This window comes from Myzus persicae, unplaced genomic scaffold (assembly GCF_001856785.1).
Source record: "Myzus persicae strain clone G006 unplaced genomic scaffold, MPER_G0061.0, whole genome shotgun sequence".
Taxonomy (NCBI): domain Eukaryota; kingdom Metazoa; phylum Arthropoda; class Insecta; order Hemiptera; family Aphididae; genus Myzus; species Myzus persicae.
The window spans coordinates 287,698-347,664 of NW_019100504.1; the positions used below are offsets into that span (position 1 = coordinate 287,698).

The window sequence follows — 59,967 nt, forward strand, 5'->3', positions numbered from 1 at the left end:
AATATATGGAAAATAAAAATACAATTTAAATAATAATTTATTTCCTATTCCCATATGCCTGTGTGGCTGTGTGTACAGTGTTGTAATAATGTAGTGTACTTGAGTACTCGTCACTATCGTGTACTGAAGTACTGAACGGTATCACTTTTCTGAATTCTGATGTCATCGCTCCTTGTTTACTGAGGACAAAAAACCAGCGCCCATCTAGATAAACAATACCCATCGAGATAGATAAACAATACTATTGCTGTATTGTTTATCTATCTGGATGCTCCCGCCATTTGACGGTTATTATATTGATAACAGATAAGGAAAATGTTGATTACAAAAGTACCAAACACAGTAATATTCTGTACATATTACCTAACCGGCGTGAAAGACAAATGCGAAGTGATTAATAATTTAAATTTTAAATTCATACCTCAATACCTAAATATAATATATTTTCAGTTTCGTCGTTACTAGTTTCACGCCCGTCATTTTAATTCGATTTTCCTTAGGAAACATTTTGCGATGGACAAAGACTTAACGAATTTAAAAAAATGGTTCCGACTACTGGAACTAGAAGTGGATGACAAAATAAATGAAGAAGTGCTGAAAAAGTAAGTTACCACTCGAATGTGTACAATTTTTGTCAAATTTTTGTAGAAATTAATAATATATTTTGATCCCCATAGGCTGATGCCACCTCAGCGACGAGACATGTGGAGACACATTATTAAACACGTACGCCCCAAAGAAGAAGTGGATTTGATTAATAAATCCTTATTGTTACATAAACTCCAAAAACGTCAAAAACCGTTGTTGGTAAGAAAATCATTACTTAATCATAGGCACAAATCAATTAAAATTTCTAGGAGGGCTTAACATTTTTAACATAAAAAAGAGTAGAAGGGGTATGGGCTAAGAACAGTTAGCTCCCCTGCGATCTGCGCTTTGAATTATTTACATTGTAACAAATTTTCAATGAAATTATATTTTTTATTCACCTCAAATTGTTCGGGTTTAAAAACAAAGATACTATTAATTATTCAAATAATGTTTGAATCAAGTATTGAAGTCAGATATGTATTGAGTAAGCTACCTATGTATTGAGTTACTTTAGGTTTTTTCAAAACAGGTTTTGAATTTTTGAATTTGCATTTGATTCTTATACTTCTTAAGGGAAATTCACATTTATTATTTTCCATCTTGTAGTACGATTTTTTCATTGTTAAAAATTGTTTTGGCTTCTACCACTCAGTTTTGTCTCTATCCTCATATTATAATTTATTGTAGGATGTTATAATATCATTGTTCATTTGTATTGCATGTATTAAAAACTATCGTATTTGCTTTTTTCCTAAAGCATATCTTGTAAATATTCCATTATTAAATAAGTACTTAATAAATAATAAAAAATAATGAAAAAAAAATATTTATTTTATTGTTTAAGTCGAAAGTAGAAACTCATATTGATCTTGCTAATGCATTAAAATACGAAGATTTGATTACAAAATATAACAAGATTCAAAAGGAGATTACTGATGCCAAAATAAATAATAAAAAATTAAAAATGGATTTAAATGAAAAAATTGAACAAAAAAGAAATGTTATTAAACATATTGAAAACAAACAAGACACAACATACTTAGCTAATCATAAAATAGAATATTATAATGAATTTATCAAAACATATAATGAATTATCAAAAATTTGCGACCATTTTTCAAGAGAACCAAATAAAGATTTGACCAAGACTGATTACGAAGTAACATTTTTATATTAATTAAGAAAGTGGTGGGTAATGTTTTGGTTAATATGTAACTTAAATTTTTAGGATTCTTTGATTATATGTTGTACTGAAGTAGATGATGCTAAACAATCGGGTGTAATGAATGATAGTGTAAATATTGGAAAAAAGTTGTGCAATGCTATATACTCAACTATATGTGACAAGTCTCCTGCTGTTTTACTCCAAACTGTTGAAGACAATCTCATGTTTAACATAAATAGAAGTAGTGAGACTATTATGGAGACTAAAGAAGCTGTAAAACATAACAAGTAAATAATTTTTTGGCTTTAATATTTTATTATACTATCACACACTTATATGCGTTCATATTTTTAAAGTGACAATGAAATTGTGTATGATGAAGTACTCAAGAAACTTTATCAAAAACAATTAGAGTTAGAATCAAATTTATCCAACTCAATAACTGAAAAGGAACATGTCTTTGAAAATTTAAAAAAGACAACACAACTGGTTAAAAATGATGTTATCAGTCAATACAAAGTAAATTTAAATAATAAGTAATAATATTTTAAACTACCAATTAACCAACTAGTGTGACATATAAGTACATTATTTTATAGCATTTATTTGTGTACAGATTTATCTTAACATAACTTTTATTTTTAGCTGAAAAATCTATCATGTACTGAATATGAACTTGAAGTCTTTAAGAAAAATATAATAGAAACTTTCCGAATGTGGTTTAAAAATAGTTTAGAATGTTCAAAAGTGACTGAATTCCAAGGAAATGTTATTTTTGAAGCTGAATCATTAAAAATCTTGGATGATATTGTCGAAAAAACTAATACCTTAAATGAAGAAATAGTTAGTAAATACTTAACTCATCTTGTGTTAAATACTTGTATACATTATCTTTGTTTATTTTTTATTTTTCAGAATCAAAAAAAAATGATTGTTGGTGAAATGTTAAAAGAATTGAATGATAAAAAAAGTGATTTTGGATTAATGGAAATAAAAACAGTTATGGATAATTTAGCTGAAAACTATTTAAATAGAAATATTAACAGTAACCTGATTAACCAAACAGTAACTTCTATAAAGGCTTCTGTAGTTAGTGACGTCAACAATATGAATAAATTAACAATTAGAACAACTCCAAGGTAATTAAATAAACACTATGTAAATTAATAATAAATTATATTGTTATGATATTTTACTCTAGGTTAAATTATATACATTTACGGACTCTGAAAGATATGAAACAGCACTCTGAAATAATTGATATTATTTGTGAAAAAGCAAACAATTTTGAACAGTTTAATTTAGTTATTTGTGAGTTTTTTTGAATACTATTGTTAGTATAATATGTGAATGATTTATAAGTGCATTTATTTGTATTTAGCTACTGAAAATAGTTTTAAAGAAATTATACAAAAAGAAAATATTCATAAATCAGAATTTGAAAGGATTATTTCACAAATGGAAAATAATATTTTAGAGTTAAAGTTGTGCATAGAAGACAGTAAGCTCGTAGCTAACATATTGTGAGTAAATAATTTTTACAAACCATTGTTATACCTATTTACTTAAATAATAGTATTTCGATGGACGGTGGAAGTTTCATTTGAATAACACTTAAAGTTTTGATTTTGATTAAATGAAAAAAATGTTTTCTATTAAATTACGAATATACATTATAATATTATATTATTGATCAAATATATTAGAATTTAATTTGTAAAACAATAATTGTAACAAGGTATTCGATATCTACTTAAAACATTCTATTCATAAAATTATGTATTTTTTAACTATTGATTGCTTAATTTAATCTTTATTTGTTTAGATTAACTAAGAAGATACTTAGTAGTTCAGCTATAAATTAGTTTATCGAGGAGTTGACAAGAAAACAATTCAAGTTTCAGTAACGTTTTTCAAATTACAATTTTAGTATGTAAATTGATATGTTAATAGTAATTTTATATTTTATAGTTCACTAAGTTTTAATATTTTTATTATTAATAATTTATTGGTTTACCTGATTATTTTTTATATACATTTAAAATGATAAATGTAGTGCATTGTATATTTTCGTATTTTCAAAAACCTATTAGTACCTATGTTCACAAAATAGGTTTTTAAATTTATTTAACTAACTATTTGACTAAAAAGTTACTTATTAACATTATTATTTCCTAAAAAATACCTAGTTTAAAAATTAAAGTAAAAATGCAAAATAGAAAATGATATGGTAAAATATTAATTAATGTGGTAGCCTTTGAATTTATCTATTTTGCTTCTTTTATTAGAGTTGGTAGTCTTTATTAAATTATATATTTTTATTTTATTGAAATTTTACCTAAAGATTTTTACTCAAGTTATGAAATTGCATAATGTGCTGTTAAAATATAAAATATGCTCTACAAACAGTTAAATGTTAAAATTGCAGAAATATGCTTCAAAAGAATTTGTATTTCTATTCACACCTTCATGAAATATATTTTGTTTTTACTTAGCAGTTATTAAAATACTGATAGAATACTTGTAGCCCACATATCCACATGTATAGCTCTATAATTTACCAACTACTTAAGTAAAAATTGGAAAAGGTATCTTTACTTTGGGTATCTTTACACTACCAGGTAAGTGTGGACATAGTAAATATTTTCCAACATTCTCACTGTAAAAAGGTTCACACAAGGATTTTGGGATTTACAATGGAAATCAAAAATACATTTTTTGTTATTAAATAGTTGCTATTGATAACATCTTATGGCCGACTACTGTTTATTGAAATAGTAAAAATAAGTGTTTTTTTTTTTTTGTATTTAAATGGTCATCATTGGTTACTACGGGAGATGAGATAAAAGCATGCATCAAATTGTCACTTTTATGACCTTGAATATTATCTTAAGCAAGTACGAGAGATAATATATGTTTGTTGCTTATGTACTAAAAACCACATGACTGATTTTATGTAAATTTCAAAATCGTTAAAAAATATTTTTAATCTTAATCTTCAATTTTTGTTTCTCTATCTGATTAGTGATTAATTATTATTTGTGACATGTTTTCTTTTATGTAGGTTGGGAATGTAAAAATTATTTATGAATTATAATATGTAGATGGCTAAAACTTAATCTTACACTATTCATTTTAATTAATTAAAGTGCAACTTTAAATTCAAAGTACATTTCTTTATAAATTAAATGTCACCATTGATTTGATAATTTTAGATTATTATTACCTAGATGATCATCAAATTATTTTTATATTTTGAAAACTAGTCTAAAAACGTAAAATATAATCATCAACTGCTAGAGTGTTGCCAAGTATAATTTTGAAAACAAACTACTAAAATAATCACCAGTTAAAAAAAACTTGAAATCAACCAAAAATAAAATTAAAAAAGTTAGTTTATTTTTATTAATAGGTTAATACTAGTCGGTTTCAGTTATTTAACATTAATTATTATAACTATTAACAGCTGCTGCAATTAGGAGCAGCTTTATCATAAAATGTTTGAAAAATAAAATTGTGATATTCTATATTATATAATGATTATGGTAATTGATTCATAAAAAGCCAATGGAGAGGCAACTACCCCTGCTTGCCCCCCTTGCAGATTCCCTTGTTAGTAATGTCTTATATTTTTTCTGGAGTGAAATCAGGTTATACTGCTTAAAATGGATTTTTGGTTTATCTAACGTTAAAAAACTCGAAAACTACTGGACTGTTTTTAATAAAAGTTACATCAATATATTCCCGGAGACTTGGAATGTGTTTATAATAAATTTATATCATATCTTTTCAACCCCTCAGGGATGCATTTTTTAAATAATTTATTTTTTCGTGATATATTTTTTGTATAAATATATTTTTCAATTATATTAATTAACATTTTTAAATGTTACATATATTTAAAATATTAATAAATTGGTTATCTTCATAATATTTTCAAAGCACATGTCTCAGTTATGAACATTTTCTTCAACAAAGAGCATTATTTTAGATTATTATTTAAATTTTCAACACCAAATTAGATAAACCAAATTGTTCTTTATTATATTATATAAAATAAAATAAAATAAAATAATAGTATTTACTAGTTAATATTACTAAGAAGTATAATTATTAAAAAAAAAAAGTTTTAAAAACTCAAGGCACACTTAAGAGTATGCTCGAAACACAACAAAGTAGAGTTATTTTAGTAACTTAACTTAGCACTGAAAACTTGAACTTGAATGTGTAAAATATAAAAGTAAAATATTAACAGATATTATTAATTAATCTCAAGCAAAATTAACAATAAGTGTTATTCTATTATAATTAATATTAGAATACAGTATACAGAATTTTAACTATCAAAACAAACATTAGGTATGTTATAATATAATAACATTACTAAACTTCTGCAATATTCAATTATGAAATACAAATATTTATATGAATATGTACATTCATATTATATTTATTTATTTACATTTGAACAGTTTTGATTTTACTTACTAAATATTAGATATATTTAGTGGTTTTTTTTTTAATTGTTGGATATGATAATAACAATTTTAGATTACTACTCATGCCCATTAATATAATAAAATTCATTAAAAAAGTTAATATTGTTTGTTAAGTTTTATACAATGTATAGAGATGGATAATGCTGGTATATTCAATAAAATGTTAATGGACTAAACATCTACTTTTACTGTATCAATTATAAACAAATAGTTTTTTTTTTATTTATTATAGGAATATATTTTTGTATAAATAAATTGATAAATTTTTTTTATAATATAAATAAATAACAGTATAGACATCTAAACATCTTATTATACATTAAATAGGTCGAATCATTGTATAATGTACCTTTACTTCTAAAGTAGAAAGTACGTACCATTATATAGCAGACTTACACAAATAACAAACTTCTTTTATAAATATTTAATGATTAGTCTAAAATGAGCTTATATTTAATTTTTATTTTTCATTAATGGTTGTTTGATATTAGTAATATTAATTTAAATATGCACATTTTTGTTTTAATAACACATGCAAAATATGTTTTTATCTCTAGTATAAAAGTATAGTTATTGAAGCAAAACCACAAATAGATATGTTTATGATACTTTTTAATCAAATTGTAGGTAATATATGTTAAATTGAGAAAAATATTTGATCAATAGAATATAAATATAGCCTAATATTAAGCAAACAAATTATGATTTATTTAAAAAGAATTATATAGCAAACATTAGGCATGCTTTTGTTAAAACTTAATTGTTTATTAACTGTAATAAAAACTTATTAAATTTGATGTGTTTGTAACTTATAAGGGTTAAATAAATAATTATCGGACAGTAGAACTCATAACAACATTTAAGAGGATACATGAATTATTAAAAAAAACTCTATGTATGATTATTTTATGTATTTACTCAAAATTTAATTTTAAGCATAGGTAATCTATTGTGGAAAATGGTTATTTATTGGGAAAATAAAATAATTCAAATGGAAATTAGTTTAACAATAATTATTTAATATGTATATTATTAATTAAATAAGAATTTACAGAATTAGAATTTCATTAGAATACGATAAAAGTGATGGTAATAGGAAAAGTTTCAAGAAAACAGAATAAATAAATAAGACAATTTATCTAAGTTTTATGACTGAGAAGGTTGTTGAGGTGTTTTTTCAACTTCAAGTTGACGTAATCTTCCAGATTTACAAGCCAATTGAGCAGCTAACTCCCGATTTGCATAAGAATAATACTCTAATAAATCTAATAAGCATCGGCTATCTTGTTGTTCGGAACTGTAAAAATAAAACCAACATTCAAATGTTAGGTTAAGTAAGTTTATAGCTATAATTTTTAATAAATAAATTACTTTGAAATTTCTCCAGGATTTAGTTGTTGACTAGTTGTAACATCATTATTCTGCAACTCTTGTGGTGTCCATCGATCACAATAATTATTTTCTTCCCAACCACATACATCTGGCGGTGGCTTTTCTTGGCTAAATTTTCTTATAGAATCTATTATTTAAAAAAAAAAAATATAAATTTTAATGTATTTACCAATTAAGTGTAACAAATAATCACCAATTAAAAATACAATATTTAAACTCACTTGCATACAGTAATGAAGATATTGTGACACACACAAACTCAATAACAAGTAATACAGCAATTCCATTTTTTGGTGACATCAACATATTAGCATCGCAGTATGGTTGCATATCAGCTGCATCTTGTTGAGCATAAACAGCTATAAATATAGCCAACAATACAGTCCCTGTAACATAAATTAATAATTAAATGATATTAAATAATTTCCTAAATTTTATATGAACAAGTTAATTTTACATAAAGATACTAATTGAAATGGAATCACTGCCAGGCGAGTAAGTCTAGCATAAGCACGTAAGTGTCCCCGAGATCTTAATGTTTTATGATGCATGTGTCGGGCAACATGGTCCAGTACCTAAGAACAATAAATCGAAATATAACATAGTGTTAGTAATCAAAATACATAATTGATAAATGTAAAACATGCAACTTACCAAAAATAAAAACCATACACAACAATGAGCATAAACTAAAACATATAATGGTTCACATTTATCTTTAGGAGGTAGATCTGTCGTTGAAGAAATTGTTGGTGTAGTCCCATGTTGTTCTATAGGAATTAAACGCCATACAATATCATCCATTTCTTTTTTATTTGTATTTTTTTCAAAAATTAAAACATTGGATTCTAAATAGACAGCAAATAAAACCAAAATTGCCTAAAAAAAAAAATAACTTGTAATTTGTAATTTGTAAACCAAAGTTATTTGTACTTCATAAAATTGATTTAATACATAGAAATTATTTATTATTTCCCTACTTTCAAATCGACCAAAAATGATACATTTATACAATTACTAAATTTAAAATATTTTCTTTAACATAACTGACGAATAAAGGTATTGAAAGCACGTAGAAAAGGTTTACAAAAAATAATCAAATTTATTTAGATTTTGTATGTTTGCATTTGGTAGTTAATTAAAAAATGAATTGTTTATATCAGCTGACCTTATAACTTGAAAAAATCACAAAAATATTACTATGGATAGTTTACAATTATAAACATTAAATGTTGCTTCAAGTTAGAATAAAATAAAAATGTTAACATGATTTATAAATAAAGTTATAATTTTAATCCCAATGAAGCCCTCCAGGTTGTTGATACAAATATTCTTTCAAGAAAAATAAATTGTGTAAAAACCAATGCTGTTTACTACTTACACGTTTCAATTTGTTATATTAAGCTTTATAGTATACGTATCAACAATTACCATCTGCATTTAAGTATCGTCTTACTCTTTCTTCAACCCAGGTAATGCTTTAAACTATTATTTAAAACGTTTTGAATTATAATTTTACACTTGATTAAATATTGTGATAACTAGCTACTAGGTGGTTTGTTAAATTCTCATTTATTTTTTGAATACTTATGGGTTCCAACAAAAAATATCCATATTGATATTAATGATGCATATCATATAATATAATATAGATTCCGATGATGCTATCAAACAATTGAAAATTAAAAGTAAGTTACTTTACAGGGAAATTAGCTATTAGGTGTCAGACGTTATAAAAGTAAACTTTTCAAAAATAATAATCCATATTAATGAGTCAGTTATATGGTATGCATTTTATTTCTGTATTAAATTATGTTTTAAATTAACTTATGACGTCCGCTGAATTCTATTAAACGTGCAATATAATATTGCCAGTACCTACATATTTAATAAACATCATTTTTCTAACAATGAACCACCTCGAGTATAGAATAATTCACAATATTACAATTATATATTTATGTGCGTCTGCTTAACATGTAAAAATAATTATTGGTAGGAATTAATTCCATTTATAAATAATATTACTTTACCAATATTTTACCACACTTTGCTAAATGTATAGTGGTTTTTCACCATTAATTTGTTTAATGTTCAGTATACAAAGCTGCTTCATTTAAATCAGATTCATATTGATAGTTGACATCTAACACTTACTTTGATAGTAGGTAGTCAAATATTTTTTTTTTAAATAGCGTTATGTTATAATTTATGAGTAATATTATTGCATAACGAAGTATGGTATTTACTTTTTATCTTACGTAATATATCTTCAAACAGTTTAAAGCTTAAATATGATGTTTAGAATTTATTTATTTCAATATTAAAAAAAAATATTAGAATAATAGGAAACTTAATTTCAAATTACTATATTCAACAACTTTTCATGCGTCTATAAAAAAATTGAATACATGATGCACAAATCTAGAAAAAAAATGTTCTTAAAGAGTACAAGATAAACCAATATAATATATTGTATTGTATTGTATTGTATTGTGTTTAAAAGATAATAATATCAATATTAAAGATAATAATTAAAACCAACAATATTTGGTGAAAATGTTAAGTATCTCAGGTTATTCATTTATAAATGACAACAAAACAACAAAATTAATTTTATTTAAACCTTCGTGTTTATTATTTTCTGTTATTGTTATTTTTTTTGGTTTTTTCCAATTATTTTGAAAAGTACTGGACATTTTTTAACTTTTCATCCTCAAAGTACCAGCTAGATTTGATTTTATACCAGAAACCAACTTCAAAGTTACAGATTGAAGCAAATGTACTTCAAAAGGTGATCACAGACAAAATAAAAAAGAACACACATCACTGTAAAACAGTGTCAGTCATCACTCCGCTCAGAATCTAAAACTAAATACATTTTATTAAAAAGTGTAGTCTTTCAAAGGTAGTAAATGACATAAAACCGACATTCAGATAAAGAAATAAAAATAAAAATTTGTATTATATAGAAAGTAAAGAAATATTTATAATTTAAATTAACAAAATAAATTATATATAATTTGATAACTGACATTTTTAGGTACCAATGTAAATATATACATTCATTACTATCGTTTGTGGTTTATAAGTTTGTAATATATTTAGGGCAGCTTTTACAATGTCCGATTTACTGGCTAGTCGGCTGATAATAGATTTTATTACGAGCAGGATTTCGCCAGTCACACTTGTCTGTAAACTTTTATCGGAGATGGTAAGAACGGCTCTTAATAACTAAAATTAATAATGTAATAACATGAATAGTACTAGAAAAATATTCAAATATTTGTTTTATTTAACCTTATCATTTCAAAACGTTCTCATTCATTAGGATTCAAACATTTTTAATACCTAAATACATACAAATTGCTAAAAACCAATGTATTTTAAATATTTACAGGTAGTCGGGCTGTTGTAACAAGGTTTAAAAGGATAATCACTACTGTAATTATAAGAGTAAAATATTTCCTTACAGTACATAATATATGAATGAAGGTTATCCATGGTTGAGAGTAGCATGTGTTTGATTTAGATCCGGTTTCTTCCAAAAGAGAACAGCGGCACTTGTATTTTTTTTTTTTTAATGTGCAGTTTGATATTAAAGTCGTATGATCATTCATATCAAATACATAATCGTTACTGTTGGTGCTATTACAGTCAATATGGCATATGCTTGTAGATGAAACACAGCACCTTTGATGGCATTGGTCATTTGCGGACGATACATTATCACTGAATTGGGTATCCATTTTGTAAGGCTACAAAATATTAAGCACTTTAAGAGTTATGATTAACAATCTACAGTAATTTTATAAGTTTACTGATACATTAAAACCATATTTACCTATTATAACATAGTCCCTTATTGCATTTATATTTTTATTTAGAATCAGCATATAATACGAACAATAAATTACATTTGTTTAAACTATGAACAATTCTTACGAATGACAAATTCAAAGTCATTGTAATGAAGGCAGTCAATTACACGGCTGATTAAAAATAATTCATAAAACATTTAATTTGCTTTGTGCGTGGTGGCAATTCGTAATAGAATATCTTTTTAATTATTTTCTGTAATAAATATTAAATAAGCAATATTATTTCATCCGTTCATCGTCTAGACTATAGACTTTTGTTATCAAAACTAAAATGATAAGCAAAACATATGATGACGAATAAAATAATATAATAACAATATAATATCGATAACAAGACAAATCGATTAAATTATCGTTTTGCTTTATTCTCTATAGCCCTATAGAGTACACAGGTACGTTGTTAAAATATTAAAATTGAATTTCGAACTATAATCTATATAGTTAGTGTAGTTAGGTTTTGAGTTACACGATGATGATTAAATGGCCGGATTGATAGATCAGCGTTTTGTGAGATACCTACCGCTGTACTCATGGGCATGCTCAGGGGGGTGTCATTTCCTCCCCCTTGGATTATTTTTGTCTTATAAAAATGCATGATACAGCAATGAATGTAAATATTATAAAGTGGCCTGAAAATGATCAACAATTTATACCCTCCCCCCCTTTACAAACAAGTAAAACATTCCCCTGAATGTACGTCTTTAAGGCTGTTTTTTAAGCTGTTCTGGCAGTTCTGCGGAACGAATGTCCAATATAAACTTAAATATAAGTACCTATCTAGCCATTTAGGTAGTAGGGACTTACCTACTTATATAATACCCAAGACCCAACTAGAACATTTTGTAGTCTCATTTAAATTCTGAGCGGAGCAACCTTTGAATATATTGATTTTACAATGATGTGTGTTTTTTTTATTTATTTAGTTTATTTTTTTTGAGTGTCTGTCATCACGGTTTGGGGCAGTAAAAGTGCTTTGATTTCCTTCAACAGTAACTTTTCTGGTAGGAAAGTGAATCTAGTTGGTGCATTTGGGGAGTCAAAATTTAAAATTTTCCAACAGTTTTCAAAAACGACAGGAAAAACATTAAAAAAAACGAAGATTTTTGCGCAAAACCAATTTTCATACATCGATTTTGGTTTTTAGTCTAACTCTAAAAAAAATAACAGTAGATATATGACATTTTCATTGAATGTTTGGGTTAGCATTTTTTATACACCATACAATTTTCAAAATATTTTGACTCTTAGTGAACTTTTTATAGGTTTATGAAATTTTTGATTATAATTAGTTTATTTTCGATTAATGCCTATACAAAAATGTTTGCTCTGTCAAAAAAACTGAACTTGGGATTTTAACAAAATTCGTAAAAATCACGAAAATTGGCAAATTATTTTGAGTTAAAAGTTTTTCGTTTTATATCTAAGATTTAATAATTTAATACAAGATTTCTTATAAATTTCTACCTAAAAGTCAAATCAAATTTTTACAACATTGGATATTCACTTGATTTCTCACGTAGCGATTTTCTCATTCTGTTGTGATTCAAAAACAAATTATTGTAGACATTTGAAATTTGCACCATATGTTTATTTAATCAACTCATTGATAAATTTTTCATAATAATTTAAATAGTTTTAAGCTGTTGATGGACATTTTCAATTTTCATTTTTTTAAAGTTTTTTTTTCTATAAATGTCAATACAATTTTATTGGTTGGATCAAAAAACATGAAAATCTAATCCAATACTATTGATATATTGTTACAATATCAGTTGAAAAATATTAAAAATTCACGATTTTGTTTTATAAGCATTTAAAGTTAAAATTTTGATAATATTTATCAAATTTAAAATTTAAAATGATTTTGTAGTTAAAAATTTATAAAATTTTTAATTTTTATAGCTAACTGTTCAAAATTTAAAACAAGATTCCACTTAAGCTGTTTTTTCAGTAACTAAAAAATCTAAAAAATATATAAATACAGTTATTTTTAACTGACATTTTAAGTTCAAATTTGGACAAAATTACATATTAACACAGAGAATAACGTTTGTCATTTTGTAGTAATTCGGTTCCAAAACAGCCCAATTGTACATAACTACATAAGTATATTTAATACTTTTGCAGCATCGTTTATCATTTAAGGATAATATTATTAATAATATTAATTCAACTTACCCGTTACCATATTAATAATAAGTAATAACAATATACAATATCTTAGACTGACATACCTTCTCCATTTAGTATAGTTTTTCGTATAACATGACATTATAAATTGAATTCAAATTTAATACCATCCATTAAAACGATCTCTAGACTTTACGACTTTATGACTTATGTAAAGTAGAGCGACATCCAATTATCCACTTTTATTTTATTTCATTTAATATATACGCCAATTTTACTCGGTACAGTATATACTGTAAATAAATAATAATATCATACTTAATAACTAATAATGGATTATGGTTCTTTTTATTTTGTATTTAAAATAAATTCACTATTAAATACATGCACAATATAGACAACAGAGAACTTCAAACAAATCGTTAGGATTTAAGGCACTGCCAACAATGCAGTCGCATAGAGTGGCACATTTTTTTATACGCAGCAAAACTGCATTCATGTTAGAATTAAATTATATATAAATTAATTTTTAGGACAAGTTCGACAAATATCTCCTATATCACTGGTTGTAACTTGTAGCCTGTAGCCTGTAGGTACATATTTTATACATTGGAGAGAAGATCATTCCCTGCCCACGACAATTAATGGTCTGTTATTTATTAATTATTGAATTTTATTAGTTATTATACATTTATACCATGATGCATTAATATATAATAACAAATATTTCTTTAAAAAAAAAACTTGTGCAGGTGTCCGCTTTACAGAAAATAATATTTGATTAGATCGTAGTTTATTCGTTAGGCACGTTGCACAATCATGGCCAAATTTAATGATAATTATTAATTTTAGTAAGCCTTTAACTATAAAACATAGTTAAGAATATCATACAAATCATACAATATCCCGAGGAACGGTTTTAGGCCCTTATTTTTTTTTGTTTATAAATAGAATGCTTTAACTAAAAGTCGATGCTAAATTCATAATATGTTATGCTGATGACACTGTTATTTTTCACCAAGAAAACAATTAAGATCATTTGTAAAAAAAAGCAAACTATTATGGTCTACACTGTACGTAGGTGTCAATAGTGGGTACAGGCCTCGACTTTAAGTGGACTGCTAGTGCCATGCCCCAGAAGGCTTTACAAAAATAATTTTTTTTTTTACTTATTTCTCTTTGTGAACAGTAAAATCCCAATTATTTAATTAGATACCTACTTTACAATTTTATTTTTTCTGAAAAAAAAACATATTATGATATTAATATGAGGTGTGTATCATATAATATAAGAACGTATCGTCGAATTGTGTACTAATTTGGACAAACATTATTGTCAATTCTCAACTATTTACTATCTTTCATACTATCTATCATCTAAGCCCCCTCTGAAATGTAGTGATAGTTAATTAAGAATATTATTTTGTGTTAATAATAAAAAAGGTACTTTAAAAGTAATTTCAAGTACCCATATAAAATACCTGAATAATGAAATATTTATAAATTACTACTTTAAATTTATAAAAAAAAAACTATGGCTTATATCTATATTTTTTGGTGACACACTGTCACCCTCACTGGGCTTGTAAGGATCCTTATATTCTTTTTCAAGCCTAACCTATACAAATTGAAAATTTTTAACTAGAAAATTACTTGTAAATTGTCGTAATTTTGACGAATTTTGTCTAATTTGAACTACAATTGCTTTTAAAAATTGTGCCTTTGTTTTGGTATGTTTAGTATTATTAAATAACTATAATAACAACTTTTGAGGAATCTTGTACTAAATTTTCGAGTTTCGTAACCCAGCAAATAATTGTTTATTGGCATATTTATATAATAAAAACTAAAAACAACTGAACATTTTTATAAATAATAAATAGCTTATTGAAAAGTATTTCATGTACAGGAAATGCATACATAAACATTTGGTGACAATTTCAAGTATCTAAAGTTATTAGTTTTTGAGTTACAAAAAAAAAACAAAACTGATTTTGTCAAAAACTGGTCTTGCTAAAAATTTGCGTTTTTTCTGTTTTTCCCTGTTATTTCGGAAAATACTAGGAATTTTCAATTTTATCTTTCAAAAGAAAACCATCTAGATACAATTTTGTATCAGAAACCACCCTCAAAGTTGAAGATCGAATCATTTTTTCTATTATATAATATTCGTGTGTATATTTAGGCACAGACACAAAAAAACACACATCACTGTAAAATTAATACATTTATCGCTCTGCTACTGAGAATCTATAAAATGTGGCTTTATATTTTTGATGTTTTTAAATTACAAATTACAAGAATAAATTACGAGTAGTCCAGCTGGTTTAAATTTTCAAGCTTTTCGACCGAGCATACAATTATATTGCACATTGATAGAAAAAAAATATATATAATATTAATAATTAGGCATACAATATATTTATTTATCAATTATCAGTAGAGTACAATAATTAGTCATTGGATAATTTTCTTAATGTGGGAATTCAAGAATTGTTTGATAATACGATTGTTTGAGAATACAATTTTGTGTCAAGCACGAACTGAGATAAGTACGAAGTAGGTACCTAATTATTACCGTATGTAATAGATAAGAAATTATAAAAACATACTAAGATTAGTAAATTAGTAGACAAAACATATTTTATACATATTATATTATAAATAATGATTTTTGCTAGAAATAGCACATTATCATACACGCGGTAAAAAAAAAAGATGATAATTATTCTCGAACGGACTGAACATTAAATAAATATGCCATAGGTACCTATTGTTTTAACAGTTTTAAATTACATCTACATGTCTGCATTCTTATCTACTATGGATATAGTAATAGAATAAATCATCTAAATCAAGGTTTTACATACCTACCTATTGTAGAATAAACACTATAATAACATTATCTTTAAAGATACTCATATAATTTGAGTAGGTACCTACCAATAATAGCGGGCTAAACCCAGGTATGCAAAAATTATAAAATAAAAAATTGCAGATAAAAATATTTTGACTTTCTGTAACTTTCTGCAACCATTTTATTGAGTAGCTTCTATAATGCTTAACATTTTAAAACAACTCACGATATTTATATAATCAGATGGTTGTATCTACGGCATTCTGGTAGTGGTTTTAGGTAGCTATGTATAGCCTATAGAATTATTTTTAGTATTGCTGATATCCAAAGATATTCCTAGGTACCTACCTATTTTCTAATTATTACACTAATGTATTTAGTTAATTTTCAAGGATCATTATTTTTCTATAGACGATTTGAAATTTGAATAGCTATTGGTTATATTTATACTTATACATATTTCTATGTCCGGGGCAGCGGAGCCTATTATATATGCAGGTATAGATATATATATATATACCAGAGGGGTACCTATTTAAAATTAAATAAATTATGAATACTTAATCTATTTGTCTACCATTATAGCCTGTAGGTAATGATTAGGTATGCAATAGGTACACAGGTATCACAATAAATATATAGATACCTACAATTTGTAGATGCTAGGTTGTAAGTGGTAAGTACCTATATAATACCGAAACTAGGAAAAAAATGCCCCTTACCAACGAACACGAAACATTTAATGATTGTTCTCTAATTATTGATAGGTATCATTTATTATTTATTTAAACATAATGTATTGATGTGATTTAAATAAGTTTAATATTCTTATGCGTACATACTTTTACATAATAGTAGACCGTGACATGAAATATTGCATATATATTTATTTAATTTCATATTTAAATCTTAGTTTATTTTGTATAATTTTAATATTATTTAATAACAATAGGTAAGTACCTACATTAAACATTGTTTTTCATTAGGTAATCATGTAATATGTTTATGGAATTGTAATATAATACCTTTATCATTTTCAAGATAGAGTAAAATGTCAATTACTTTAGTTTTATTGGAGATAACCACACTGCAGCGTGTTCAAAATGTATACATATAATATACATTCAAGTAGAATAAATTGACTTACAAATTAGCCATTAGGTACTGTGGAAAAAATGGCGTGATATTGTTATAACAAGAGTGATTCGGGTGTTTTGGGACACACTATACCTTAGGTATGGCTTATAATATTATGTACATAAAGATTCTAATTAAATTTATCTAAGATAATTTTTTTCGGAGATTTTTTCCTATTATTTTCCGGGCTTTCTTTTCCAAATACCACATAATATCATAAATTATAATATATTTAACATGTATTATGTATTATATAGTGTTACTAATTTTTAGTAGTCTTATTTTAACTTTTAAATTAACATATTGGGTAGAGTCGAAGAGATTATATGTATAAATGTATAGTTCTTTTTTATGTTACTTACAAATGTCAGTAGTTATGTCTAAACGACTTAACAAATTTGTACTCAAATATAATATGTAATAAATAATAATATTACTTTTATATAGACTAGATAATCAGGTGGCGTGATTTTTATTTGATTAAGATTAAGGTCGAATACCTAACCTATTTAGTATTTATATAACTATATACGTAATAAGTTGAAGTAATTGATAAGGAAAACATTATTGACATTTGACATGTATCTTTCGCTGGCCATAGTTGTTAAATGTAACGAACATATATAATAGTGTATACAAGACGATTCTCTTATCGAAGAACTATAAATATTTTATAACTATTGAAGTACCTATTAATGTTTTAGAAATATTATTTTAAACATTTTTTAAGTTGTTAACTGCTAAATAGTAATACAGTACCTATTTTTAATATTTTTATATCGTCATAAATCTTATACTGTTGTGTATGACGAATGACAATATAAATATTTTTTTTATTCATATATTCCAAGCCAGAATTATGAGAATATTTATTCGGAAGATTTTGATTTATGAAAACCAAATGTCGGACGAGTAGTAATTTAATAAATCATGAGTCGGTATTTATAGTTTAGACAAGTAGAGTTGTGGAGCAACATTTTTCGGGCCACCTCGGAGACTCCATTAATCTAAACTTAAAACCTACTACAACCTAGCTAATAATTAATATAGCTAAGTTCCAAATTCATAAACAAGTCGTTCAAAATTCGATTTTCATTTTATATATCAGTATATTTCTATGGTAGGTAGGTATTCAAAAAATAATATTCTGCTAACAAACATCATGCATAGCGTAATGTGTAAATAATCTATATAAAGTGTTAAAATATAATTCAATGTTTTAACAGAAATTAATGAATTATTGTCATTTATCATTACGATGTTACTGCCCGATCTTAAGTCGTGAGTTGCACACTCTGTATACAAAATACTATAAACAAATAGTACACAAATGCACAAGATAACGAGCACATTATAAGTAGGTACCTATTTAGTATATTTTATTATCAACTTATTATCATAATAATACTTGTTGCCTATTGGTGGTTGGTCAGCGGCAATTGTACACTTGTGCAGTAAGCTTAATATTGTGCGGCACTTTGCATTTCATCTTCGTTTATTTACGCTCGGTGGCCGGCAAGAGGTTATCTCTCAATGTTTAGTTGTCGTTTATTCATTCAAACGTGGACTGAACGCTGATTACCATTTTATGATACACTAATTTAATAGCTTTAGGACTATAAAAACTGTTCTATTAAAAGCGTAATTGGTTAATTAAGTAATTTACTTGATTAGTGAGTATATAATTGATGCTAATTGTGACAAGTGGCTACCAGATTAAACAAGCGTATGTTGTGGTTTTGATTGTAGCGTTACGATGGCAGACCCAGCTGTAGTGTTGGCAAAAAAGGCGAAGATCGAAGAAGGGAAAATCAAAGACGACTGTATTAGTTATGATATTGATGCATATTTTGAAAAATGCAGACCAGATAAAGGTAGTAAGTGCACTTGGACAAAAGATTCATGCGCTAAAGATTCACCTCATATTCACAATGAAAATGTGTAAGTATAATATTATTTATATTTTAGTGCACTTTTACAGTTTTTCAATTTTTAGAAATAATAAACATGAAATTTTACCAAACATATTGCACGCCATTGGCAATACACCTTTGGTGAGGTTGAATCGAATACCTCAATCCGAGGGTATTGAATGCGAGATTTGTAAGTATTTACAATTAATATAGCATGTAACATACATAATTTTTTTTTACATTATTTATTGTGTTTAGTGGCTAAATGTGAATTTTTGAATCCCGGTGGTAGTACTAAAGATAGAATTGGATGGAAAATGGTTGAAGATGCTGAACGTCAAGGATTGCTAAAACCTGGAATTACAATAATTGAACCATCATCGGGAAACACTGGTATTTTACTATTTAGTACTTTTAAGTTTTATTTTATGTACGTATGCACTTACTAATATATTATTATAGGAATTGGGTTAGCCATGGCTGCTTCAGTTAAGGGATATGGTTGCTTGGTAGTGATGCCAATGAAAATGTCTCGTGAAAAGGTAGATGCTCTACGATTGCTAGGTGCGAAAATTGTACGCACACCTACAGCAGCTGCCTTTAATGAATTGGAAGGTTTGATACGTGTAGCACATAAGTTACATTTAGAAGATCCTGAAAATACCATAATACTTGATCAAGTAAGAACATTGTCTAGTTTGTTGATAATTTACTAATGGCCATTTTTGTTTTTAGTATCGTAACAAATATAATCCACTGGCACATTTTGATGGGACTGGCCAAGAAATATTGGAACAAACAAACTATAAAGTTGATGCAGTAGTGGCTGGTACTGGTACAGGTGGTACAATCACAGGCATTGGCAGGAAGTTGAAACAAGCACTTGGAGATAAATGTCGCTTAATAGCAGCTGATCCTTATGGTAGCATCTTATCACTGCCTGAAAGTCTCAATGAAACAGATATACAGATGTATGATGTAGAAGGCATTGGTTATGATTTTGTGCCAACAGTATTGGGTAATGATCATTAACTTTTCAATAATGACTGATATATATACGTATATTAATATAGACGTGCAACAAACTTTTAAGGAATCTTGTACTAAATTTTAAAGTCTTAGGTATAAGAAGAACATTTTTAATGAATTTCTAATTCAAAATAATTTGTAATGAGCATTTGAATTTGGAATTTTGTTGAAATTCTTAATTCAAACGCTCATAAAATATCATTATGGATTTACGCTCAACTTTTTTTTTAAATTTCTGCTGACAACAACTTACTAGGAACCTTGTATTACAATTTCAAGTTTTTTAACCGAGTTAACAATTTTTTATAGACATTAATCCAAAAAAACTAATAATAATCGACAATTTCATAAAACAAGGAGTTCAACACGAGTCGAAATATTTTGATTTAATTTTACTATACCTGTGTGGATCAGTACACACTATACAAGTGAATAATTAAATGCATTCTTAAAAAATGAAATGATAAAATCGTACTTGACTGGATGGTTGACCTTTAAATAATGTTAAAATTTAGAAGCAGAACAATAATAATTTAGAAAAAAAATACCTAGGTAACCAAGAAACAAACAGCTATGACATATAACTATAACAAAATTCAACTAGGTATACAATTTTTCACTCAAATAACAATTTTATTTCCAACAATATGTTACTACGATAACCTCGATTTGCATTCTGACAAAATATTTTAATTTTTCATATTACGAGGTATCGATCAAGGCACATTTATAATTGTATTAAGTTGATTAAATGTTTAAGTTAAAAATGTGAAAACGTATTAGATGTGTTAAACACAAATGGTCTGCTGTTACCTATGAAATATTCACTTCAACAATTATAAATCCTGAAATATACAAATAATATGAACAATTTTTATCAAAATATTCCTAAAGAAATATTGCTTAAAAATAGGAGGATCTCAGTAATAAATAGCACCACAGTAATCAATCACTTATGTTTAACACTTATAAGTTTTGTTACATAACTCTTTTAAACATATGATATTTATTAATTGATTTGTATAAAGTAGACTTGAGTAGATATTAATTATTAATTATTTACTATTTCTTAAGTCTTTATTTAAATTCTCTTAAAACACCTACAATTTGATGGTTATACTCTAAAAAACCCAAAAATTATTCTTTTTATATTCTCTTTAAAATTAGAAAAATATGCAAAAATAATCAATTAAATATTCAGTTTTTTATTTTTTATTTTTTACAATAGTATACATCTGCATAAAGGAATAATATTGCACTATTGCAACAGTTAAAATGGTATCTCTTGTGGTGAACAATTCTTAAAAGGCATTTAAAACGAATGAATTTTTTTTATTAATTAAAAAAACTTAACACTCAATTTCAAAACTAAAATATATTTGGAATTTTGATAAATAATTAATTTGTTGTCATCAGTATAGGTTAGATAAATTAGTACATAACGGCACTGCAGCAGCCAAGGATGTAAGGCCAATTACAGCAACGTAATACTACTATCACTGCATGTTTTTTTACAAAAATTAAACATAAAAAAAAAATTTTGGTTGGTAAAATATTTGGCCAGGAACAGTAAAGTGAAAATGAAAATGTAGGTATAACAATAGTTAAAATAAAATTAATTATGATTTTTCTCACAATTAACAAAATATTCAGAAACATGGTAAATAATTTAAATATTCCCTAATCCATGAAATATGCTTTTTCCTATTAACTCTGTGTTGAATTAATCGTCCACATTTTAACTCCTGTAAGACTGGATTAACTCATATATGAAATTATATAAAAATATATAAATCTGGTTTTTAGTTGTTATTAACAATTTACAAAAAAAACATTAGGATTACTTTAATAAATTATTATATTACCACTCTCAGGTGCTTGGACAGATGTCAGATACAGAAAACAGATTGAGTAATGAGTTTCAGAATATTTATCCATAATGTAATTTGATGCCAACAAATAAACAGTTACTAGTAATTATTAGTAGATAGCGCTGTTTATTCTCAACACTTTTTACATACCGCATTGATAGGTATGGATTGTTTGATGCACATTATCTTAATGGGGTAATCCGGAAGAAATGTGCATATAAACTCACGGTTAATGGGAATTAAAAAGTTAAATCAACTTGGCCAATCCTAAATTATAAATACACATATAATTCTAATGCGCATTGACCAATGTTTATAAATGTGGTTATAACATAATAATAATACCTTTATATATCTTTGATGGCAATAGCATTTATGGCTATGACGTAAAGTACAGAGCAGTGGTTCTTAAACTGTAGTCCAAATTGGTGCCCGTATAAAATGTATATATGTTTGAACCAAGTTAAATGATAGTAAAATGGACTGTGATAATACTACTATGAAATTAAATATCCGATATCGCCGTAACTTTCATTATTACTGCATATATTATATTTTACTGAAAAATATAAATATTTTTTGTCAAAACAGCTAAAATGATTTTATTTATAACAACTTTATCCACTAAGGGTTACATCAGCTCTTCAGGAATACATGGCACGCCCATATATATTTTATATTCAGTCATTAATCAGTTAGTTTTATACTATTTTTTTATTACAGATAGATCAGTTGTAGATGAATGGATTAAGACTGATGATAAGCACTCTTTTCCCATGGCTAGAAGATTGGCACGCGAAGAAGGATTGTTGTGTGGTAAATATAATATATATAAAAAAGCCCAATAAATACAATATGGATGAACTAATAGCATGGTAATTTATGATATAGGTGGAAGTAGTGGTTCAGCTATGCATGTTGCTCTTCAAGTAGCCAAGACTATGAAGAAAGGTCAAAGACTAGTCGTAATATTGCCTGACGGTATACGTAATTATATGTCCAAGTTTGTCCAAGATGAGTGGATGCGTGAAAAAGGACATGATCTCATTGAAGATGAGCAGCAATTGCCCCAGAAAAATTAATAAGAATATAAGGTATTTTCTTAAATACATAATTTATATTGTTTTATAATAAAATCACATCAGAAAGGATCTGTCACATTTTAGATTTCATGTTATTAAATAATACACTGACAAAATAATAAACAGTATTTGTAATTTGTATAGTTTTTCTTCTTTATACTAATATTTGAAGTATTAACAACATTAAGAAATGAGATTTAAAATATCAAGCATAAAAATAAAATTTGGGGTATATAATCTTGTTAATTTTGAATAAATATAAATATATGGTAAATTTATAATTGTGTGATTGTTGCCTGTTGGTACAATGGTACTAACAACATTTATTTTGATTGCATTGATAATATGCAATTACTCTAATTTATCGATGGTTGAATAATGTTATGAAAAAAAAAAAATTAAGGACTTACTAAGTCTAAGGTTGGTATTTACACAAAATGTAATACATTTAAAGTTAAGACAATGAAATTTATTTAGATAATAATTTCTCCAATAGTGTAAATTAGTTGTATGAAATAATTTTAAAAAAATAAAAAATTTTAAATATTTTTAATGAACATAAATACTCAAATTCCCAAATTAGGTGTATTAGAATCAAATACTGCTAATTATTTAGGCCAAAGAAAATATTGAGTTAATAATTTTAATGTATATTTTAAGTATGTTTAATTTGAATATACTGACCATACACAAATAAAAACTTTGCTTAAGTAAAATATTTTTGAAAATCAATTAACTTAAATTATCAGTTAAGAGTTCATGATAAGTAATAAAACTTTAAATTGTATATAAATAAATTCTTTACATACCTATAATATACAATTTATCTTCAAATTACAATCAATGTCAAATCAATCATTTTAACAATGAAAACTCAATTTTTTTGAAATTTAAAAAAATTACATTTTTGCAATTTATTTGGAAAAAGATAATTATTATAATACAATTAACTTAACCATGTGGCTTAATCAAGTTCAAAAATGATCATTAAGCTTACACAGTTCATTGTTATTTGTAAAAAAAATGCTTGCCATGTCAGATTGGCATGTTAATTTCCTTGATTTTTAATTTTTAGACATTTATGAACTGTATGTTATATGTATGTATTTTATTACAATATGAACAAAATTGTACTTTAAGGAAATGGTTAATTGCAAATTAATTTATTAAGAAGATATTAGATAATAGTAGAATATAGTAGGTTGAATGTAACTGGTTTAAATATAAGAGGTATTTAAGTCATTTTGCTTGTTTTATTTATTAAACTTGATGACGAATAGTGTACCTAGTATGAATATTTTCCAATATCATACCCAAGTTTAACAATTTCAGTCCGGAAAAAAAATGTCGGTGTGAACAGCCCCGCAAAAAAAATCATTTTCATTCCCATTTATTGAGATAGATCCCCGAAAACGGAGAACGAATTTTGTTGTTTGGGATCTTGTTATAGATTCATAATGGCTAGGAGGAATGCAGTGAAGATTTTCAACTCTTTATCTTGAATAGATAATTCATTACAGAGCTTTAAAAAAAATTAAAACCCATTTTATTGGGTGTTTATTACTGAGTATTACTGTATTACTCATTATTACTGAGTTATATTTTTATTATTTTCATATTTAACACAAATTTTTGAAGTTTTCAAAAATTCATACCTTTTCATTTCAATAACCTTACTTTCTTGATTAAAAATCTAGAAAATAAAAACTTGAAAAGAGACGCTTGTTAATTTTTTTTCAGTGTACGATGTTATTAAACCTCTCGTCTAACCATAAACACCACCATACATAACATCATCTTAAAATTAACTTTAATGACGTTAAAATAGACGAGTACTGCAAATAAGCTTCTAACTTTTAAACCAGTCAGTACCAGAGAGTAGATTCATGGTAAGTCGATTACAAATATTAAGAGTACTTACACATCTCGTAATTTAATTTCATATTTACATATCTGGCATATTCACAGCGTTATTATCCAATTGTCATCCCGGGCTAAAATAATATGCTTTTACGACCGCAGATATTCCTTTTCACTGTTGATTATAACGTTTCGCATAATGATTTTTTTTTCTAATAATAATGTCGTTTTGTTGCTCGCGTTATTGTCATAACCGTACCAGTACATTGTACTAACACCTACGTATATATACGCGACGAACGACGTGCATTACAATATATTATAATAATAATTCCGGGCTCTAGCGGTAGCGGTGTACTAATACCATTTACGTCGTCGTTTTTACTCGCGTACATATTATATTGTAATACCAGCCACACGCGTTCCGCTGCCGCCACAGCCACCGCCATTTCACCACCGTTCATTATTACATGACTTCTTCCCTGTAATATTTGCGCAGAAAACTTTTAATATAATTATTTTAATAATTCCGAACACCTGATGCTACCCCGTGTCGCTGAGTTGTTGTATGCGCGTACTGCAGTGTTTAGTGAATAGACGTATACCCGTGCTTTTGCAAACGACGACGACGAATGACGATCGAGTACCTAAATATAGCACCTATCCAATCCTCTGGTAGTTTTTCATCTGCACTCGAGATATTCCACCAAAATGGTCCGTCCAATGCAACATAATTATTACTATTTTTGTGCTTTTGATTCTTGATTGAAAATCGACATTTGCCGTAGTGGTTATTTTGTAACTTGTAGATAATGGGTTGTGATTTAAGACGTGTCATATAGGTACATCATTACGGTCACAGTAAAAATAACATTTATGTACATCGATTAATGACGATGCATTTTCTATGCCGTCCAGTGATTTTACCCTTGATCTTAATATTCTACTATGTTTTTTGGGTTTCATTGGTATTTAATTCATTCTTCTTATTGTTGTATCTTCTTTTGACATGAAAAACGAAGTGTACGGTTAAGAGGAAGTCGCACCCGCATGTGTTATCCGTTTTACACTCTTACGATATGGAAAAGTGAGTTGACCTATTATCAAACTTTTAGGTAAAAACATTATCTGTGTTCAGTCGTTAGTTTTTTACGATATTTTAATTTTTAAGCGAGTTATTAGTATGTAAAGTATAAATATTTGAAAATGCACATAATCCACTTAAAAGTTAAAATATCGTAAAAAAAACAACCAGATAACAATGATAATATTCTTACCTAAAAGTTTGATAATAGGTAAATTTACACTAATATCAAAACTAACAGCTCACTATTGAAAATAGTGAACGAAAATGTTGCCATGTCGCATGTGTGTAAGACGGAGACAACACATGCGGGTGGTCCCTTAGCCTCTTAGTAATTACAATCCAAAAATTAAGAGAGGAAGAGATGGATAAAATTGTTTTCTTATATTCTTTTTTGGTTATAATAATGAATTGATAACTAATTGCAGTTGTAAACAATTAAATTGAAACATTATTGGTTTGAAATGTTGACTAACCGTGTGAACGCAATGAACAAAAATATAAACTGCAGCAGCTACTGAAATAAGGTAAGCGATTACTAAGCTTACCTACCAAAAAAAAAAAACATAGAATAAAATAAGCAATATCATAAATATCAAGTTTGACAATTACGATCGTACCCATATGGGCTGTATGAATTACAGAAGACGGCAAAGCTAATAAAACACCTATATAAGTACAAAAATGCATATAATATATATATTGTGCGACGAAGCGATGAGCTATGTACCTATTGGTAGTCTATAAATATTTTGTTACCGTATACTTTCAATCGTTTGTTGAGTCAAAGGATATTCGTTCGACATAAACCGTTTACAAAAAAACAAAATTCCACGCGACTATAATGTAATATTGTAATGCAATATTTATCGAATGCGATAAAACTTTAAAATACACAAAGACCCGGCGCCACCCTTCCTCCATGGCACCAGCGCATCGTGCCCCGTCCGCCCCATAATTTATCCTCATACACAACGTACACCCACACACGCGTTTATGAGAACATCTCTGCCGCGTGTGGCCACCTCTAATAAAACACTAATAATATAATAATAACTTGTAAGGTACCTTACAAGGTACAAGTACCCACCTAACCTGCACTTTTATACGTTTGCACATACATTACAAAACCACCCGCCTACCTATCCAGAAGGTATGTGCAATATATATACAAGTGTTATTATTTTTGAGGTGTTCAACATAACTCCCTCTCGCATTATCGTCTAAACCACCGTCACCTCGCCGCCGGCGAATATCGTTATTTTTCACGAATAAGTTTGTTTATTATTAAAAGGGACGGCGACGTGGGGAAGCGTTAATAAAACGTCAACAAAACTACTAAACTACAGTGGCGGCGGCGGCGACGGCATTTACCGCGGCGAGTTTATTATTATTATTATTATTATTATTACAATTTTACAACGTCGTCTTTCGGCGGGTCGGGGGGGGGGGGGGGATGTGTCGACGCGCGCTGCAAATATTATCATTACGACGACGACGTATTGTTATTGTTATTCGCAAACCACCTCCGCCGCGTAGGGCAGAAAATTGTATTATTATTATCGTAAAAACCAACTGTTGTTTGGCGGCAGAGGTGGGCTAGAGGTGTCGAGAGAAAGCAGAGGAGAAAAAAAAGTACGCCACACCGAGACCGAGCGACGCGTGTATTATAAAAAGATTATTATAGGTACAATGTTGTTTACCGTCGGTCGTCGTCTTCTCCTCTCTACATCTGTATATGTACCACCGAGTACCGAACTACCTACCTATACCTGCCCGTCATCAGCCGTAGAATTTCCTCGCCGCATCGCCACAGTAGGTGTATATTATTATTATCGTCATTATTGTTGTATTATTATCATAGCAGCGCGATGATTATTATCATTTGAATATCCGCCTCCGCGTTTTATTAACTTAATTTTTTTATTCGCAGCAGAGTCGTTTTTAATTATATTCTATTTATTTTGCGGTCACGTTTGGACTGATGAATTCCACGAACAATTTATGTATTATTATTATTTAATTATCATACAGATCGCTGATTAGACACCATTACCGCCGATTATCAATACCTATGCGCCGTGAATTTGCCAACTTCTTACCTCGGAAGCTGGATTACGATTAAATTGCCATTTAGTCCGCCGCTCGCGGTGCTGTAGGGGAAAACGGAGTTTTAAATAATCGTGTAAGATACTGAAGTTGTAAAATAAATTCATTTTTTTATGATTTCCATTACAAAAATGCTTTTGGGGAAGCTGTTGAGCCATTTGCCGACAAAGAAAATTAAAAGATAAGATCAATTTTTAATAACAAACGTGATCGTATAGTTTTTTAATTAATTTTCATACACGCGATTTAATAAAAAATGATATTTAATTATGATTATATTCACTTGGAATGTAAATAATGAAATAAACTAAGTATATAGATACTATAGTGGCGTCATTTCAGTAGACATGTAGTCTTAGATTGATGAAATATAATTCTAATTTTTGACTGATGTAATAAGGGCCGCAAAGGATATTATTTATTAACACTTAGGTGTTGGTAAATGGTAATTAAAACTAAAATAAAATATTTTTTAAAGTTAAAAAGGCCACATCAATATTTGTTATTTTTCCCTCATCACGTTGTATATAATATTAAACAAAAATTTGTCGTTCAAATTATTTCCATGTCATCTTGTATTTTTGTCATTCAACAACATACCTTGGTAGGTAGCTATTATGCAAATATAATAAAGATAATAATATTTTAATAAAAAGTATTTTTTAGCCTTTTTTAATCATTAATTTATAATATTAACTCAGTTACTTTAACTGTACATCATTGAATCATAGGCATTCATAGACTCCAATTTTCTGTGCAACCTGAGACAACAAATGCCCCAATACTTGGATACCTTATATACTAATAAACTAGCACAAAATCAACTTGTATATTTAAAACGGTCCTGTTAAAAAAAAATTCTGTACCTAGTTTTAAAAAACCCCTTTTTATTTTGTATATAATTACGTCGTATAGAAATTTAAAAAAACACATAACATACTGCAGCTTGAATAAATTTGTTTAATACTCAACTAACAAGTGTAACGATATTTAAATCTAAATAGGTACTTAAGTATTAAAGTACTTTTATGAATTATATTTATAAATTATATAAAAATACGAAGTAATACTGAAATGTGCCTATTTCCTTGGCTTCAAATTCATCAAGTATCATGTGAATGTATACGCTGTCATTTACTGAATGATTTTGTGTAATTATTTTTGTGATTATGGGTGGTGGATTACTAAAATGTTATACCACTACAATGACAAATCAACAATTAAGTATTACATGGTTATACTGATATGTGATGTACCATCTACAAAATAAATGTACACATAAGAATTTGCAATGTCCTCAAAAAATATTAGGTCTTTTTTGTGTGAAGATAAACATTAGTGGATTACAAAATAAAATGTTTTTATTTTTGGAAGAAAATATCTTAAAGAATTAAACTATATTTATATTTTAGTATAATATAAAATATGCAAATTAATAAGATCATTTATGATTAAATTAAAACATTTCAGTGATAATATTTAACAATTAATCATTTCTGAAAATGTGGAATAATAAGGTCTTGCACATTTATCTACTTAAAATAAACCATGTATTTTCATATTCTTATATTATATATGAATAAATTAACGCTGTTCTTACAATCTAGAATTTAAAATGTGTTATGCTAAGTTATTTCTTTTTCATCTAACATCGATTTAATTAAACACGAATCCTTCGATTTCATCATCTGAGTAATTCAAAATATTATGAATGGAATTATAAGTTATATTCTTTAGGAAAAAATATTTTCTTGTTATAACTTAAGAATTTCGACAAATGTTTGATATAAATTTATTCATGGGTCTTTAAAATGTAGGCAACTACTAAACGTATAAGTACTGCTATCATCACGTTTGGAGCAGCAAATTTGCTTACTTTTTCAACATTGTGGTTTCTGGTGAATTTAATGATATTCGTACTTTGTGAACTTTGTGAAGGGAATTCCCTGTATCTCTTTTCTCAATAATTGGGAAAAATAACAAAAAACAGAAGGAAAACGAGAAATGCAACACCAGTTTTTGATTAAATCGATTTTGTTCTTTGTTGTTCAATTCAGAAAGGAATAGTTATAGAGACTCGAAATTTTTGTCATTATGTTTATTATATTTTTCTGTACACAGTGAAATTTAAAAAATATTTAGGCTAATTTTTAACCTATTTCCCGCGAACCTATTAACAACATTATACGGTACGTCGGTATTGATTATAACTTATACCTAATTCAATTTATTTGGCCAATTTATAATAAAAAAATAATCATGATATAAATATAATATAAGATAATATATTCTTAGCAATATATGGTGATTCACCCATTTTCGTTGTTCAGAATGTTTTTTTCTTATATACTCACTTGTCATTAAAATCAAATGAGCGTGGCTTCTTGCGTCAAGCTGTTCAATGTATTTAATTAGCTCGTACTCGTAACCCGGTACAGGTACAGATTGTGAATTTGAAAAAAAATCCAATTCAACATGTTTTATCTTTAAAATTATAGGTACTTATGTAATAGGGAAGGCACGTGTTATATACATTATACATCGAGTGCGAGTTTTTTTAAAATGATTATCACCAGACAAGTAACGAAAAATAAATTAAGCTAGTGTACATTAATATAAGTATTTTAAATTGTTTTGTGGTACATCGATATAGATATTGGATAATTTTTGTTTTGTGTTCAAAGTATGTGAAAAGTCTGTATAAAATAACACTAGAATAAAATATGCTTCTCATGAGTTTATAATACCTACTAAAATACAGGGAATTTTTTGTGGACCACTGCTCCTACCATTACTAAGATGTGTTGAATAATTTAAACAATGTTAGTTTTAATTGAAACTGATGATATATTGATCAAAATATATATTGGCTTAATATATGACAGCCAAATAACTTTTTTGTTACTTCTGGTTTTTTTATTCTTATTAATTTGTTTACAAGTTAAAAAATAGATAAAAACGTTATGACTATATAGAGTTAACAATACATTACATCTGTCATTTTTTTATGAAAAAATTCAATTGCCTTCCTCAATCTCTATAGAAAATAGTGGGATTAGGGGTCGTAGTTTATAGATTCATACAGTAGGTATCTAGATATAGGTACTAAATTAAAATGTTAAAACAATGTAATATACATTTCTTACCTTTTAATATTTTAATGTGTCTGTACTCTGTAAGTTGTGACTACTTCATATTCCTATGGCGAAAATGAAAATAATTATCTTTGAGTTCTGACAAAAAATACTATATCACAAATATTTTATAATTTGAAGATAAAATCACATATCAATTGACATTATTGAACGCAGCGACGTATTGGTACTAAGCGAGTATGGGGTGTACTATCCTGTTTTCAGTAGTATTTTATACATGGAGTATGGACTCAGTTAACAGTTTTAATGTTATCTATAATGGCTTGTGTATTTAGGTGGTTATGGTAGATTCTATAGTGCAATTATATGTAGGTACTTCCCTTATAATTTTATTTGTTTCGTTACAGCGTTACTTATCAGAAAAATGTCAATATATAAAGGTACATTGATTTTTGTACCCACTTAAATATTACAAAAAGATAATCTAATTATATATATAGCTATAAATAAATAGGTACTATATGTCTGTACTCTATATTATTATATTATATGACGTTATTGGTCTTATATTATAGAAAACAACTGGCACCTGATAGAAATATTTTTGTTCCTATATATTTTATTTCAGATTAAATTAAATTAATTATTATTGTTAAATATTTTTAAAATTATCTTCAAATTATTAATCGGAAACCTATTTCACAAAGATCCAACACATAGTCTAAAATGTGTACCTAGATACATTTGTAAATTAGTTTAAATCATAATACATATTATAAGCATAGTTAATTATTTTATTCATTCGCGATCACTGATTAGTTAATAACTATAAAGTATAAATTAATATAACTATTATTTATTAGTTATTACTTATTATGGAGGTACCTACTTATTAAAAATAGCTACAATCTAAGAAACAAATTATTAATTAAATTTCACTATTTTCCTTTTCGTTGCAAGATTAATTAATAGACACGATTTAAAACCATTTATAATATAGGTACATACAACCTACCTGCTACGATCTACCTAATTAACCAACTATTAGGAAGGATGTACAGGTGTATAATTTTTCAGTTATATTTAATTAAATGTAAGTGATGTAAACTTAAGTTAAGGGATTTAGTTACAATTTCAATTTTAATCGAATCTTAGAATAAAAGCAAACGAACAATCAATAATCATTTAACAATCTTAAAGTTTTAGGTCTAAAAACAATTCAATAAGAAGTTCCTTATTGTTATTTATAGTTTTGTTTTGAGAAATATTAAATAATAAGTTCATACATACACGGTATATAATAAATTTAAAAATGCATAAAACATGTTATAATTAATAATTAATATAATGTTTTAACTTAATACTTAGGTATACGTATTAAATTAATCTCATTCGAGAGGATGTCAGCGCACTATTTGTTTACTCTCTCTGACCCACACACAATTCACTGCGATATAATATTCGTTCATATTATTGTATTATATACCATATCACCACATTTTTTTTTTATAGATACCGAGTTAAAAGAAATCACTTGAAAGAATTAAGTATTTTTTTTTTTATGAAAAATAAATAAGTTTATGGATTTTTTTCCATTTGTCTAACAAAAAAATCATACGATATCTTGACATTCATAAATTATACAAATATAGTTGGCACCTACCAAGGTAGTTGCATTACAAAAGTAGCAAACATTCACAATTCACATGAATTATAATATTTATCGTTTGAGTAGGGCATTATATTATTATTACCTATGAATTATGATTTGTAACGATAGAAACCCATTTATGATATGAATTACTTGCGTGGACACTAGACATAATATATTAAACTAATTGATATAGGTAGTGCTCAATTCCTGTGAATTCTTGCTCTTCCGGTTTTCCCAGAAAGCCGAACTTTCTACGCTACTTTAGTTATTGTACCTCAGGTCGGTCATTATTGGTAATAATGTTTCTCAATCCCTCTTATTGATTATAAAAAATGAGCTTTAGTAAAATTTCAATCTTCACGCACACAGGTAATATGTTGCCGATATATTAAAAATAAAACGGGAAAACGTGTAGATAACTTTATCGATGTAGATAGCATACTACACCAATAAATCGACTTTTCATATAGCATACGACACGTGTACCTGAGTCGGGTTATTCACATAGCTACGTCGTCTGTCGCATCGTGTCCAAAAGCTGATCTCCGCCCAACTCTGGAAATTCCCTGGTAGATCATAATATGGTCAGTGAATGACACCATGGTTACAATGTTCAATCACAGAATACGACAATTAGCACGCCACAAGATAGCCGACGTAGCTATGTGAAGAATGAGACCGAGCTGTGAAGTCTCTACTACACTATATCTTCGTACTATGACCGTATTATGAGTAACCATGTGTGGCCAAGTTCAGAATTTTCTTGTTATTCATCAAATGAAATAATATTGTTTAGGTAAAGCGATTTCATATGTCATTAAAAACCACATATTTTATGTAACCACCTAACCAACGGTGAAATAGTTGAATATTTTCAACTATTTGGTATATTGTGGTAAAGGGTTGACCACATGGTTTCCGCGGAATACGATCATACGGAGACGGTGTATAATACAATAGTATTTTTTTAATTTGAGCTGAGCTTAACTTTAATGGCCCACGCGGTGGTCGTGGTTATCGAATATCGATTAAGATTTTGTATGAACGGAAAAACCAATCCAGTTTTTTTATTTTTTTTACATGAGCCGTTCCCTGATTTTTTTTGTGCGTTTTATCCTCGCTGACCGCGGTCAACTTTAATAAGCTTGTGTGAATTTTTTATTTTGTGTCAATTTACGGCCATATTTGATTTTCAACCAAAAATACCAATGGTAAGAGATATAATATAATTATTGTTCTATTGAACATTTGGAAATTATATTATTATGTTATTCTTATTTTATTGCAGTGAAGCGTAAATGGATTATTCGTGCGCATTAACTAGACATTTATAGGCGTAGCCAGACAAATAGAATTGTTGAAGTTCAGCCATTCGTGATAAGTAACATTATTGTAAGACGCTTGTATGTACATACTAAAATGATCTGTATTGGACTGAATAAGGTTAGATGAATTCGCCGATGGTTGTAAGGATGCAGTTAAGTCATAATAAGTTAAACTATATTAAAATATATAACGATTACGATGTTAATGTACAATTTTACTTTTTCATTGGCGTTCAAGTATATATAGCTAGGCGGGGAGGAAGCCTACACTTGTGGTGAAAGTATATATCCTACTATGTTACAGTAAGTAATTATTTTTGGTAAAATTCTAGTTTATGGCGCCCTCAATTTGTTTGGTTTTTTTTCGGAAATCTGTTTACACTAGTACACAGCTTATATACCTGTATCTAAATGTTTAAATAATAATAGTGTAAAAAATATTGCGCTTATCATTAATGATGCACACAAATCTGTGTCTATACAGTATTTTATATTTTTTTACTTACGTCATTAATAAACTTCAACTCTAAAATTAAAACCAAAAAAATAATTGTTTTTGCCCTGGGACGACCTGTCCTAGATGGTTTTGCATAATAGTCTGCCCGGTTTATAACTATGGCCACTCTGTGTGGCTGTGTTCTATTCGAAGCAGTTAGAAAACGCAGCAAAATAAATTTGGTATTTGCATTCATTTTTCTGAACAACTCTAATGGTGATAACGATTTTCGGGTATTTTTTAACTACCATCTTGAAGTATTAAAATTCCTCACGGTTTTCGAAAAAAAATTCTAAAAATTAAATTTTTGGTCCTGTTATTAAAAATATGAAAGTACCTTATATACCCCCCCAAAAAAAAAAAATTTGAGAGGTTTTAAATCTAAACTAAAATTTCAGCTTCAAATTTTCGATTCTTAAATTTGAGATTGTGAGTAGTCAAAATAATTTATATAGAATTGTTAATAACACTTTATCATAATTTGCTATTTTACCAATACAAATTTGTTATCCAACCTAACCTGCAGGGCTAGAAAATAATATTGTAACTCTGAAAAATACACTATATTAATAGATGCTTTTGTTAGTGTTTTTATAGGTATCTACCTACATGTTTCCAACACAAAGAAGTAAAATATAAGCAATGTGTAGTTATATTTTTTAGTTACATTTTTTATGTAGAATGCATTGAATAAAATCGTAGATTTATACTTATAATAATGTATTCACTATAGTCATTACTTTACTAATCATGGTTTACGGCCATTTATAGTTAAGTTAATGAATGAATCGTTCGAATTAATTAAATTAATCTTGTTATTTAACATGACTAGGTACAGTTTACATATTAGTAACTAACTGTAACGTCAATGCGTCATATAATTTTTCAAATTTATTGCTTAGAACTATAGACATCAATAAAATATAAATTTAGCAAATTAAATTATTTTATTTTTATGGCAAAAATGTATGTTATTTGAAAAGTATAAGCCCTACTGCTAGTTTTTGAATTAGATGATTGATTATTAATAAATATTGCAATATTTAATTTTAGTGATTGAAGATTAATTTTGTTTTTTATTGTAATTATTCAATTATTGAAATTGTTTCTTTCTACATTTCTATAAAGTATCAGTGTAATATAACTTCGTTATTTTCATCGCTTCAGATTTTTATTTATAGTTTAAAATGTCTTCACTTTTTAAAACAAAGTAAGAGTTTATTTAGGAGACTAAAAAAAATATATAGAATGTAATAATGGGTATGAGACGCTTTAATGTGCAAAATAAATTAGAGTAGACTCAACAGCACTTAAGAAAATTCATTCCCGATTTTTGCTTATTAATTAAACTTGACAGAAAGTTGATGTACTTTATTTTAGCTAATTATTTTATCTAAATAAATTAGAAAACACAATTGACTTGTTGAGTTAAATGGTTGGTGATAAATTAACTTGTTTATGTCCATTTTTTCAATAATTAACAACAAATTTTGAGATGTGTATAGTTTAAGTAATTAGGGCGCCCCACGTGAATTTACAATTTAAAGTGGTGAGGTTCTATGGTTCCATTACCACAAGGTTTTAAATTAGTACATTTTAGTAACTACCTACATTTAAGTTGTTATTATTTATTATATTTGTATGTCTAGCCTTGTGAATACTATGATTTTCATCTATTCCATTTAAATATTTGGAGGAAATAGATGTACCTATCTCAAAAATTTTAATGATTATATATAATAAGTAAAAACTGTATTTTTGAGCTGCAACCATCAGAAAAACTCATGTTAAAATGCTTTAATGTGCAAAAATCAACAAAATTAAGTTTTTGGTGTTTTATAGAAATTAGAGAATGACAATTTGTTCAGTGTACCCAAGTACGTTAAATTATACTTCCATTATAATTAATTTCATATTTTTATATTATAAAATTTTTGTCAGTAGTGTGTATATAAATTATAAATTATAAAACATACAGTTTAATCCAATTCACAAACATTTATTACAATATTCTACGATGTACATTTCTAATTTTTTCCTGTAAAAGTTTCAAAGTTTTTTTTTCTTATAGCCGCGTTTGGTAGACTGTATATCTACTACGTATAATACCAGCTACCATTCTACCGGTCGTGTGGCTGTAACATCTTTGTGCTTTAGTATTTTTAACACCGTATTAAATTTAGTTCCAAGTCCAACGATACTGATAAAGTAACACAAACTACACATGCTTCTAAAATATCTACCTATTTTAAGTAATATATCTAATATATACTTGTCAGTTGTAATAACTAATAATACAAAAACGCTTGCATTTTAATGAAATAAAATAAAAATGTGTATTTTAAAGCCAAAACACTGAAACGACCAACTTTGCGCAAAAGAAAACTTTGGTTAAATTAAACTAATTTACTGGATTCGGACTTATAACTTGATTCTAGAATTTTGGAACACGCAATAAAAAGTTGTGTTTGCACTAGAATCCGGTCTTTAATTGTAAGTACTTATACCTATATAGTAGGAATATAGGTCATTTTGTCGATCATAGATTATTCAATTTATCTCTGGTAAGCTCTATAGATTATATTCAAGTATTCAATGTTTGAATTATAGAATAAATAATACATGCATTGTACTTTCAACAATTTTAATTGGGAATTATAAAAGTCTTGTAACCTATATCTTATGCCAATATATGCATTATTAAATCAATTTTAAATTTGCCAATTACTTCTTAAATTAATACAATTATACCCTGTGATTTTAGTTTTAGTATGTAGTTGAAAATATATATAATGTTTAAAATTCATATCTATGATTTGAAAATTGTATTCAAGTAACAAGTAAAATAACGATTTCTCATCAAACTATTTTCTTATTTTGTTGTAATTGTAAAACGAATGACTTTATATCTACTAGTTGATATTTGAAATATGTATGAAGATTATTAAAATTTGCTACACATGGTGTAATTTCCAAGACATTTTGCTTTATTTGAACTATTTATAGACATTTGACATTAATGATTTTTTTTCTATAAAATATATTGATAAAAAAATTTTGGTTGGTCAAAAAGTTTGAAAGTGTTATACAAGGTTCTTAATAATATCTTTATGTAGCCATTTAAAAATATTAAAGATAAATAGGCAACTTTAAAAGCATTTGATGTAAGATTTTGGCAAAATCACGAAAATTTGTATATTATTTTGTAATTAAAAATAAAAATGTATGAAATGTTTAATTTTTGTAGCAAAAGCTTGAAAGTTTAATGCAAACAAATTCATAAATATATTTCATGAGGATTTGAAACTATATTTTGGATACAATATTACATTTTCAAAATATTTAGATTCATTATATGCTGTTGACTATTTAGTATTTATAGTTAAGTGTTTATACGGTATATTATTAACAGTAAAATATATGACTAGGTAGGTATGATAATTAATAGTAACAGGTTTATACGATATTATAAGGTTGATACCCCGTCTCCTCTCAGAATAGTTTTTCGTATGCAAAATGCAATGATTTATCATTCAATTTAAATTTAAAACATCCGTTACAATGACTTCCCCAATGATGAGTAGATAAGATACACTCGACTTCTACTGTACTGAATAGTTACCTACTTCTCCCCTCTCCCCCTATTTTTTAAAATTTAAAGTATACTTAGGTGCCATATTTTAAATTTATTTAGAATTTTTTGTACCGCCTGAGGAGTGATGTGTGGCGATACCAACTTATTCAACTTTGATCAACCTTTTTTTTTTTTAATGTGCATTTTGGAGCAAAAAATTTGATCGAGTATTTTTGAGTTATTAAAATGTGTAAACTAAAAATAATAATACTTAATAAAGGGTTTGAATAAATATGAAGCAGAACATTTCAATATTATTGTGTAATATTACTTAATTAGACTTCATACGTTTAAATATTTTTTTTCATATCATAGCCTCATTTCTACTAAATCTATTTTTACGGATCTGTTAACCTCAGAGCACAAAGTAAAGTGTCTCAAAAACTAATCGTTTGAATGTTGATTTAGAAACATAAAAGATTACAAAAAAATCATCGAATTAACAATTAACTAAATAGAAGAGTGAAAAAACTGAAGTCGATATCGCTATAGGACCTTCCTTAAACGATATATAAATCTAAATATTGAAAAGACTTAAATATACTTCAAAATGTCTACAATCCGAATTTTAATAATTGTATTACTTAGCGGAATAGGGATGTGAACATGCTTGGCAAAACTTTTACTGTGCGGCAGTAATAACCTACCTATTTGCTCCATATTATTCTGTTGTAATTTGAAAATGAATAATTGTAGGGAATTTAATTGATCACCAACAATATAAATTGAACTTTTTTAGACTTGTTATAATTTTCAAAATATTTTGTATAATTTTGTGCTACTTCTTTACATTTGACATGTTTGACTAAATATTTTCTCGTTTTATATAGTAATTTTATTTAACTAACTATTTTACTTTAAGTAAGATAACAAATTTGTTTATGAGCAAAAAATTTTCTTCATAAGCTATTCTTATATAAACTAAATGTAAAAATATGAAAATACTGTCACAATTTCTTATTGGAAGTGTTAAAATTACGAAATTTATCCAAACCATAACAATTTTAAAATTATTTAGTGGTCTATTTTTACTATATTATATACCTACTTGAAAATATTATTGAAGGGTTATTGGATGTTCAAACATATTTAAAAACTTACAACTTTAACAGTACAAACTTTGCACTATTTCTTAGTTTATAAATATTTAAACTTAATCTAAAAGGTTCAAGTTGTTCTTATAGATATTCGTCAAAAGGTATAGGTGACGAAATGTTACAACTTACAACTTACTTTGAAGTTAATTTTATAAACATTTTAATTTTAATAGTTATTTATAAAGACTTGATTTGTGATTAACATATCCATTACATTGACCCACTCAATGACGAGGTACACTCGATACCTACATCGATTTCCCGATTTTTTTATTTCTTTCTTTTATAATTCATAAACCTTGCAGAGTTACGTTTAAAAAATAGGTATCTACATTGCCGAGATCAAATACATTTTGATTGACATTTGTAACTTGTAAGATAAATTTCTTTATTGTTTTGGTATGCACATTAATAATTATAAAGTATTACTATTACCTATACGGCTATACGATGTACAATAGTTGCTCTATTTACTCGTAGCTTACTCACTTTGGGACCAGGTATATGAGTCCAAATGAGTCAATAAGGCGACATTTCCAAGAATTAAAATATATACATATTCATTCTAATAAAAAACTTGAATTTGACCCATACAGCATTTACTAATTAACATTCATTAACCAATAACCATTGTTATGCATTTATTTATGTATTTCAAATGTTCGGTGTCATTCATATATACAGAACAAAAACATGAACGATTTATAACGATAATAAGGTTATCAATAGAAATAGAATAGTGAGTATGGACTAAAAATTGAGGATACATTCCTTTCAAAATATACATTGACTCCATTTACCAGTGTGTGATTCCAAAAGACGAATTTTTCTACGTAAATCGGAACCAGCCTGTTTGAGTCCATTAATGGTGAGTCTAATAAGCGCCGACTACTGTATACTAATAATACAGTATTATAATATATAGTACTTATGCTTATCACTGTAATAAACGTTTTATATTTATATTAATCATGACTAAATATTTTTGGAAATACAATTTTGTGTTAATTTTTAAAATGTTGTCTCCGCGGGGTTTCATGATTAATTTGTGTAATTTTTTCTTGTTCCTTACGACATTATAATGCAAATTTAAAATTGAATTGTAGTTGATCTAAACCAAGCACATTTAATTTGAAATATATTAATGTCTTGAACTAGGCGGGTTTATTAGTTATTCTTATTTTTGCAGATGTGTGTTTATTACTATTTTAATTTAATTTTTAGTATTATAAATTATAATATAATATTTTATCTGTACCTACTTATGAAAATAAAATATAATATCAAAAAATTTTTTATTCATTTTTTTTTATAACTGTTGGATACCTAATTCGAATTTGATGTGATTTTCATTTAGTACTCGTGTAATAATATTACATTATATTATTACATATTATATTATGTTGTTTCTGAAATTAGAAATGAAATTGTACATAGTTATATACAATCATTTAAAATCAAAATTATAGTTTAATAATATAGTAATAATAATGGTAAATTAGTGATAGTAGCAACGCGAATTAGTTTATTTCCAAATAAGACTACCTTTATAATAGTTAAATCCATGGCGGGCGTTTATTAAAATAAACTTATTGTACATGAACTTACAAATTAACGATGTGTGTTGCATATTTTAGGCTATAGTTTTGGGTATCGTGCGATGATCTAGTCGAGTGGAAAGTTATTAAAGTTAGAAACTGATTTTACTGTCCCGCTTATTAATATTATAGATAAGGTTTAAGCCGGACTTTTATTAATACCTCTGGAAGGAATACGTTATGTAAAATAGGATTATTCCGAACTCAGAGGTAGAGGGGGAATAGTCAGGAATAAAATATGTGACGGGCGTATGCGCAGAGTCAAGCGCATACGTTATAATAATAATATATTATTACACAATATTGTTATTACTATATCTGCGTCGTATCGCTCACGCACGTTGCCGGCTCGCCTCCGTCCCAACAACCACCGAGCACACGGCGGAATATCGCGATACCGTTTATATATATTACATTATAATATTATAATATTATACGAGACGAGGACGACAATCGTCGGTCCACGCCATTATATATACACACACACATATATATATATATATACTCGCTCAAAGACGTACATAAAGAGTAAGTATGTATGTATATATATATATGCGGGTCATAACCACTACGGCGGTGACGGTAATTAATTTAGACAACAATCTCTTCGCGGAGGTGGAGCGCGCGTGCCACGGCAACACTTAACCGCGTTTCCCAATAAGCTCCCCCGCGCGATGCTATTATATAAATCTGCGGCGGCGGCGGCTCTGTTCAGGGTGGATCGCGGGGGGGGGGGGCGAGCGGAGAAGACGGACGGGCAGCCGCGAATCGGCTCTCTCGCGAACCCCGCCAGCCCCAGAATCGTCACAGCCACACCGGCGGCGCCGCTGACTGAGGAGAACGATAACGAATATTATTATTATAATATAATATATCGTAAAGTAATTAATTCTCGACGCCGTCGTCGTAGTCGGCCAATTACGCACGACCAATCTTATATATTATTATAACCTGTGGGACGGCGAACGGCTCTTGTTCTTGCGCCGAAACGGTCGCGGCGTGGGCGGGCGGTGGTTTTTAACCCCATCCTCTTCCTCCCCCCCCCCACCACCAGCCGTCACCGCCGCCGTCAACACGACCTGTCCGTCGTCGGGCCGCACCACGCCACCGCCGGAACGTGTCTGTCGTGTCGTCTGTTTGTGTGCTCGTCGTTCCACCACCGCCGCCGCGGTTCTCGTTGTAATCTCCATCGGTTTTCCGCCTAAGTACCTACGCATAATCACGGAATAATTTCTCGTAATTATAATTTTCTCGAAAAACGCTCGTAGCCCCGTCCCGCGGCCCACGAGGGTGGAAACGGAGTGACCCAGCTAGCCCTTCCCACTTATATCGTGACACTATACCTGTACATTGTGTGTTTGTTGTGTAATGTGTTCAGTGTTCGCCCAATGTAAGTGCTGTTTGTACTGCTCGTGTTTTATGTGCGCGCGGTGCGGTAGATAAGGTTGGGAAATTTCCGCACAACAAACTACGTGATTGTACAATAAAATATTTGTTTCACTTTTCGTAGAGGCGCATACGGCGCCATCAACTATTTCCCGTGGAAACACTTTATAGAAATGTTGTTCGAATAGGCACTAGAATATATGAATTATAAATTTACACATACCTATTTGAATTGCCATGCCGATGTCATATTATTATTTTGATATGCTTACTTTAATTTAAAATCGAATGATTTGTGTCGTACGGGCACGCTTATACGTATTTTAGTCAATAGTTTTCTCACTAGTTCTTACAGTAGTCAGTAGATAATACAAAGTGTGCCCGATACCCTATAATATGGACCTATATAGCAATACGACTTATATTTGTTCTATTTACAGGAGTATCATTTTATTCCTCTTAGCTAAATAAATTAAACATCTGACTCAGTGTCGGCCTGATACACCAAAGGCATCCAAAATAATTTACACGGAGTTTTGTTGAAACAATTTTTCTTCACCCTGACCCCCGAAAATCCCCTGGACGGCTCTGGGTTTTGGGGCCTAGGCCCTCTAAAGATAAATTGTGCCTAAAAGTTACTTGCTGCTTATATTTTGATAAATATTTTACAAGGCCCTTACTGCTATGTAGGCCTTCAGGAACACGCTAAGTAAATAAAATAATTATGAAGCTCTCATAAAAAAAAATTGGCCTTTCGCGGCCCAGTGTCCATGGCCTGGACGACACTGATCTGACCTTATATAATATAATCATATTAAAAACTAATCCAGTGTCATTATTTTTTACGAAAGCCGTAGCTGTAACTTGTATGGAATATCTTGTAGATTGTTTTATGCCCATAGGCGATGCATTATAATTTATGGAATGTTGTCTGATACAGCTATAAGAAGAATATGTATAAGAACTGAGCAGTAAACGAAGAACCTATACACATTACTTACACAGTGACACGTTAGTGTGTCACATTGTCGGCAAAAGTTAGTTCTTAAATCAATGCGTTAAGACTTTTGTTCGGTGTAAATTGTTAAGTAAAATACTCCTAATAGTTTATACGCTATAAGCCATCATATTTGTCCATAGGTACATCCATATCTCGGTGGATAGTTATTACATTTTATATTGCTGAACAAACATTATCAAATTCCACTGATTTCCATATTTGTGTTGATACTATAATATGTATATATATATATATATATATGTGATATTAAAATATATAACGTTAGTTGCCCAAGTGATGCACCAACTAGTAACTTTCGTCGCGTCTTATGAATTCATTAGCATCTAGCTTACGAAAATAATAAACAAAAAAATAATTTCGTGTGCTCGCGAGACTGCGAAAAGAAACAAACGTCTCGACTACGTGTAAGAAGTATATATAGTCAAACCTCGGCTAGGACATCCGGCAAACATTCGCTCGTATTATATTATTATTACAACAATAATATTATCATTATAGTCGCGCGCGCCGTACCGTTTTTCCGCGCTCACCGAGCGTTTACTATACGCCGTACTTGTATTCCTCGCCGCTTCCGCGCGCGTCGTCGTTCCTGCACCGCGCGCAACTCTATAATATTATTGTCGCAGTCGCAGTCGCTATTCCGGTGTAAAATAGTTTTGTAAACGACGGTGCTTATGCAACACAAAAGACGACAACTTCTATACGACGGCGGCTATAATGCGCGCGCGAGAGACTATATACGACGGCGTACGCAAAGTTTTCGGCCATTGACGACGACGACGGCGACTGTTACTACTACTACTACTACTACTACTACTACTACTACTGCTACTACTACTTCTTTCTACTTCTACTTCTACTGCTACTGCTACTGCTACCACTACACTAGCTACTACTACACCGACGACACGTCCTTTTCCCGAGCGGGCTCGCGCATCCCTCCGCCCGCCGCCGCCGTCCACTGCCACGCGCCTGCACCGGTGTATCGCGCCGCATAGTTTCGTGAGCGTTACGCTACGGCGGCGGCGGTCTAACTTTTCGCGCTGCCTTTGTGTCCACCGTGTGTACATTATACACGCCACGACACCACGTGTGCGTGTGTGTACGCGTGTTTGTGTGTTTGTGTGTGCGCGTGTTTGTGTGCGCGTGTGTGCGCGTGTTTGTGTGCGCGTGTGTGCGAGCACAACAATATGCGTCCAAAGCGGAGGCGGCGGGCGTTTAGAAATATTACTGTTCGCCGCCGCACGTCGACGCTATACCGGAAAGCGAGCGGCGCGGGGCGGTGGTCAGCATCCGCAGGTCGCGTCGAGCAGTCGTCTTCGGGGGGGGGGGGGGGGGGTGGTCTCCTTCCATAAGAATGATGGCGTGGCACGGGGCCCTGGGTGATTGGTTAGGAGCTGTGCCCCCCCCACGGCACGTCGAGAACGTTACATATTATCATTACATTTCTGTCACAAAATATCTAATATCTATTTCTTAACAATTATAATATAATATTGTGATATTTAATAAACTATTTGCCGACCAGCTTCTGCTTATTTCCATCAACAATTATTGTGCTTTGCGGTTATTGTTGATTGCTCGCATTGTATTATTATTTATTTTACACGATACATAAAATAAATTCAAATTGTAAACTGTATTAGTCTCCTTCAAGAGTGTTTTTTTTTATGTCCATAGTCTTTTCTCATGTAAACGATTTGTATAGCATATTACCTACAAACCCCCTTTTATGGGCGTAACTAGGATTTAGCTGTCACACGAAGTCTTATGAAAATAAAGTTTAAAATGTGCCAAAGGCTCCACTCCTCGTGATTTTTTTTCTTGTGCAGAGTATTTGGTTTAAAAAAACGGGCTGTAGCCCTCTCTCTTCCCCCGGGAACGCTTGTGCACTATTATACGCTGCCATATCGACTAGACTTTGTGGTTGTATAGTATGATTTCGACTGTGTATTATATTATGTATTATAAATTTGGTGCGAGCCGACGAAAACGGTCGATGTAATTATTATATCACTGCATGTTTTCGTGTGTCGGTGTCACTGATAATAACCATAATTATAATAATTATTTGCGGTCACAAAAACGTCACCGTCGATGCCATTTATTTTGAGGATCCGTTGCATTGGTGGCAGCCGGCAGGTACAACATTTGTGCATGTGCAGTGACTATAAAATAATAATATATGAAAAAGCAAGAGCTGTGGACACCACCGCCGTTGTGTCGTCGATGAATGGGAATAGCACCGTCATATCATACATATTATAATATTTTACTGCCACTTACTGCCGAGTACTGAAGATTGGTCGGAGTGGTGTACGAGTGTTCTAGTATAAGTATTGTTACACAGGCGTACTTCAAGGGGTAGGAAACGTCAAGTGTGTACTATTATTACTATTTTATTTGTTTGAAATGTTTCCGAAGTATTCGAGTTATATTACTTGTAACTGTCGGAGCATAATATATGTACGTGGTTTTCTAACGATAAATAAAGCGATGACGACCATAATATTGTCGTACCTACTGCAGATATGCAGCCGTATAAGCGCGTCTGCTGTGAAAGTTGCTGTCGTCGTTGTTGTCTATAGTTAATAGAGTCGAAGAAAATTAAACTTCAAATAAAGTCACATACATTCAACCACCTCTCACCTTTAAATGCAAATTTTGGAATTTGTATTAAAATAATATAATTAATAATATGTTGTCGGTATGAATTTCTGAGACTATTTTCAGAATTTGTGAGACACCGACAGTAAGTTTGAAAAAACTTTGTTCTCCCCAATACATGACAAACTTTCATAATAATACTTTTTTTCCTAACAATAGTAAGTTACCAATGAGAATTGTGTGGTTATTTCAGAGTTAGTTCACTACTCGTTTTACTCACACAAATCGTTTTTGATTTTTCCCATTTACTCTCCCGTTCCTGCCCCTCAAAAAATCACAAATTTCAAATTTGAGTTTTGTTGAACATTGGTGGATTTTAAGTGGATTTGTACTATAATGCTGACATTTGTGAACCGTTCGGTCTACCTATAAAAAAAAAGCTACGTTATATGTATTTTTCTTGCAAATTATTCGTTTGCCGTTATTGTGTAATTGTGTAACTATCGTCGAAATTTTTATCGTCACCATCGTTTTATTACTTCTGGCTACTTCGGCTTTCTAGAAATTCAATTTTTGCTAGTTGTACATGTACCTATGGGCTAAGGAAATATGTAAAATTATTAAAATTATTTTTCCAAGTAGGACGAGTGGTGCCAAATTTTGAAAATTGTCGGACAAATTCACAATAATGTTAAGAACGAAAATTGTAATTTGATTTTTTGATGTTAAAAGGACTGGAGAAATATGAAAAATCTTAAAAACTGATTTTGGTAGGTTGAACAAGTGGCACAGATAGTTGAAAGACAATGGCAGACTAATAGTTTGTAAAATATGGTATTTTTAAATAAATATGCGAATTTCTTAGGAACTATTTTTTGGGGTAATACTATTATTGGTGTACAAGTCCACACTATTAGCGCACTAATTGTTCGAAAAAATAAAATTTATGATTTGTCCAGTTTCTTGGGTGAAAGATGTGGAAACGTGAAAAATGATTAAAACTATTTTTCCAAAAAGAACGAGTGTCGCACAAAATGTGAAAATTGTCATTCAAATTCATACTAATCACACTATTGCTCTGGAAAAAAATATATTAAAAATTATGTTTTTTCATTAAAGGTTGGTCTCCAGCCCCCCCCTCGTCCTTCTATTTTGTTTGAATTTTAGTTTAAACTGGCATCACGTTAACTCTGGAAATAGTTGCACAAACTCACACTAATTATGCATAAGTTATTTGCAAAAAAAAATTTAATTTAGGGGGCTGTCCAAAATTACGCACGAAAGTCATAGTATTATAGTAGCGGTCTTTGTCTCCCAATAATTGTTTCTCCGAAAACTGGAATAACCAATAACCATTATATACATCCAAAATGTTGTTAAGTGTAGATATTATATGTACTTCAACTTTCAAGGGATAGGAAACGTCAAGTGAAGTACGTCAAGTATTTTTTTTTGTTTCCAAAGTATTCTAGTTATTACTGACTGAGAATTTACGTGGTTTCCCGAAATAATTCATGAGAACTATTTCTATTATACATTTCCATTTCAAGTATATCTTGCAGATGGCATATTAGTATATTACAGATTGTGTTGGGGCAAACTTTTTTGTTTTATTATTATTAATGTTTATTATTGTCTAGTTTTAAGTGTACATACTTACCCAATATTAATTATTAGGTACTATTGTTTGTATGACTATTCAACTCATGTGCATATTTTATATAAATAATTAGTAAAACTATTATAGTTTTTCACGATGTACATCAGGCGTGGCCAACCCGCGGCCCGCGGGCCTCATCCGGCCCACAAAGGTGTTTCAACCGGCCCGTGACCATTTTATAAAAATTAGAAATTTGTATAGGCATAAAAAAAATTATTATTTATAAAAAAATGTATTTTATTAAGGTTTTTTACATGGTACAAAAGACATTTTTTCGTTGGTTTTATTTTATTAAAACCAACCAAATAAATACTGAATTTAATAAGTTGAAAATTATTTAAAGATATCTGATGTACAACATATAATATACATAAATAAAGTATAGAAAAAAAAAAACGTTGAATATAAAAAATTGGTCTAGAAGAACCTTTTCATTATAATATAAAGCCCGAAAAAATATTAGGTCACATCGTGTGTGTTGAATATTTGCGCGTCAATAATTCACAATTTTATCACGGTCGTTAATCGTTTCCCCACAACCATCAACTTATATTACATTTATGTGAACGCGCAAACGATGCTGTATAATAATCTTTTCATCATTATATATAATATAAACTGTAAATAATAATAATCACAATAATAATAATAATAATAATAATAATAACCAGTCGACGTCGCGGTGTCCTGAGTAGGTGAAAACGAACGTCGCCGCCGTCGTCGCCGAACATTCATTATACCCACACGCGACGTATACATTTTAGCCACAGCCAAATTTCTCCTCCCCCGTCCAATGTACGGAAATTATCGTTGTGTTTCCGCCGTCTCATCGCCCCGCTTTATTATTTCACTCTCGAATGATTTTTTTCTTATGCGCATACATTTTTTATACGCGAAACCGTCGTAACCTGTACCGCCGAGTCAGCTTTATGCACATCGTATATAGACGCGTGTATACGATCCTTTTACCGGCGTATCTACTCGGTCGATTAGTTGGCGGCAGCGGTAATTTGTTTATAAAATATATATTATATGACGCTGCCGCCGATGAATGCGAGGTTTGTATTAGGAGGATATACAAGCATCATATAATATATGTATGTAGGTATATACCCTCCCCGGCCGCAGTCGAATCGTTATCCTCTCTAGCCTCCCCCGCGGCTACCACTCTTTCTCAATTCATCCCTTTAGCCAACTATACACATATATCATCCACTTGTCTTCTGCGGAGCCAGAGATTTTTGGTATAGTGCGACGAAGAAAACGGCGGCGGCGCCGGAAAAGGATTATAACGAGTATTGTGTACACATATATGTTTAATGGATAAAAGGGTTACAGTGATGGAGTATTTTAGTTTTGGTGCGCCAAATTTTTAAGCCCATAACCTAATCTAAATCAGCGAAATGGGCCGATGCCGTAACGGTTTGTGGGTACGTTCACTACGCTGGAAATGTGTGGAGATCGTCCAAAAAACCACGGGCAGAACGTTTTCAATATTTGTAAAAAGATAATAACAATACGTTTAAAACCTGAATTAACCGATTCTGAAATCCCCTGTATAGTTCTATGCGTTGATATGTCGACGTACGCAACATTATATTATACCGTTGTGTAGCAGCGTATATAAATATATGGATACGCTTACAGAAAACAGTTTCAGAACAATATATTTGATAACCAGAGTCGAAAATACTTCTATGCTGAAGTACTGTGTTACGATCGATTTTCAATAAAAACTTTTTTCGAATATCACCCCACATCCGCCTTTGATTCGGCGGTGTATAGCCCAGTATAGACCTAAGCGTGCGATGTGTGCGGCATGTATAGGACGGTAGCGTGGTGTCGTTGTGTGTTCGATGAAGATTCTAAATAATATATATATATGTATGGGGCAATAATACGACTAGAGCCGTTCAGTCGTGCTATTAGAAAAATCGCGAGATAGCGCGTGCCTTGGTTCGTAGCGGGCGGAGTGAAAGTGCCGGGAGGTCCGGAGAGGAGGTTACACGACTTCGACGGCGATATCATATATTATATATTACACGTATATATATATATACAAGTTGGGTGTTGTTGTAGACGACAGTATGGTTGTATTGGATATTGTGTCGACCACGGAGATGAGTCTGTGTGTGTGTGTACAAGCGGATATTATATACTGTTGCTGTCTGTTATTATTAACCGTTCTGGCGCTCTCACACACAGACACACAGACACACACACAGACACAGACACAGACACAGACACACACAGACACACACAGACACACACAGACACACAGACACAGACACAGACACAGACACACACACACACACACACACACACACACACACACACACAAATTAAATACAAAATTAACCGTTATCATCTGATGGATTTATTCCTACGTTAATTATTCAACCATATTGAAAATTATAAGTCAATATTTCTCATTATCTACTATAGTTTTTCAAATTACATTTAAGAGAACTCTAAACCCCCATGGCATTGTATTGTCCCAGCTCTGGCGTCTTACAAATAACGTAGGTACAACGTACAACGTAGTATTATACGTATTAAACATTACATTTAAAGGTAAGAATATTGTAGATGAGCCCCGAGGACCTTAATAATTGTAGTTGATATTCACATTTTAAAATTATTACATGATATTATGATAATTTAATATAATTTATGTCGAATGCGACGTATATTCATGTTTATTCCTATGACGGCCGATGAGAAAATGTCTCACCTCAAAGATTCGTCGACAATAAAATAAATAACGTATTAGGTACGATAGTCTTAAGAAATTTAATTGCTGAATAATTTCCTTAAATTTTTTAATAATTTTAAGTTTGTGGATTTTCACAACAGATTGTAGCTCGTTTATTATTTTTTCTCGTATATTAGTGCTCACTGCTCGCATTAGACATATGCATGTATATAATATATTAATGTATTTAATATATTATATTATATTACAACTTTATTCTGCGACGTTGCACATGTAGGTATTAACTAATTAGTTATAATATGTTGATGATTAATGTATTTATAAGTAATTGTTTTTATTATTCTATTCGTGAGAAATTTTTTTTTTAGATTGAAATATTGATAGAATTTTTGATTGAATTTACAATAAGGTGTGTTTTTTTGTAACTGTGTACCTACGCGATGAGTAATCGAAATAATGTATCAATTTTCAAATTCAGTATCTTTTCTGGTGGGAAACAGTATCCATCTAATTGTTGCATTAGGGTGGTCAACTAACAAATTACAATTAAACGATTTTCTTGTTTTGTTCTAATTCCAAAACAAATGATCGTAGATATTTGAAATTTTCCACAAGTGTTTATTTCATCATTTTTTATACATGGTCGAATTTTCAACATATTTGACTTGTTTTGAGTTATTTTTTTAGTTTTTTTCCTTTAAATGTTTAAAAGTTTTTATGGTTAAAATACTTGAAAACGTAGTACATGGTTCGAAGGTTTTTATAAGTTGTTATAACAGCAGTTGAAAAATATTAAAAATATATTGTTGAGGTTTTTTTTATAAGCTTTTAAATTTTTTATTTAATAAGCATTTCAATTTTAACAAAATTCATAATTATCTCGATATTTGTAAATTATTTTGTGCGTGTATAAAATGTTCGATTTGTATGGTTAGGGTTTGACAATTTAAAATAAGGATTCTCATAAATAGTTCATATTGTAACCGAAAAATATAAAAATTATATATGCCAATGCATACCAATGCATATACCTTATATATACTTAGGTTGAGGTCTATAGATATATGTGCTGACATTTAAAAGAAGATAATAACGATTTTAGTTATTTCATTGCAATTTAAAATTATTATTTGTTGGTACTTGAAACTTTTATAGTAAATTGTTACATATCGTGTACATATTACGCACAATGACATATTCAAATGCAATGTTTTAGTAAAAATTAATTTTCCCAACTGTTTAAATTGGTGTATATTACCTACTAATGTATATTAATAAAATAAATTACAATATAATATCATAAATATACTTAATAATAATAGGTTGAAGGGCATTCTTCGCTTAATATAGTTTTTCATATACAATGATTTTATATCATTGAATTCAAATTTAACACATCCGTTACAATTTTTGACCTTCTCCACTCATAGACACCTTTTTTTTTTTTCCGTTTGAACCGACAGCAGAGGAGGATCTGTGTGAACCCTACTACTCCTCTGTTGCCATCGTTTATTACTCATAGACACCTAATGTACAGCAGTGTGATATCCACTTTCCCCCCTTTTAGAACTGTTCTGAAACTCCAAAAAAATATATGGAAAATTTTAATTTTATTAAGCAAGTATTAATAATAACATACAAGGACATGGTGTGGCGCGGAGCGTGACCTGGTGTCACTAGCTCCCGGATGGTTGATCACTCGGGATTTATAAAGACAAATCTTCACCCTCATCCCCACACAATACAAATGCGTTTCTAAAAACCAACCATCACCTCCTACAAAAATGCTAATGGCCATAGTTACCGATGCTTTAGTTTGTTAAAAAATAAAATAACAATAATAATAATAATATAAACGTAATTTTATGCGACTCAGCAGGCCTCATCAGGAGTCAGGACTTTATACATGTTTTATAGACTTAATAAAAATGAAGGATGATACTTTCAAATAAAGTAGGTAAGCCTGATCAGCTTAGGTCATAGCATCTATAGTCCTTCGGACAAATCAAAATATATATATTAATTATATGTATTTTTGGATTTTTCCCACATCCTTGTTTATCGATTCGTTCGATTCATTAGTTAAGCCTTAGGTTCTTTTCAAAACTTGATGATATAATAAATACAATATTTTAATCCGTCACATATTACGTAATAAGCATTTAATCTCCATAAATGAATTTACTACGTATAGATTAATTGCTGCGTGTAGGAGTCATTTATCTGTCGAACATTTTCACACCGATCTCAATTTTTTTTTATTAATTCGTATAACCATTATTATAATAATTATCATTTACTGTGTACGATAGTGGCATAATCACTTGTATTCATTTTTTTTATCAAACGTACAGTTCAAAATGTTTTCATTTATATGCGCGTGTGATACAAACCTCAAATGGATTTGCAACAGGCTATACGCAGACAGGGGATTATTATTAGATGTACTTGGTGCTTGAGTTGGAAATTAAATAGTAAAGGTACTCTGACGAGTGACAACATTAAAAGAATTGAACAAGCTGAGGGCTTTGCATCTTTCCATACCCCCTTTATTACACACTCAAACACATTACCACAAACAAACAAACATTTCATAACTTACTGTTTACTTTACAAGTTTCAGCAAAAGCGTGTGTAAGTGGTAGACTTTTGCCCGAAATTGGGGCAATACTTTTATATTTTTTATACACCTATCAATTATAAAGTACAAATTTAAATATTTTAATTAAAGTTCTTTAATATAGTATATTCTATGTGTCTAAATCGTAAAGGCAATTCAATTTTTCGGTCTAAAATTTTAATTAAGTGCGGCAAGGAATATGTAAAGTATAATCTAACACAACATGAACCTTATAAAGTTATAACCATTCAACGGAATTAACAAAATACATTCAACATTGCAAACAAACATTTTTTACTAATGTTAATTTGATTAAAACTAAAAAAAAATTAAGAATATTTTTCATTTACAACGTTGCACTGTCTTCGTGTCTTTTAGGAAAAAATAAATATTCTTGGTCTTCTCGTATTTTATTATTTTATTATGTTCGTTGTTATTACGTTTTTGGTGCATCTATAACCATGCGGTTAATTACTGCCATTGAACCACATAGGTACTAAACGTAACTATTACATAATTATTATGTATCGCTGAACCAGATGTCATTCACCTGCAATAGGGGACCGGGTCCCACATTGGCGAGAAGCTGGGGCTTAAGCTGCTACTCACTGGGTTACTGCAAACAACAAGAGGATCCCAACGGTGACTTTTGAAATTCGCAGTCCACCTAGGGTTCCCATTTGGTATCCACGCAGTGATAGTCTGGCAACTGACAATACTATTGCTAGAGAGTAATCGCGTTATTTTCTGTTGGTCAGTCAAGCCTAACCATTTTACCCGCGTCCTTTGCTCTATCATGCGTGATCTTCAATATGATTGTCGTCTGTCGATCGAACGCATCAATGACGACGAGTGCCGCGTGATGTCCACCGACTAAACGAGTCTTTCTATGAATATTTCTCAGCCTCATCACCTTGTGAAAACACATTATCCTCTTTTTCCGAAACATGACATCATACACCGTGGCACTTCAAGGTAATAGATGCATGTACCATTTATAGGTACTATCTGTAAAGGAATAGCACATTTTATTCATCTCTATACCTCTACGATCATCTTATAGAATTCATTGCACTTTAATAAAATGTTTCTTATATACATTTGACTAATTACTTAACTTGTATGTATATAAGACGCATATACCTACCTGGGTTACCTTCAAATTAATTAAATCCAACTAAAACCTTGGTAAAATAATTTTGAACACGACGATTCTTGGTCACTATAAATATCAAGTATTATTGTGCATTATAGTCACTTCGACTTCGTATTATTTATATATATTTATTACTACCCAAGCGTATCGTATCTACTAAATCTATAGTGGCATTAAATATTGTAGCCAATAATGGAACAATTGAGCATGACATGAATTCGGTGGGGTGAAAGACAAAAGCAGAGACCGCGTTACGGTTAGCTCTAAAAACTTAGCATTTACGGGCTTTACGACAAAATATGGTGTATATATGATGCAGTTAGGTAGAGATGGTACAACATACCTTACATACCAACTTATAGACGTTTTGAATTTACCAAGATAAATGGTTAAATTGAAACTATAGGAATAGGCAATTTCATTATTATTGTGTTAATCATTTATTAAATAATACAATAATTATTACATTTCCCAGGGATTAATTATGTTTATAAGATCAAATTGATTGTGAAAGGAGACTACCGTGAGTTCATATTCAATAATAATAAGCTATTTAAAAAAGTTGGCTAATTTGTAAACGGTCTATCTAAAAATGTATACATATTACATACTCAAATGGGCTCAATAGTTAAGAGGGTACTTAATAAAGATAAATATTGGTAAAAAAACAGACCACATTTACAACATTTTTAGGTATTATTAATACTTGTGCCGCGGAAGCAATGCGAAAGCAGATCCGGCGGCGTCGTCGGTTATAACGAAAAAAAAGGTAATATTAGTACTTACATTAAAAAAAAAAAAATATTTATACATATTTATAGAATTGATTTAACTAATAAATCTAGTATTTTTATTTTGTGACTGTTATTCAATTTAATCAAAATTACAAAATAGTTTAGAACTTATATTTGTTTAATTAATTAGACAATTAAATGGATTAAATATCTAAAATTTGGAAATTGAAGAACAATGTTAGGTATAAAAAGGTGAATACAATCAGTTATAACTTATAAATGTACTGTAACCAAACAGCTTATTTATCATCACAGATAGCATAGACAGTACAGTATTATATTTTTAATATAATGCTTTATAAATAATTCAAAAACAATTAACATTCAACAAAATCACCACAACCTACAAAGTTTCGTTGTACGTGCCTGCGTCGGGTAAAATATTATAATCTGTTGCGATTTCCAATTTATGATGACTGTGCTGCTCAGCTCTACATATAGTCATAGTATAATACACGTATATTTTAATGGATTTTCAAATGTATTATTTTTCACATTTTGAAGTTAAAAACATTTTAATTTGTAATATACAATTTTTCTGTTCATCAATATCATTTGTTCATTCTGTGGTAATAATGAAATAATAGGAATATAATAGATATATTTTATTTATAATATACTAATGTTGTATCGGTGATTATACTGTAAAATAAGGTAAAATTGTATCATATTATTATGAAACTAATTAACAGCTATATTTCTGTATGAATACTAATTTTTATTATTATAATTGTTAACCTATTAAATCATTATACTTATTTATACTAAGTATTAACAATTGTATCCACACATATTTTAATGATATTGTTGTGATATCTCAATATCTTAAAAAAATAAGAAGCAGAACATACGGATAAAAGTACCTAGTATGCTATCGGAAATCAATAATAACTTGATAATGCGGCTTCAGATACAATACTCGGACAGCCATTCACATTGTGTAAGAATGTCCACTACCTGCGCAACATACAAGGCAGTATGAAACACCTATATAACGTAATAGTAGAGGCAACAAATTGGTTAACCAATCTACACTACAGAATTTAAATAAATGCAAATACAATTCAGACTTCATCAATAAACCATTATATATGGAGTGATTTCTTAAGCATGACCATCACATTTTTATGCTTGAATTATGCATATATTAAAATTTAGATTTTTAGAAATGTTTAAATACAATTGAAGACCATTTATTACATTTATTATTAAATCTTTGAAATTGTATGTACCATTTAAGGATGACCCTGTGATAATACAATCTTCAGTTTTTCAAATAGAAACCTCTCTTTTTTATTTTTCATTTTTAAGTAGATATTTTTTTTTTTAATTTTAAAATCTAAATCAAAATTCGAGCTAGAAGTTATTGAGCTATATAACTTTGCGTTTCAATAATAATAGGTCTATGGTAATGTTTTAAGTAGATAGGGGGCTTAAACGATTTGAAAAATTAGCAGTTACTGTTGATTTACCAATATAAATAATTTGGAAAAATTATCCAAGTATAACAAATAATACATCTAACATTACATAATATAGTTTTTGTTTTTATAAAACCATTTTTGAGGATTATTATCATTAGTTTAAACATTTTAATAACTCAGAAACTACTTATTAGCATTTTGATTTAAATAAATAGATCAACATTTAAAAAAAAATCATTCCGTTTGAGAAGTTTTGAGTTAAATCAATGATTTTATTTTTTCCTTGAGCTTAGATTTAAGTAAATTTAGTATGTACGTCTTTGACAAAGGTTGGTGGTGATCACTTAGTATCATAATTTTCCGAATTTGAGAAGAAGTGAGAGGATTTTTGTCTGTTTATTCGAGATTTAAGTCTTGTGAGCGATTTGGCTAGAAAAAATTGGTTTCTTCATGATTTGTTGTTTTTGTGATGGTGGCTGAGATTGATTTGGCGAAAAAAATATTAGTTGACAGATAAGAATCTACTCGATTTCTAAATATTTGTGAGCTGGTGTCCATCAGAGTTTTGTTACGGATGGGTGTTCTTGGTGAACGAAAGTCATATTTGTATTCGTTATTTTATTTTTTTAGTGGCCGAACTTAAGATGTTTTATGAAGTGATATAAATAATATGTATGATTTTGCAATAGATATAAAAATGTATTAATCATGTGTAATAAATCAATTAATTTAATTAATAAGTTATAAATATAAACTTCGCTGGTTGATATTAAATAACTAATTAAATAATTAATATGTCTAACGACAGAAATATAATATGAGACACTTCGTTATATTAACACCAATTCATTGTGTAAGAATAAATAAGATCGTAATTTGTTGTAATATGCAATACTATTATTGCTGTAAGCAAATGTCTATGTATTATTAACTAATTATAATTATAAAATGTATGTGTTACTTACTTATAAAAAGTAGGACATATTGTAAGTATTAGGTCACATAATAAGTCCTGATATTACTCAGAATGTAGAATACGCATACTTTTTGGAAACTCTATTTTATCATTTTGTGGGTGAAATCACTCAACAGTTCCTACTACCTAGTATTACTAACAAGTGCCTAATCAAGTACTGTAATAACGCAAAAATTAAAAGAATAAAATAATTTAAAAGAATAAAATAAATTATAGAAATCAATCGTAAATGTTAGTACGACGCCTGCCGACACTAATATTCAAGATGATCTAAATTTACGTTAATACCTTCCTCCTGATCGTCGGAGGGTTCTCGAGGTCGTGTTCTCGAGAATTTGATCAAATACACTTCTATGATGTAAATATAAATGCATGCACATATAATTTAATATAAGGCAGGCAACAATACTATATTTTATATTTTAATATGTCTTACCTGACTCGCAGTTGTCACTAGGTTGGCAGTGGGAGTTTTAGGTGACACAAAATTAATTATTTAATATACTCGAAAAAATAAAGAAACACAATGATTATTGCTCGTCAAAAGGAGTCCAGTTGTCGCTCGTAGAATTCGGTATAGAGAGGTTGTTAATCTGTTTTCGCGGTGCGCCTGCACTCGCGAGGGGCTGTTTCACTCGAGGAAGGTGCTCATGCACTGCCGAAGGGACGATCCGGTTGTGCCGGCCAGAGAGTGATAGGCGGCTTCATCAAAAGGTTGTTTTGTACATCCGATTTCTCTTCTGTGACAAGGACCTTTTTTACCATACCTTTTCTCCGGCGGCATGTAAGAAAGCCACACGTCCTACGCTCTACAGTTGCAAACAAAGGTAAGTGTAGATTTCTTAATCCCTGATCGTATAATATAATTAAACAATTTTGTCTGTGACAATAATTTATTGGGGTCTAGAGATTTCCGATTTCTACGTGTGACAGTCTGGCCATTATTTATTTATTTGTTATATCTTAAATAATTGTTACAATGATGTGTGAGCATATCATTACAGTACTAATATATTTTAATTGGTTGTTTAATATAATTTGAGGACCAAAAAATTATTTTTACTCAAATATAGGCTTGGTTAAACTTATCATATTATTAGCTAGAGAACTATGAGAACTCATAGCACCCTAAACGCAAACATTGTCTCAAAAATGATTAAAATTTAAAAAATAAATGTTACTTAATAATGAGACGCGCGAATATAAATGCGACTCCTGTCAATAGCAGTATTAAAATGAGATGTTTAAGTTAAGAACCTGAATGATTCTCTACACTTATAACTTGTAAGCGCTGGAGAATAATATTACATGCAAATATAATAGTCACTCTATTACCTTCCTCCGGGTGTTCCGGAAGGTTCTCGAGGTCGTGTATACGAGGATTTTATCAAATAAACCGTTGAATATAATTGTATGTAAAATGTATGAGTAATTCCTCAAAATACGTGAATCGAAATAATAAAACACACTGATTATTGGTCTTTAAAAGGAGTGCAGTATCCTAGGCTTCAGTATTAAATTATACATTTTTATCAATAGGTATTTTTGCAATATTATTGGGGGGTTGTTATTGAGATGACTTTTACTCTTGAACTGGTTTAACGGACGACACAAATATTCTGACCAGAGAGGCGGCTTCATCAAAACGTTTTCTGCGCACCTGGGAAATAGTTTCCTCTTTGGCGGCATAGACATTTTAAGACCAGCTCTATTCTCTGGCAAAATTTGAGAAAGAATCGCTTCCTACGTTTCGCAGTCACAAATGCGTGTTGATTTCTTGATCCATGATCGTATAATACGAGTCTGTTCTTTTTGTCGTTGATAATGGTTTTATTGCGGGTGTCCGATTACTACGTGAGACGGTCTGGCCGTGATTTGTTAGCCTGTTACATTTTAGTTTTTTTGTTATAATGGTGTGTGTGCATATCATTACAGCCTGCCTGTACTTATTTGTGCTATGCAATCACGACACCACTCGTGGTCGAGAATAAGAGCAATACATATAATGAAATAGAAGATAGAGAAAACAAATGAAAGTTCGAAATATTAAAAGTTTGAATATAATTTAAATTAGGCATTTATCATTTTTTACTTACACAATCTATAGG

The 59,967-nt window shown here is 29.3% G+C and overlaps 3 protein-coding genes across 4 annotated transcripts; 2 read left to right on the forward strand and 1 right to left on the reverse strand.

Annotated features, from left to right (window-relative positions):
- The first annotated feature begins 203 nt into the window (after positions 1-203).
- LOC111028850 lies at positions 204-3,625 on the forward strand. The gene is made up of 11 exons (XM_022307615.1): positions 204-390; positions 451-602; positions 678-807; positions 1,436-1,750; positions 1,820-2,043; positions 2,113-2,275; positions 2,402-2,599; positions 2,672-2,895; positions 2,958-3,067; positions 3,138-3,279; positions 3,582-3,625. The coding sequence occupies exons 2-11, from the start codon at positions 514-516 to the stop codon at positions 3,619-3,621; spliced, it is 1,635 nt and encodes a 544-aa protein (XP_022163307.1). The 5' UTR covers positions 204-390; positions 451-513; the 3' UTR covers positions 3,622-3,625.
- A 3,526-nt stretch (positions 3,626-7,151) lies between these two features.
- LOC111028723 lies at positions 7,152-11,783 on the reverse strand. Of its 2 annotated transcripts, none has more exons than XM_022307462.1 (7): positions 11,492-11,783; positions 11,121-11,405; positions 8,302-8,526; positions 8,105-8,222; positions 7,869-8,033; positions 7,627-7,774; positions 7,152-7,552 (listed from the first exon to the last, which is right to left on the reverse strand). In XM_022307462.1, exons 2-7 carry the CDS (start codon positions 11,394-11,396, stop codon positions 7,402-7,404), a joined length of 1,083 nt encoding a protein of 360 aa, XP_022163154.1. In that variant the 5' UTR covers positions 11,397-11,405; positions 11,492-11,783; the 3' UTR covers positions 7,152-7,401. The 2 variants fall into 2 exon arrangements, with proteins under 2 accessions (XP_022163154.1, XP_022163163.1); XM_022307471.1 differs by having other exon boundaries at positions 11,121-11,422.
- A 7,288-nt stretch (positions 11,784-19,071) lies between these two features.
- On the forward strand, positions 19,072-23,688 carry LOC111028738 (cystathionine beta-synthase). Its single transcript, XM_022307480.1, has 8 exons — positions 19,072-19,325; positions 19,402-19,593; positions 19,649-19,755; positions 19,824-19,958; positions 20,028-20,245; positions 20,301-20,583; positions 23,189-23,281; positions 23,357-23,688. The coding sequence occupies exons 2-8, from the start codon at positions 19,409-19,411 to the stop codon at positions 23,545-23,547; spliced, it is 1,212 nt and encodes a 403-aa protein (XP_022163172.1). The 5' UTR covers positions 19,072-19,325; positions 19,402-19,408; the 3' UTR covers positions 23,548-23,688.
- Positions 23,689-59,967: the final 36,279 nt, after the last annotated feature.

Bases quoted from the DNA above. Each gene is read 5' to 3' on its own strand.
- LOC111028850 (XM_022307615.1), top strand. From the start codon at position 514: ATGGACAAAGACTTAACGAATTTAAAAAAATGGTTCCGACTACTGGAA. The intron at 603-677 runs GTAAGTTACCAC...TGATCCCCATAG, and splicing joins AATGAAGAAGTGCTGAAAAA to GCTGATGCCACCTCAGCGAC. The intron at 3,068-3,137 runs GTGAGTTTTTTT...ATTTGTATTTAG, and splicing joins ACAGTTTAATTTAGTTATTT to CTACTGAAAATAGTTTTAAA.
- LOC111028723 (XM_022307462.1), bottom strand. From the start codon at position 11,396: ATGGATACCCAATTCAGTGATAATGTATCGTCCGCAAATGACCAATGC. The intron at 7,775-7,868 runs GTGAGTTTAAAT...TTTAAATAATAG, and splicing joins ATCTTCATTACTGTATGCAA to ATTCTATAAGAAAATTTAGC. The intron at 7,553-7,626 runs GTAATTTATTTA...TTATTTTTACAG, and splicing joins AATCCTGGAGAAATTTCAAA to TTCCGAACAACAAGATAGCC.
- LOC111028738 (XM_022307480.1), top strand. From the start codon at position 19,409: ATGGCAGACCCAGCTGTAGTGTTGGCAAAAAAGGCGAAGATCGAAGAA. The intron at 19,594-19,648 runs GTAAGTATAATA...TTCAATTTTTAG, and splicing joins CATATTCACAATGAAAATGT to AAATAATAAACATGAAATTT. The intron at 20,584-23,188 runs GTAATGATCATT...TTTTTATTACAG, and splicing joins TTTTGTGCCAACAGTATTGG to ATAGATCAGTTGTAGATGAA.